Below are 72,089 nucleotides of genomic sequence, written 5' to 3'. Positions count from 1 at the left end.
CCTTACATATATTATCTTACTTGATCTTCATTACAATGCTGTGATACAATATTATTCCCACTTTACAGGTAAGGAAACAAGCTCAAAATGTTAGATGACTTACCTATGGTCATATAATTACTAAGTATCAGAAAGGGCACTTGAACCCAAATTTTCCTGATTCTAAGTCTAGTATTATATCTATCCTGCCTAAAATGTAAATTCTTTCAGGATAGGGTCTGTTTCCTTTTAGTTTTGCCATGGAATCCAGGATAAAATCTATTACATAGTGTGCACTTAATAAGTACTTGTTGAATAAAATTGAATTGAATCACTTAGGTTGGTCCTTGGACAACAATCCATTGCCAGGCTCACATTTAAACATTTCCTGATTGATTGGAACTGCAAAACTTATACTGGTATTGACTTCAAGAACCTAGATAACTACTAAGACACAATGTCACTTTAAGGTATTTAATTGAAGCCCATTGGTATATATTAGATTAAAAAGTTAATTTTACGAACAAATAGGGGATCCAAATGCTGTCAGTATCTAGACATACAATAAACATACCTACTTGCTTGCACGAATTATGTAAGTTTGATCACATGTAAATTCAGAATCCTTGGCATAGAAATCACCCAGCAGGGTTTGGAGGAGTAAGGACTGGACTTAAAGGAGAAATAGTTTCAGAATGGAAGCTCTGAAATTAAACATGGATTGATTTCAAAAGAAAGGAATCTAACATTAAGACAATAACACAATTAAACATCATGTGTGCTGGTTTAAGAACCTGGATATGGCAGGAGACACTTTCACCTACACCAAAAAAATAACTCTATCTACTTCCATTACAGTCTCACTACAGGCCCCTTCTTCTTAACATTGTAAGAGGTTAGTAATTTTTTATTCTAATCACATGACTGGTGAGTGAGAATTCTCTACAAAAAGTTTATTTGCAAACACACAAAACCAATTCACATTTTGGTAGCTAAAATAACTTATAAACTGTTGGTAATTCTCTAAGACTACTATTTTATATAGCTCTGTAGCTAACTTATGATAGATAAGATAACAAGGAGTTCAAGGAGTTTGGCTTGGGTTAGCCCAGGCCAAAAGATGAACCATTCATTTCTTACCTCTCTTACTATATTAATTTTAGTTCTTCTGAATATGTCTAATTATTTTCCATGCATTTTCTAGTCATGTCTAGTTATTGTTCCCTGGACCTAGGGATGATGAAGTTCCTGCCAGAATATGTTTTTCCTATAAATTTCATTTCATATTTTTCAGGAGTTTTGCTTTTAAATTATTCTCTTTTTTCCCTTCTTGGTGAATTACTTAATATTTTCTTTGAACAAATATCTATAATGGTAGGAATGAATAATCTGATGTTGATTTTCATAGATATATGTAAATATATACATACTTGAATACATATATAATGTAGCTTTCCTTCTTCTGTAGAAGAAACACACAATTCCAATTGGTAACTTTTATCAGAATGTTGTGTGTTTCCCTGTCATCTCTTTGATTGGCACCAGTTGCTTATGTTTGAATGATTATTGGTTCCTAAAACTTTGTTGACATGGCATTAGTAGTAGATTTGGGAATAAAATATTACCTCACGGGTAGCATTCATAGAAAAGGACAGCAAAGCAAGTGTTTAATTGACATTAGTTCTCAGGAATCACCTCCCTTGGGAGTACCTTGGAGGCTAAATGTGCAAGAGAATTCTGCTCAGTAGTGGTTCAGGAAAGCATATTCATGTCCTTAATACCTTCACATATTATAATAATTTTGAAAGCTTCAACACATGTCTTCTAATGGTGTCACTCTATATAATGAGATATGCAAATGAGAATGTTATAGGGAGTCTTAATTGCATTATATCATTCAGAGTAGTAAATGTTCCCTTAGCTACTGCCCAGGTAGAGTATCAGAAAAAAAGGAAAAGAAGGAAATATTCTTTTGGCTGTTTGACCTAAAAATGAAACAGATTTCTATTACTAATAGGCATATTAATATGCTTCCCAGACATATATAGCAACCAGCAGGTTAACAGAGATGGACCCAAGAGAAGCATCAGTTTTTCCTTATAAATGCTTTATGAATGCTGGTTTCAGTGTTTTGGGGTCCCTAGGCTCTATTTCATATATTGTTTTAAAGCTTATTATAGACCCCTAAGATAAAAAAAAAACTTAGATCAAATATAGTTTGGCAGGTAAAGGGCATAGTTGAAACTGCATAAGTATTCCTGCTAAAGGTAAAATGTGTTCCCTTTAAATGCAGCCAAATTCCTCTCCATTACTGTACTTCTCAGACCTTAAATTATTTCACATTTCTGAGAGATGCTGATATTAAGCATCAGAACCACTTGCCACCCCAAAGAGAGTCCATCTATGTCTCAACTTCTGAGCGAGTGAAAATCTGTGACTCTGTATCAGCTACAAAGGCCGTTACAAGATGCCAATCCATTCTCATCTCTCATGCTCTGCTATGCTCTATTGCTACTGCATGCAAGATCTGAGGCAAAAGCAGCAGACTGATGGAGAAAAAGGAATAATATACCACTCTAATACATTCTTCATTTTAAACTCTATCATCTTTGCCCCCTTATCCACCTTCTCCACAAACCATTATGCTGGGCCAGGGCATTCATTTTCAGTCAGCTTTGTCTTCTGTCACTCACCTCCCCTCCCCCCCCCAATCTGTCTGGGACTTCCTTTCTCTGAAGTCACACAGACTGAAAAGTATGTGAGAGTGAGCACAATATAGCAAGCAGATCTTTGGACTTGGCATCAGGAAGACCAAGGTTTCAGTTTCCCCATCCATAAAAATCAGATAAGCACCTATCTTGCAGAGCTGCTATGAGGAAGAGATGAAATGACAAAATATAAAGCACTTATGTCATATCATTCATAAAAAGTTTGTCAGTACTGCATTTTGACTAATACAAAGCCTTCTTATTTTTTTTTACTCTCTCACAGAATTCACCTATTCTCACAGAGTATACTATTATCACTGTCCTTAATGTCTCCCCAGAAGCTCTATTTGATGCCTTTACTTGGAACACTGTCCTATAAAACTCCAGCACCCCCACCACTTCTCTTTCCTGCTTCCCTTACCCCTGGGCAATTCAATTAATCTCCTTGTACTTTAATTTCTTTAACTGTTTAGGAAAGGGGTTGAGTTCATTGACTTCCAAAGCCCCTTCCAGCTCTAGACTCGATCCCACAATCCTAAGAAATGAAAAAATTCATCCATGGTTAGTTAAAATGTATCAGAAATAGGGACTTGAAGCCAGGTCTTTTGTTTGTTGCTGTTCAGTCATTTCTGTTATGTCCAATTTTCCATGATTTCACTTCTTCATCTCATTTTACAGATGAGTAAACTAACAGAAATGAAATTAATGACTTGCCAGAGATTACACAGTGTCTGAGGTCAGATTTGAACTCAGAAAAATGAATCTTCCCTACCCCTGGCTAAATACTCAACTCATTATGTTATCTAGCTTTTCCACAGCTTACTAACTTGAAAGTTAGCCTTTTACTAACTACACCGTTCTGCCTTTAAATAATTTGTTCCTAAAATAATCTTTGTCAGTCATCGTTGATTGCTGTTCAATTCCTCTACTTAACAACTAATTATAGTTCTTTACTGTTTATCACTGCCAACACAAAACTGGTTGCTAAAGTTAATACATTTATAAGTCACTGTGGATAGCTTTTTTTTTTTAAGATGCAAGAGGATTGTCAACAAAATCACATTAGTCTGGTGTTATTTAATGTAGAGGTAAGGAGCTCAATATATTTTAGTAACAATGACTTCTGAGGACAATACTAAATTATAACACAATACATTAATAAATACTTACAATGATCACCTGAGTTACATAAAGGCTAACTGTGTTCATCTCATATTTTTACTTTGAAGGAAATATATATTTTAGGAAAAATTTTCTCAATAATCAATAAATAAAGTGATCATTTAAAGAGTTAAGCTTCAGAAATTGGGAAAACTCAATGATCCAGGTTTTCTCAATCCTTGACCCTAACCAAAAAATGAATTGTCAATGATTTATTATTTCCTTAATTCGGGTGATCTCTCCAACTTGTAAAGATATAAATAAAATCACTTACACTTCTTTTTTAAAAATTTAACCTCATGCCATTTCACACCTATCAGATTGACTAGTAGGAGAAAAAAGGAAAATGATTAATGTTGGAGGGGATTTGGGAAAATTGGGGCAGCAATACGTTGTTGGAGGAGTTGTGAATTGACCCAACCATTCTGAAAGGCAATTTGGAACTATGCAAAACAGATTATAAAATTGTATGTAATTTTTAATTTAATAATAGCATTCCTAGGCCTGTATCCCAAAAAGAAAAAAATTTTAAAGGACCCATATACGTGAAAATATAACCACTCTTTTTAGGGTGGCAAAGAATTGGATATTAAGAGGCTACCCATCAATTAGGGAATGACTAAACAAATTGTGGCATATGAATGTGATGAAATTCTATTATGCTATGAGAAATGACAAGCAGGTTGCTTTCAGAAAAACCTGGGAAGACTAACATGAACTAATGCAAAGTGAAATGAGGAAAACATAACATGAACTAATGCAAAGTGAAATGAGGAAAACATTGTACACGGTAACAGCAATATTATATGATGATCAATTGTAAATGACTTAGCTAATCTCAAAAATTCAATGATCCAAAACAATTTCAAACAACATGATAAAAATGCTCTCTAGGAACTGATAATATAAATATATATATATATATATATATATATAGATTACTTTAGTATTCTTGGTTTTTTGGTCTATTTTCTTTTGCAACATGGTTAATATAAAAATGCTTTACATACTACACATGTATAATCTATAACAAATTGCTTGCCTTCTCAAGGAATGGAGAGAGCAAAGAGGGAGGGCATTCAGAACTCAATTTTTAAAAAAGAAAATGGTTAAAAATTTTTGTTTACATGTCACTAAGGAAAAATAAAATGAAAACTAAATAAAAAATGTTCACCATAGTACCCCAAACTCCAATTTCCCCCAAAGCCCTATATTCATAGGGGCTCAAATCCTTTAAGGTCTTTGTCCATATTTTCCCAAATGAATGCCATCCGATCTAATGAACATGCTAGAAGCTTTCTTTTGGTTTTATTTTTTTTTAATGTGGATATCAATGAAGTAGGTAGACTGCCTATCTTTTATTCTCTGCTTTTATTATAAAACTAGCTCATTTTTTTTCCAGTTGAGTATATCCCAATAACATCTTTGAAGTGAATTCTTGCACATAAATCATCATTTTTAAATGTGCTACAACCTTATTAACACCCTGCACACATTTTTTCATTGGCCTTGTGTGATCTCCCCCCCATCTCGGTTCCTCAAAGATTAAAGGATTTCACTATTCATAACCACTTAGCTTCTCTGAAAAAATATTGGTGGTAAATGTGGAATATTGTTTGAAGAAGTTCGGAATCACTAAAAATGATATGTAATTTTCTAAATGCAATCCAACTTGGGTTCTTCCTCCTGTTCAATTATGTTATGAGGTATTAGAGTGTGTTAAATTGTTCTCCAGACATGTCCATTAAAAGGGAAGGGTGGAAATAAGCATTTATATAGCACCTACTATATGCCAGGCTTGCAATAAATGTTTTACAAATGTTAGCTCATTTCATCCTTACAACCACCTTCTAGGGTAGGTACTATTATTATCTTCATTTTACAATTGAAGAAACTGAGTCAAACAGAGTATAAGTGATTTAGCATGGGTCACACAATTAGTAAATGTTTGAAGCCAGATTTGTATTCAGATCTTCCTGATTCTGGGGTCATTAAAAGAAAAAGTGTTCACTGCCCATAAGATCTCTATCTACTAGGCTTCCCAGTCCCCCAATAACAGTGCCCATATAAATTAGATTAGATTTTTTTTTCCCCAAAGGCAAGGGAACTGTCCTCAAAAATTGATTGATCTTCCAAAGAGATCATAAAAAGGGAAAAGGACCCACATGTGCAAAAATGTTTGTAGCAACCTTTTCCTCCTACAGGAAACTGAGTGGATGCCTATCAGTTGGGGAATGATTGAATAAGTTACAATATATGAAGTAATAGAATATTATTGCTCTATAAGAAACGATCAGTCAGTTGATTTCAGAAAAGCCTGGATAGACTTACATGAACTGATGTGGAATGAATTGAGTAGAACCAAGGGAACATTGTACACAGCAATGACAAGATCATGTGATGATCAACTGTGATGGACTTGGCGTGATTCTTCAAGGCAATTCCAATAGACTTGTAATGGAAAAGGCCATTTCCATCCATAGAAAGAACTATGGAGGGAGACTTAATGTTAATCAAAACATAGTATTTTCACCTTTTTTGTTGTCATGTAGTTGTTTGTTTCCTTGGTTTTTTTTTTTCCTTGTGTTTTTCCCCCTTTTAATCTGATATTTTTTACAGCATGATAAATATGAAAATACGTTTAACCTATATCAGATTGCTTGCTATTTTGGGAATGGGGGATATGGGAAGAGAGGAAGAAAAATTTGGAATACAAAGTTTTACACAGATGAATGTTGAAAAATAACTTTGCATGCATTTGAAAAAACATAATACTATTAAAATTAAAAATAGAAATATAGCGCATTGTAGAAAGGAAAAATGGGCTTTAGATCCTATAGAAAATTGACAATTCATAGGGGGATGACAAAATTTTATCATTTATTAGTGTATGGGATGTGTGTATGTGTAAATATACAAATATTTTTACAATATAAATACAAATGTATTTATTATGTATGTGTGTTTCCTTCCTTTGTGCTTAAGTGCCCATACTCCAAGGTTCATTTCATGAATATAAGAACTATGTTTTCATCTTATATTACTCAGAACACAATAACCTCAATAAATGTGTTTTGATAACTGACTAACCAGATGCTTTCAAAGTGAAAAGGACCTTGATTCTAAGTAGCAAGATTGTATAGTTCCCATGATGTTTATGACTATTCAAGAAAGTTTCTAGGTGACAAATTCTTTGTCCTTTGATAATAATGAGAGAATGCAGGTTACTCTAACAAGGTCTTCCATAACAGCTCCTTTCAGTCTGATTTTTGATTGTTAATTTCTAAACATGATATTATCTTGTACTTGAATTATAATTTATTTTGATTAGAGATTGATTCTTCTTGAGTAAATATTTATAACCTTGAAAGAATAACGTGAGCAGCTACCCAAATACATAAATTTTTACACAGGGCAAAAGATTTGTCTTCATCACAAAGCTTTATAAATATATGGTTTTTCCAGAAATATTCCCCTTTCTTTTTAGAGCTCTAAAGCTTTATAAATTCCCCCAAAATCATTGTTCATAGTTAGCAGATTTTTGAGATAAGATCCTCTGCTTTGTCTTTTTTTAAATGTTTTTAAACAAATATTTATTTTAAAGGAACTGTGTGTATATTCAGTTGCATATGTGTTTATATATTTCTCCCCCCAACATAAAGGGATCATACTGCATTTATATGACACACATATACAGACACACACACACACACACACAGACACACACACCACACTTTTTTCCCTCCAAAGCATCTTTTTTTTTCTTTAAAAGAGATTGGCAATTTCCATCATCCTCATTTAAAACTAAAAAAATTTTTAATTTATATAACAAGCTTTGGAAATGAAATTGATCTTTCCTTTTTTCTTTTCCTCCTCCCTCACTCCAGAGTTTTGCTTACTTTCACAGGAGTTGATACAATATATAAAAATAAAGAAAAACTAGATGCCACAAACATATTTGTTTCTACAGAGTATCAGAGCTCCACAGATGAGCCATCAGTAGCTTGATGCTTTCAAATGTGATCTGAACATATGAAAGTTATTTTATTAAAACATAGTTCATCATCACTCTCTTCTCTGGGTGCTATTTATTACTATAGTTTGGCCAATTATGAGATATATGACAAAAATGAGTATTAATTCACAGAAATTGAGGACTTATAAGTGACTCCAGGGAAAATGAATGAGGTTTTTCTTTAGAGAAGTGAAGACACAAGATGAAAAAATTTTCAAGAAGTGAAATGTGATTGACATTATTGCTGTACTAGGATGACTTCACATGCCTACTAAAGAAAAAATTTAAATTTCCATCTAAAACTCTCTATTGAATTGCCTTTTTTTGCTATTGTGTTGCATTTGTTTCATGCCTAGGTCTTAAAAATCTTCACTTGCTCTAGCCACTCACTTGAAATCTCTGTTCCTTCTTGCAATCACACTTCTAGAAAGATCCTTCATGATCACCTTCTCCATTTCCATAATACCCACTCATTTCTCCACCTTTTTAAATCTGACTTCCAACTCCAATACTCAATTTAAATTGCTCTCCAAAGTTACTAATAATTTTTGTTAGGTTGCTTGACAAATGGGTTTTTCAGTTATGTATTTTTTTTCTTCCTATGTATTTATTTGAGCTCCATAACAAGAAGATAGGATTGGAAGATAGGAAGTATGTTTTTGATATTAATTATAATGGTCTTTTTTTAATCCTCATCCTACTTGACCTCTATAAAGTTTATCATTGCTGACCCCCTTTTCTTCCTGCTTACTCTTTCCCTTTTGATTTATCTTTGTACATTACTTTGTCCTGTTTTTCCTTCTACCTTTCTGATCCCCTTATGAGACCCATTATCCATCTTCATCTCCCAAATCCTGGTTGTACCCCCATGTTCTCTTATAAACACATTTCTTTTCTCTATTTATGCTACTTCCCTTGATAAATTCAATAGTTCCCTCTTGAGGGGCAGCTAAGTGGAGCAGTGGATAGAGCACCAGCCCTGAAGTCAAGAGGACCTGAGTTCAAATATGACCTCAGACACTTAACACTTTCTAGCTCTGTGACCCTGGGCAAGTTACTTAACCCCAATTGCCTCAGCAAATAAATAAATAAAAATTTTAATTCCCTAGTGGTTCAATTATAATCTCTATAAAAATAATTTCCAAATCTTCATTTCACATCCAGTCTCAATGTCTTTCTAATTCTTCATTACCCTCTCTTAGATATGTGCACCTGGATATCCCATCAGAATCCCCAATGCCATACGTCCAAAATGGAATATATCATTTCCCCTCATAATTTATCTCTCCTCCAAACTTTACTGTTTCTGGTAAGAAAACCACAACTCTTCCAAGTAGCCAGATTCACTACCTTCAAATCATTTTAACTTTTCCTTCTCTTTCATCCTTTTTGTTGCTGTTGTTAACTCATTTTTCACTTGTGTCCAACTCTCTATGTTCCTATTTTTTTTTTTTTTGCAAAAATACTGAAATCATTTTCCATTTCCTTCTACAGCTCATCTTACAGGTGAGGATACTGAGGCAAACAGAGTTAAATAATTTGCCCAGGGTCACACAGCTAGCAATTATCTGAAACCAGATTTGAACTCAGGATCATGAGTTTTCCTCACTTCAGACGCAGCACTCTATCCACTGTACAACCTAGTCTACTTCCTTTGTACCTTATTTAACAAATTGCCGAGGTTTGTTCATTCTATCCCCAGGCCTATTGTATCTTCTCTCCTCTCATCCAGCCATCACACTAGTTCATATCTCATCACTTCTTGATTAATATATCAATTACTAACTTTTGCATAACACTTCAAGGTTTGCAAAATACTTTATATAAGTTGTCTTTTGATCCTTATACCCCTGTGAGGTATGTCCTATTATTGTCCCCATTTATGAATGAGGTAACTGAGGCTGATCAATTTCCCCATATCTCCAATCCATATTCAATACAGCTATAATCTATAATCTTCAAAAGTGTATACCTTTATCTCTTTCCTATTCAGAAGCCTTCAATGAATCCCTATTATGTTTTATGATAAATCATAAATTCCTTAAGCTATCATTTAAGACTTTCTATCAGAGGGATAGGGTAGTTGATGGCACAGTGGATAGTGTATCGAGCCTGGAGTCAGGGAGCCTCATTTTCTGAAGTCAAATCTGGCCTCAGTTACTTATTAGCTGTGTGACCTTGGGCTAATCATTTAACCCTATTTGCTTTATTTTCCTTATCTAAAAAATAAGCTAAAGAAGGAAATGGCAAAGAACTTCACTATCTTTGCCAAGAAAATCTCCAATAAGGTCAAAGAGCCAGACATGACTGAAAAATGACTAAAGAAAAAATTATATGGACTTAATCTATTTCCAGCCTTATTTTATATTATTTCCCTTTATAACATTACATACTGGACAAATTGGACTAATTATACTTCTAACTTCTTGACATTCCATCTTCCATCTCTACATCAGACCAGGGTATCTCCCTCCCAATCTAATATATTTTTTCATCCCTACTTTTCTTTCAAGGTTCAGTATTACCTTCATAAAGCTTTGGGGAGAAGGTGTTCACAAATGTTCACCTCCCATTACTGCTAATATTCTAACCAAATTGCCTTATATTTATGCATAATCAATCTAGATACAATATAGAGAAACTATAATATGGAAAGAATAGTTTTTGAGAAACCCTGAAGATCACAGAAAAAACTTTCAAAAAGAATCAGTAATAAAAACTTTGACTTCAAATATTTATGTGTAAATTCATAAAATCTGGGAAATAAAAAAGATAGACTGGAGACCACACCATAAGAAGATGAATTTAATATCTTGGAGATTTCTAAGATTATAAAATGAGATCAATGAGATCAATGACAGAAATTCAACTCTAATTAGGTATATTCATTAAAGTGCTGAGGAGAAGGAGAAAATAGGTATACTCCCTATACAGATACCAGTGTGGAAATATGGTAGAATACAGTTAAGTAAAGATCTATAAAGAGACAAGTTAGTGAATTTTGTCATTTCCATAGTATATTACAGAACCCTGAGACAGAAGTAACAAATAAATGAGCTCCAAAAGTGGCCTAAAACATAGTATAGAGGCATTATATGATGGTGATGGGAAACCTTAATGTGAAACTTCCAAGAATAAATTCTGAATACACAAAGGGAATCTATTCCAATGAAGACCAAAAATATGGAATTATTTGAAGAGTGTTGATGCACAGAAAACCCACCAACCAAATTAGATTTTTAAAAGATCTGTACAAGAAAAAATGGAGCAAAGTAAGGAAGGTGAATTCAAAAGCATGATACTGAAATAACATTCAGTATAAGCTAAAGCTGGCCAGAAAAGCTAAGGATAGCCATAAAAGGGGAATGCTACAATTTTACCCAGACCTTCAAAAATCATTGATAAGTCATCTTATACTATTCTTATGGAAAAGAAATGAGTTAAACAATGGTACAATTGGATGGATGTAGAACTGGTTGAATGGGAACATTCAGATTTCAATGTCACCTTGGAAGATGTCCAATGGAGTAAGCCAGGTATCTATCCTTGATCGTATTCTTTCAAACGTTTTATTAAGGACTTGTAGAAAGGCTTAAGTGGTTGGTTCATCAAATGTACAAATAACACAAACTTGGAAAGAAAAGCCTAGCACATTGGATTTGGAGCCAGAATCCAAAAATATCTCAAGAAGCTATCAAATTGTTAATTAATACAACAAAACTTATTCAGGATAAATTTAAAGTCTTATTTTAATCCAGGAAGTTGAACTTCATAACTACAAGATATGAATGAAGGTTTGGTTAAATAACAATCTGTCTATAAAACTGAGGATTTTGTGGATATATAGCTAAATATGAATCAACTATATAACATGGAAGCCCAGAAAATGAATTATATCTTGGGCTTTAATAAGAGGTACATAGCACTCAGGAATAGGGAGATAAGAGCCCTCCTATACTTTGCAATAGTCAATTGACATCTGTAGTTTTTTTATCCAATTCTAGGCACCACAATTTTGGAAGGACATTGATAGGTTAAAGAGCATACAGAGAGCAACCAGGATGTGGAGGGGTCCCAGGTGCATTCTATTTGAGAATCAGCTTTAAAAAGTAGGGATATTTAGCTTGGCAAAGAGGAGAGTCCAGGCAAACATGATATCTGTCTTCAAGTACTCAAAAGGCTTTTTCATGGATAAGGGATTGAATTTGTTCTGTTTGATCCCTCCTCCAGAAGGCTGAACAAGGAGCAATGGCAAAAAGTCATTACAAACAAATTGAGTTTTGCTAGAAGGACAAACTTCCTTCCAGTTAGTACAATCCTAAAGCAGAATGGGCTGTCCTAGAAAGTAACCAGTTCATCTTCATTGGATATCTTTAAGCAAAGGTTGGATAACCACTTGTCAGTTATGTTTTAAAAGATATTCTTTTTCTATCATGTATTGAACTGTAAAGCCCCTGATATCTCTGCAATCATAAAACCTTCTGACTCTGACGAAAGAATAGAGGAAGAAAGGTGAAGTATAGCCAATTTCTACTATAAATAAATTCTGTGAATGTGATCTAGCCATTTGATCACTTTGTGGTTTATTTTTTCTATATGTAATTAAGATAATTATATTTACATATAATTAAGATAATGACAATGTTCAACTCCTTTTCTCATAAATATGGTATGGAACATATTGTTTGTTTATAAAACTATATGAACTTGGGATAAAAGATAATACAATATATAAATACAGAATTTTGTTAGTGATCTGGGCAGTGACATGGTATAACAGAACAAAACAGGAAATGAATGAGATTTGGAGTCAAGCAGTCTTGAATTCTAATCTTGCCTTTGATACTTATTAATTGTGTGACTTTAGCCAAGGAATTTAACCTCTCTTTGCCTCATGGAACTCCCTAAGACTTATCTAGTCAATCATAAGCAAAGGGTTTTTTCATATTGAATGTCCTTATGTGCTACACACAGAGAATGCTAAGTTCATTCATTATGCTGAGTAACATAAACATATCATTCTAAGGCATCACATTTTTTTATCTGAGTAAGTCTGATACTCTCAGTTCTCCATATAACTTTGCCTAGGTAGACTCTGCCTTCTCTGAATACTTTGAAGCTTCTTAATAATGCCCCTAGATCCATATTTGTAGACAGTTATAAAAAGATACTTTTTGCATTTCAGAAACTCTTTGCTCCACCTCCTCTCTACTCCTTGGATGGCATCTGAGATAGACTCCAAGCAATACTGAATTCTCCTCTAACAGGACAATCTTATGGTGAGATTCTTTCTGTTACAACCCAATTCCTGTGTACAAAAAATTGGGGGAGGGGCAGCTAGTTGGTATAGTTGATAGAGCCCCAGCCCTGAAGTCAGGAGGAACTGAGTTCAAATTTGGCCTCAGATTCTTAATACTTCCTAGCTGTGTGACCCTGGGCAAGTCACTTAACCTCCATTGCCTAAAAAATTAAAAATTAAAAAATTATGTGTGATGAAAAGGAAGGGAAGGATTTTATGTCCACTATTTTTTTTTATTTTTAATACTTCCTGGCAAAGGGAAGAATAATAAACACACTCTCAGTCTTTGGCCTTGACAGAACTACCTATCCAAAGAATTAGATTAAATTATCTGGTCTAGGGATACAAACCTCCAGCATAGTTGACTTTATCAGTGAATGAATGAATGGTTGTGTGGGTGAACTGATGGACTCTTTTGGCATCACATGAATTTAGCCATAAAAAAAGGAAACGTCAGTTATTTGGTTGTTGTTTTTTTTTCCAAACATTGAAGCTTAAAAAGATCTTTTATACTTGTGAACTATGCAAAAGTATTTTAAAGTAGAGAAGAACTCCAAACTTAAGATCTAATTTGAAAGACTTTAATTCATTAGCCTTTGATGATTACTTCAAGTTTATAAGATGAAAAATTGATTCAATCATGCTAAGATCAGAACCTATAGTTGGAAGAAACTTTCAGAGTTCTATCAACCCATGACAATTCTCATTTTATAAGGATGTCACAATTCAAATTAAATATTTTGAATGAATCTCAGGAAAGATTTTGCACATCAAAGAGAAAATATTTTCTCAATATACTTTTTCCCATGTATAATGTAAACATCTTGTAGGCAAGGGTCATTTCTCATTTATTGTGAAGTCCTCAGAGCCTAATATAGTGCCTTGCATAACCTAAGTGCTTCCTAATGAAGCACCCATTTTGGAAGTTTTATCAGTTCTATAAAGCAAAATTACATGGCTTATTTAAAAAGAAAAAAGTCAGCAATGACAATGAGAGGAAATCAGATTTCCAGATTTACCATGTTATTTATGCAAACTGCAAGGGAAAAAAAGAAGAGGAAAAAATTCAAAAACTCCATATAAAAATACTATCTACCACAGACTAACTAAAGGAAGTCATTTGATTCATAGAAAACGTTGTTTGATTCATAGAAAAGAATAAGTCAATATGACCTATTTATAAAACGTAAAATTGTATGCTCATTTTTACACTTATTAAGAGCAAAAGTTTTAAGTTTTAGCAAAAACAAGTTAATTTTTTCAAATAGTGAAATGACAATTACTGCTAAAAAGAACTAGTTAATTTTTTAAATTAAAAATAATTATCAAAAACAATAAAATAAATGTTTAAAGAGTTTGCAAAAATCTTCCCTAAAACTCTTAGCCTTTAACAAGGCAGAACCAAATGGATTTACAAAAACAAAAAAGTAAAGAAAATATTTTGATTTGTTTTCATTTCCAGATCTACCAGAAGTTTCACCACCATTGGTTCTATTTTCCTTCTGTTTTTTTTTCTTTCCTCTTTAATTAATAAATTTTATACATCAGCAATTAAGAACCAACATAAAAGACTTCATCAAAAAATATATGAAATAAAAAGAAGGTGAACTAGAAAGAACCAGGGATTACTGATAGAGAGTCTATAGTGTTGCACTGATATACTTGTAAAAATGAAATAGGCTGCCAGCACATTTGGTGTACTCCTTATATTTTGGGAAGAAGTGGGAAAAAGACATTGACAGGCTGAAACCTACATCAATAGAGAAAATATCCACATTGACAATATCCATTTGATTTCTTCTATAATTCATAAGTAGTGTCTTGTAGTACCGGAATATTATATTGTATTGATATACCATATCAAGACTTATTTTTAATATGGTCATTAATGTACATAACTCAGGATTGTCAATGTTTTTAATTTGTTTCACCTTACAAAGTTTTAAATCACTTAATAATCACAGCAAATAATGTTAACAGCAAAACTGGTCCTTATCTCAAAACTATTTTCATAACATGCTATTAAAAAGACTTCTCTCTATAAAAATATAATTATTTTCAGGTCCATACTATGTAAGGTATAATTCTGGAAACTAGGGATGTACAATTCTGATGAATGTCACTATGAGCTTTTCAACGAGATGATTTAGGCCAGTTCCAATTATCTTGTAATGAAGAAAGCCAGCTACACCCAGAGGACTGTGGGAACTGAGTAGGGATTACAACATAGCATTTTCATTCTTTTTGTTGTTTTGACTTGCATTTTATTTTCTTTCTCATTTTTTCCTTTTTTATCTAATTTTTCTTGTGTAGCAAGATAATTGTATAAATATGTATGCATATTTTAGATTTAACATGTATTTTTACCATGTTTAACATATGTTGGATTGCTTACCATCTAGGAGAGGGGTTGGGGGGAAGGGTGGAAATTGGAACACAAGGTTTTGCAAGAGTTAATGTTGAAAATTTGTCCATGCATATGTTGTTGCTTTTGTTTGTTTGTTTTGGTTTTGGGTTTGGGTTTGAGGGTTTTGTTGTTGCTGTTGTTGTTGTTTGTTGTTGTTGTTGTTGTTTTGCTGAAATTGGGGTTGTCACTTGCCTGGAATCACACAGCTATGAAGTGTCACCTAACTGCCCCCATGAATATGTTTTAAAAATAAAAAGCTTTAAAAAAAAAAAAAGAAAAGAAAAGAAAAAAGAAAGAAACTAGGGACATAAAGACAAGGTAAAAAAAAATAGTTCTTGTCATCAAGTAACTTACATTCTGCTGAAGGGATAAAGCAATTCATTCATTCATTCATTTCAGAGTAAGCACCAAATTTATATAGAACCTAGATACAAAAAGCCACATCATTTTTAAAATTAGAGAATGAAAGGAATTACTTACACAACTGTTGGTAGGAGAGAAAGATTTCTTAAATAAATAAGGAATAAATGTCTTCAAAAAATAAAAAAGATAATTTTAAAATATATTTTTAAAACTTTTACACAAATTAAATCCTGAAACTATGATAAATAATTTTTTTGCTGAGTCAATTGGGGTTAAGTGACTTGCCCAAGGTCACCCAGCTAGGAAATGTTAAGTGTCTGAGTTCAGATTTGAACTCAGGGCTTCCTGATTTCAGTTCTGATCTAGCTGCCCTGTATGATAAATAAATTTGTCAGGTTTTTTTGGGGAGGAGGAGGAGAGAATCTTGGCGCAAATATCTCTGATAAAGGTAAATATATACAGGTGGTTTTTAAAAGGAGAAGTTCAAATTATCAATAACCATATGAAAGAATGCTCCAAATCCCTAATCATAAGAGAAATTCACAACAAAACAGTTCTGAGGTTTCATTTTATGTCTTTCAACTTGACAAAGATAACAAAAAATAAAATGGCATAATTGAAGATAGGCTGTTGGGAGAATTATGAATTAATGCCACCATTTTATAATACAATATAATATATTTTAGAAACATGTAAGAAAAGTCACTAGGTCCTTTGACCCAGTGATAGCATATACCACAAGGAAGTCAAAGAAAGAGGGAAAGGTCTCAAACTTTCAAGAATATTCATAATACTATGCTTTCGTGGTAACAAGAATTGGAAACAAAGTGGGCACCAATCAGTTGGGGAGTGGCTGAAGAAATTGTGGTACATGAACAAAATGAAATAGTATTTCACCATAAGAAACAAAAAAAACTTAAAAATTCAGGGAAATTTGGAAATACTTATGTGAAATGATACAGAGCAAAGTAAGCAGAACCAGAAAAACTATTTAGAACAATGACCACAAAGATGGAAAATAAAACAACACTGGAAAATTTTAGAGCTCTAATCAATGCATTCACCATTCATGACTTCAGAGGGTAGCCAATGAAGCATGCTTTTCTCATCTCAAGAGAAAGGTGGATTGCAAGGTATGGAATAAGGTGTACCTTGTCAAAGTCAATGTGTACCTTTGTATTAAATAACTGTTCCTTTGTTACAAGAATCAGATCAATGAGGAAGGGAAGTCAGTGGAAAATAAAATTACATTTGGAAAGAGCATAAATAACATTTATTTTTTAATCAAAAAAAGAGAGGAAAATAAAATGAAGAAGTTGGTTACACACACACACACACACACACATTCTCCAAAGAAATTATCCATTAAATTCTGTAATATTCTGCCATTACAATAACCTAAGGAAAGTTTGCCTTCCCTAGAATGGGACCAAGAACTCATTGCTGAAACTTCTTCATACAAATGTGTTAACACACTATGGAAATAAAATATTTGCTTAACTAAGGTGCCTCATTTTATCTCAATATTTCAGTGAATCACTCATGTCATCTACATGAGTATTCACTCCATTGGTATAGGTCACAATTTATCTATAGCTTCTAATCCTGTGTGATTCTTGTTTTTGTCCCACTATAAATTTTCTTATGGGGACAAGTTGATGTGCCAGAACCTTCCTTTATATCTCTAAACATCTCATGAGTACCAATAGAGTATGCCATATTTCTTTTTCTGGCTATGTGGCTATCCTACTTCCTTTCCCAACCACACTCTCTTAAATAATATATACTGACTTTATATGAGGAATTAGGTCTATGTTTTTAGACATAAATATTGTGTCAGTTTGCTTTGCTTAACACTACTTCTTTGTTCCAAGAGGGGGTTTCCAAGTGGAAGTATAATGGGAGCCATTAGGTGGAAGGAATAGTATTGGATTGTCCAGTTCTGTTCTTGCCAAGCTTCATACTGCTTGGATAGCCTCAAGTCTACATAAAGGAATCAATGATGATGATGTTTTTCTCAATCAAATCCTTCAAGACTGTCACGTGCCAGTTGTGTAGGCCAGTGGAAGAGCTTGTTAGAAATCCCATCCTTTAGGATAGTCTTTCTTACTATATGAGTGACTGCTTAAGTCCAATTATATATTCCTCTTTCATAGTGGATGGAGTCACTAGAAAAGGAGGCAAAATAAACATTCATCAGGAGCCAAATCTTTATAGTGTAGAAGTCCCTTGGCTATTGAAGGAGGCAGAATTTGCAGGGTCTGATCCAGCTTCTGGCATAGATAAAACTTGATTGTGAAGGGCATTAATGTCTACTGGACCTGGACAATTCTGGATCTGTCATCTCTATTTAACAGTAGAGATCGCATGGGTCCTACCTATCTTGTTAGAACAATCATCTAAATCACTCTTTTCATTATAGTTAATTCTAGATGAAGGGTTTACTATATGACTCCTTCCTTTTGCCATCCATTCAGTACCGACTAGGACTCAATAACAAGTAAGCAACAAGTTTTCAAATGTAGCATATGCAATGGTCACTTTGGGAAACTTCCAGGACCAAAAACTTAACCATTACTTTTCCTGGCCACAACCTGGGTGCCTGCCAAAGATTTCACTCAAACTAGCCTTTTTAAAGAGAGACCTATAAAACCATGAGCCTCTCAGAGTCAAGGGTCAAAAAAAGAGAGATTTATAGATTTGGAATTTTTAGTGCCGTAATCTATTCTAGGCTGAACTCACAAGAGATTATGGTTGAATTATGGTTGACTAAGAAAATGAAAGCCATCAGGATACCCAGATGGGGAATGTTGATTTTTCAAAATATAAACAGTCCAGTAAACTTCTGTACTTTCTTCTTAGATTGCAGAGAAATGAGTGGTTTTAACTTATTCTTAACTCTGCCCTAAATTCTCTGGGTTTTCTCTATCAGCTGTATTCCTCAAAACTTGATTGAGTGGTCAAGGCGACCTAGATTTTCTTAGGGTTTTCCCAACTCCTGTCTCCAACATGGACCACTAAGTCCCCATGTAAGGCCCCAATCATAGCCTTAATCAGCTCAGTCACCATTGTGATATAATGTCCCCAGAAAGGAAAGCTTCTTTTGCATCTTTTCATACCAGAATATAAAAAGAAAAGGAAGAGTTTTGTTTCAGATTAATTTAAACCACAAGAGTGGGGGTGGGAAGCATTGATGAAGTTAATAATCTCATATCATTCACCCTGGGCTTGTACTACTTGGTCTACAACATTAATGTGTAGGTTGGGAATAACCATAATGATAAGCATGATAACTTTTTTCCTACTCCCTATAGGAAGGAAGGAAACAAACTCCTACCATATATTACACTATGCTCAGCATTGTACAAATATTATCTCACAACAACCCTGGGAAGTAGATATTATTATTATCCCCATTTTATAGTTAAAGAAACTGAAGTAAAGAAAAGTTGTGACTTAGTATCTAAGGCCAGATAATCCCCATAAATCTCCAGGTGCCATCTTTCTTCCTCATAGGCCACATAGCATTTTGTGAAGGAAGTTAACAAAATATTCCTGCTTCCTTCACTTCTGAATTTCCATCACTTTCAAATCTTCTTCTCCCCCCCCCAGTCTACAGACCCCATATTTTTTGTTATTAACCACACAGGATGGTTTGGGAAACTCCAAGGGTTTTCATTTTACCATAATCACAATAGAGATTGTCAAAAAAAAGTGCCCACATGTAGTAACTCCCAAAAGCTCATGATACTCCTTCCATCCATGCTCTACTCCCTCTAATCTCCCACAGATAATCCACAGGGAATAAGGACTTTAGGAGATGCCTTAGATTTATTTGTCTGAAGCTAAAAGTCCCCTACTATTCTAGTGCTGAATTTCACAGCACAATTTTACTAACATCTCCAAAGGCTAGACTTCTTATCAGTCTCATGATAGGGATTTCAGGAGCCCTACCTAAAGTTCCCACAAGAAGAGAGTATCATTACCCCCTGCTTACCCAGAAGATAGTAGTGTCTCTATGTGTCCTCCCCCTATTTCTAGGGCATTCATTTATATTTTGACAGCAATGTTTTCTCAGGCCACAGTTGTCCCAATCTCCAGCTCAAATTTCACTAGATGACTAGCCATACCTGTATAATTGTTGATTGGGGAGAACCATAACTAAATTCTAGTGGGACTCTGCCCAAAAGATATTATCAAATCACCTCTATATAAATCCAATTTGTTTAACATTTCCTTTAGGAACTTCATCCCTTACCTTGAAAACTCTGTTATAGATAAGGCTGCAATGGGAATTTATCTTTTGGGGGCTTTGTATATATCACTCTTCCTCTTGGCTACTTAAAAAGGGACAAATAGCAGTCTCCCTGGCAACATGAAATTGGTTTAACTAGTCCTGAAATAGGACTCCCCAAGCCTGTGGAACAATGCTATGGAGAGTTTCTCTGTATTGGTTCCAGTGGACCATGCCCTCAGCAGTCATTGCTCCACTGATTCATCAGATTACTATTTGAAAGTCTCTTGCAACCTCCCCAATTATTTGATGGTGAAAGCCTTCCCACACCCTGCTCCCTCAATGGCAGAAATTGTCCTCTAGAGAGCAGTAATAAAATAAGCCCAAAGCTTTCTTACCACAAGCCTCCAATCCTCACTCCAGCTTTCAAGCTCCATCCTTAACTCTGGTCTCAGAGTCACACAATTAAAGGGGTTGGAACCTGTGCCCATTATTCCCATCTTCAACTTAGAGACCCCTACCGCCATCAGCAGAGCCCCTTTTACTTGTACCATCACAAACTTATTAACTGCCCCTCAGCTTTCATGATACCATTCTGAACTGCCAAGGGCTCTGTCTCTAATTGCTAAATGTGCTGGGCCAATTAACTTTAATCACTATGTTGACAGTCCAGCTTCTGCAGAGCAATCAACCTGCAACCAGAAAATATTGGATCTAATACTTTCTTTACTATCCCTGGAAGTCTCTCCCAACACCTACTGAACTAATTGTTCTGTGCCAGTGGGAGCTTGATTCATAAACCTAGTACTAGAAGAATCATTCCTATGGTGCTGTATCTGGTCATCCAATCATCTCACTCTCAGTATTTGCATCACCCTTCCCCTACTTTAACCATGAGTTCAGCCACCATGGCATCTAATTCCAATTATTAACTATGTCAAATATTAGGAGGCTGGCTTGAGTCAAATCAGTCCTCTGGTAGTTTACATTTGATGTTGAAATAAATTCAGACACTCAGAGGTGTTTCAATAGTTAACTAAATTAGATTTTCTTAACTATAGCAAAGAGATAATATTCAACAAGAATACTAAAGCACTTAGTTTAAATAGACATACCACCCTCACCCCCACACAGAAACTCATTTGGTCATCAGGGTAGAGTATCATGACTTTTGAGAACTTGATATTTCTCTCAGCTCCACACAGATGAGCCTTTTTTTGCCCTTGGATGAATAAGAAGTTGTATCAATATAGCCAAAGGCTACCAGTTTTAGCTTAATACTTAGCTAATCAAGTCCCAAGGACAGGTTTATCACCTCTTAAGGAAAAACTAGGCCAACCTATATTTGCAGTGGGATAGGAATAGGAGGAACCTTTGTATATAGTTGTCCTATTCTCCCCCCCCCCTCCCATTATGCCTGAGAAGTATTAAATAGTTCAGTCTTTACTTAAAGACCTCCAAGAAAGGGGACAGCATGTGCCACTTTTGTATAGTTCTAATTGTTAGGAAGTTTTTCCTGACTGTGCCTAAATTTGCCCTCTTTGTAACTTCCACTGATTCCTCCTGGTACCATAACAAACAAATTTATTCTCTCCTCCACACCTTAGCCCTTCAAATACTTGAAGACAATTAAAATGTTCCTTCTTAGTCTACTGACTAAGCTACATATCCCCAGTTCCTTTGATTGATTCTCATATGTCACCATCTTAATTTCCATTTTCTGGACACTCTGCTTATCGATGTCTTTTTGAAACCTTAGTACCCAGAATTGAACATAATAACTCTAGATGAGACCTTGCAAGGGCAGTGTCCAGTTATCACCTTGCTGCTTCTGAAAGCTGTGCCTCTTGTGATATAGGTCAAGCAAATTTTAGCCTTTTTGGCTGCCACATTGTATATTTGTTTCATATTGAATTTGAAGTTCATGGACCCCACCCCCCAAGTCCTTTGTCTTCCCTATATCATACTTAAGAATTTAACTTTTTGTGTCCAAGTTTGCAAGACTATATTTAGTCCTATTGAATTTTATCTAATTAGAGCCAACCCAAAGCTCTTTCCTAACAAGATCCCTTGAGATTCTAACTCTGTCATCCTCTGTCAGCCATCCTTTCCAGCTTTGTAGAGCATAACATTTGATAACCAAACCATCAAATATTAATCAGTTATCTATTTATATATATATATATATATATATATATATACTTAAATGTTTACACATATATGTGTAACATATATTATATGTGTAACATACACATATATGTACTCTTTAAACTTTTGTCATAAATAGCTAACATCTGTTCTGTGGCTTTATAAATACTATCTTATTTGATCCTCACAACAATCCTCCTTATTATTATTAACTGCATTTTACATTGAAAAAACTGAGTCTAAAAGAAGTTAAATGACTTGTCCAAGATGACACAGTTAGTGTCAAAGGCCATATTTGAACTCAGGTCTTCCTAATTCCAAGTCCAGCTCTCTATCTACTGCTCCACTTGATACTAAAGATAATAGATTCATTCTGTGCTCATTCAGTCTATAAAAGATAGAAAAAATTTAAAATATTTCAAATTCAATTAATTCACAAGATAATTATTATTCTAAACATTTTACAAATTATACCAAATTAAGTCATAAAAACATAGAAAAGTTATCCTTGCCAAAAAAATTCAGGGATTATTTTGCTTCATTGTTAATTTTAAGGAACTAGACTGAATTAACATGGTTATTTTGTACAACTTTCCACTTCTCTACTTTAATCACTCATTTCTAGTTAAATTTGTACAATGTTTTTTACTAAAGGACAGAAATAAACTTATAAAAAAAAGCCAAGAAAGAAAGACAAAAAGAGAGAGAGAGAGAGAGAGAGAGAGAGAGATTAAGGAAACTGAATTTTAACCCCAAAAGGTGCCTTAAAATAACTTTAATCTTTAAGGCGAATATGAATAAAAGACTTTATATTTCATTTTAAGAGAGCTAGAATACCATGTTGATCATGACAAAGCTAAAGAAGTTTGGTTTTTTAAACCATGTCAATGTAATCAATGTAATTTACAAAGAATGAGTTTCCTGTTTATTGACTAAAACTGAAATAATACAGTTATTAATATTAATTAATTACATATATAACATATATAATATAAGTATATATAATTAATAATAACTGAAATATACCTATTAAATATACTAGAATCTACTTATAAACAATTTATCATCACCCCAACTCTAAATTCAATGAGGCAGAAGAGTTGACTATATATTAAATAAATTAATCACAAGCCTAAAAATAAAATTCATCTTCTTTTGAAAGTGATATTTTTTTAATTTACCAATAGCTAAATGCAGAAACTAGTGTTCCCTGAAAGAAGAATGTTACTGTTAGAAAAGTTTGTTATTTATTATAAGAGTAAATATTAGGAATAGGAGCTTCATTTACCTTAATTAAGTTTCCCTTTTTAAGAAAAATAACATCATTTTATCATAAACAACAAAAACAGAAAACAAAATTAAAACAATGGAGTTAATGTAATTTATTAAATTGCAAAACTTTTCGAATGGTCTTTAAGTCATGTCTTCATTGGTAATTTTAAAATTAAATATTATATATAGTATATATATGCATGTGTTTATAAATACTTTTAAAACCCATTATCACTTAAAAACATGAAGACTATGTTATTTATATTATTCTTTCCATGTTGAATAAAACTGTATAAAAAGCAGCTTTCATGAACTTTGATCAAGGTAAAATGTTTTCATTATCAATGCATCTTTTAAAACTGATTATTGAGTTTATACCCTGAAACAAAGAAAAGCATTATTATTATGGCATTATTATATGGCAGATCAAGAAAAGGTAATGATAGACAATTGCTAAATATATCTTACAATGAAAAATTACTCATTTCCATTTAATTTATATCTATCAGAAACAAGACAGTTTTGTTTTATTTTAAATATAGAGCAAATTTACCCATCTTTAGAATCTGCATTGCTACAAACTATCTTTTTTTGTGTGTGTACTCACTGTAAACAACAATAACATCACCAAAAAGTTTAAAATGCAGGGTTTTTCTTTCTTCCCGTCAAGACAGTAAATCATTCGGAGTTAGGAGATCAACTTGCAGAATCATGAATTAAGAGAAAATATCTGTTTGTTCCCCCAATATGACACCTCGCTGTGGGAAGCTTAAATAATGTGTGCAGGAAATTTCAGCTCAAGTAAAGACAGAAATATAATTCAGTATTATCATTGAATCATAGGGGCCCAACCAGAAATAATTATACACAGCCTTCTGCAGCACAAGAGCCCTGAAAAACTGCATATGTTGGCTTCTCAGCAGTCTGACAGCAGGCAGTTTCAAAGTGCACAGGGAGTGGAGAGCTCATGCTAATGAGATTTTGCTCCAGAACCCCCACGAACTCCCATCCTGAAACTTCTAATGGAGAGCCCAGTCCTTGGCTTCCTGCTGAAACTTGATGCCCAGCCTATGAAAGTTACTGCAGTCCTAATATTGGTAATGTGGGAGACACCAGTGTGCCTCAAGTCTGTCTGTTTACATATTTTATTTTATCATTAATATTTTAAAATCCACTAATCTTCAGTGTGGTCATTGGAGGGGGCCCTTTTCCTTTGCCTGGCTTCTAGAATAAGGTGACTTGTGATCTCCTTTTCATCATTCTGGGGTTGTTAATTGCTATTTAAGATAGCCTTCAAGTCCCATTGGGTTCTTCTCCTCACAGCTGAGCCAAGTTTGAACATGGCATGGCAGAGAGATGTCAACATAAGGTCAAATTAGTTTTTTTTTCCTCCTAAAATTATTAGAGAAAAATATGATGATGATCATGATAACAATTAGTTACCTGAAGAAAATCTGCGTAACATTACATAAGAAGGAGTAATTTTAGGCCTGTTTCTTTCTGAAATCCATAAGAAGAATGCAAAGAGTGGGACAGAAAAAAAGTGTAATAACTGATATTTACATAGTACTCAAAAGTGTGGAAAGTACTTTTTAGACATTTTCCTATTTGACTCAGTGTTAACAATAATACTGTGAGTTAGATCCCAAAGTTATTATCATTCTTCTTTGGCAAATGAGTCAATGGAGGCAAAAAGAAGTAATATCATTTGTTCAGGATCACACAGAAAGCGTCATTGGTCTTCCTGACTCCAAATCTAGCACTGTCTCAGATTTAGTCATCATGCTTCAGTTCTCCTTTCTCTCTTCCCCATAGTCCCTTTCTCCCATTATTGAGCTCCACCTAGAGCCTCCATTTTGAAGAATAACTAAGAAGAACCATCCCCCCACTCTCCAGACTTTGCCACCATGTCATCACCATGGGTACCTTCCTCCCACTTTTCAACTTCTCTTCATGTGTTTAATTCATATGTTAAAATGTAAATGTTTTGAAGTAAGGATTGACTTAGTTTTTGCTTGTACTAATATCCCGAGCTTGTATTATTGTGCTTAGAGCATAATAAGGGTTTAATAAATGGTTATTGATTTGATTTGTTGATGCTATTCACTAGATCATACTTTCTAGTGCCTATAGTAATCATGTCTTCCCTGTATAATTGCCTTTCTATATAATTATGGCCTGGGCAATTCACTGTGCCTACTAACTAAAGAAAGAATGACTTCTCTTACACATTGACCAAATAAGTCTGCCCATCAAACAGATCATCTTTTGACGACAGGATCTTTTTGAAGTCTTGTGATTCACCATGGTCCCTCTTCTGTGGAAACAAGAATAGTACAAAGGTTTGTTTGAATTTTAATTAACAAAAAACAATAATTTTCTCTCCCTCTTACCATCTCTTAAATCAAAAAAGAAAAAGAAAACCTTTAAACAAAAATTTCATGGTCAACCAAAACAAATGCCTTTATTGGCCACATCCAAAATAATTGTCTTAGTCTGTATCTTGAATCCATAACCTTTCTGTTGGGAGGTGAGTAGCATGGTTCATCATCAGTCCACTGGAATCATGGTTGGTTGTTTTATTGATCAGTGTACTTAAGTCTTTCAAAGTTGGTTGTCTTTAATTTGTTGGTTATTGTATAAATTCACATCTCTGCAGGTTTTTCTGAAATTGTCCCTTTCATTGTTCTTATAGCATAATGATATTCCATTACATTCAAAAACCATATTTTGTTTAGTTTCCCAATTGATTCTTCTCCATTTTAGTTCCTTACTACTACTATTACCAAAAATATCTGCTATAATTTTTTTGCATATGATTCCTTTTCTTCTTTCATTGATCTTTTTAGGGAAGTAGTGCAAATTCTAAGCAAGACCTCCAATTTTTCTTCTTTGAAGATGTGCTACAATAAAGTTCTTCACATTCCATAGAAGAGAACTATCAACTTTTCTTTCTTCTCCTCCTCTGAATTTCATGACACTTCTGATTTCCATAGCATAGTCAGAAAATCTCAACTTTAGAACTAGAACTAGAAGAATCTGCTGAGATTCTTGGTTCCATAAATCTGCTTTTCAATGATTTTGAATAAATATATTTCAACATAATTGATTTTTATGTTCACATATATTTTATTTTATACTTTTACATCATTCTGAAAAAAGATTCAAATGCTTTGCCAGCCACTAAAAGGATTCCTGATAGATAAAAATTATGTGCCCCTACATTAGAGGCAAATTGAAGGCATCATCTAATGCACATCCCTTATTCTGAGGAAACTGAATCCCAGAGAAATGAAATGACTTGCCTAAGATCATACATGGTAAGAGCAAAAATAGTACTTGAACTCAAGCCCTCTGACTACAAACCCAGCCCTATTTCTACCCTACCTCCAATTTTAATCCCAATTTTAAATAATAAATAGCATTTCCAATAATTCCCTTAGAAAGTTATTCCACAATTTCACCAATTTGATCATTGGAAATTCTTTTTCTGATAGACAAATTTCTCCATGCTTATTTTCTTTGCCCCACTCCCAGTATATTGCCACCTTAGACAAATCTAAACAATTCATCTCCTTCCTTGGTATTTACACTCTTCAAATAATCATACATGATTTTCTTGTCCTTCCTCCCCCTCTGCTACTCATCTTGTTTGGGTAAGCAATACATAATTGGTTCTTTTAATCTTTCCTCATAAGTCAATTTCTCCAGCCCCTTAATCATTTTTGTAGCTGTTCTCTGAATTCTGTCCAATTTGTCAACATCTCTCCAGTACTGAGCAGCCCAGTATTGTATGCAATATCCCAGGTGCAGTCTCATCATTGCTTCATATGGAAAAGGATTAGCACCTCCCTTGTCCACAATGTGATGCCTCTGTGCGTGCAGCTTTAAAGTCACATAAGCTTTTCCTCCATAATTTTCTAGGACTAATTCAGATCCAATTTGTAATTCAGTATGCATTTCAGGCTTCTTCTAGGATAAGAATTTTCCCTATATCCCCTCTCAGATTCACTAAGTTTCCATTTCACTTTACTGGAATGAGCACTATCTGTATTTGCTCTTATTTTCCCAGCATTGTTTTATTTTCTTCATGTGTGCCTGACCTCCCCAGATCTCTTTGTACTCCTGCATTTCTCTAGTCTCACTAAATTATGCAGCAACCTTCCAATTCAGCATCATTTGTGAATGTAATTAATATGACCATTGCTCCTTATAGAGTTTACTAATAAAGAGGTTAAATGAAAAACACACCTAATTCTGATCCAGGCAGCAACCCCTTTAGATTCCTCCCTATAAGTCAGCATATTGTAGTATAATATTTCCTATTATTTATGATCTTTAAATTTTCAGCACATACCACAATGTCCAAGTCAATCAGAATAATATTTGAAATAAGATTTTGTGAGAGTGTATCATAGGCTTTACTTTGCTTTCAGTCATTCATTTTGTAATTTGATCAAAGGGTCATTAAGTTTGGCTGTTATGTTTATTCTTCAAATTTTGAAATTAAAGTTGTTGACTGCTGGGATGGGGGAGGCAGTAGAAATATTATGGTATTCATAGTATCAGAAGATTTATTTCTCTCCCAAAGTACCATAGACTTTTTCAAAAATAATAAACTTTCATTTTAAACTCATATAAGCTTGATATTACTCCTCGTCTCCATATTCAAAGTATATTTCACTACCTCCAAAATTAATGAACATGTCTGCATACTGAAAATATTTATATAATCCAAGTTACTAATTTTTAAAAATCCACAAGCATAAAGTTCTTTATCTTTCCATAACACAATTGTTATTTACAGGCATAATGAATAAAGAATATACTTGCCACCCCATATATTCTTATAATTATCAAGTTTTGTGAATTAGTTTTCCTATTCTACATTGAAAAACTAATTTTAAATCTTTCTTATAAATTCAACAAAAGAACAAGCATTGAGCCCATATTTCTTTTTATTATATGATGGAAAGCCCAAGAATAAAATGTATCAGTCAATAAATATTTATGCTAAAAAAGCACAAAGTATCCAAAATACTTTAAATTTAATGAAGTAGCTATATTTTATAAACTCATTACATTATTTTAAAAATTAACTACTGTTATTACCAAGATATTATGTATATTATTATAAAATATGTATTTTAAGAATACTTTTTACTACAGCCTTTTTGAAAGGCTGAAGGTATGCTTCATAAGCTACCTTTAAAGTTCTTTAAACAAAGAAGTTAGCTACGAAAAATTATGAAGATATCCTAAATGCAAGATATTTTTTAAAAACTGATTTTCCTATATCATTGATATTGCAAGCACACGCTCAGTTAAATACCTTTAGTTAATAAAAGTATATTTGGGATTCTCTACCAATCTCAGGCCAAGAAAGCTGTGTGTGTCATGATAGTGACAAGTTAAGACTCCAGGGAGAGGCCACATAAGTCCCCTACTGGGAAAAAAAAGTACCCCTGACATCATAGACAGAAAGTTGCTTATCAGTCCTCTACCTTGAGGTAAAGAACTGTCCTAAAATCTAACAGCAAATAAGCAGAGATTAAAAAAATAAATAAATAAATAAAGGAGGAGAAATATTTAGGGCAAAAAAAATCAAGTCTTACAGACAGAGAAAATTATAAAAAGAACAAAATTTAAAAGAATGCTGCAGTATTACCAACATTAGCATTAAGATGGATGGAGAGTAATTAGCAATGCATTAGTTGGGAATTATCTACAGAACTTCCTGCCATGTCTTTCAGACAAGTCTGAATACACAATAAAAGACATATTGATCATGTAAGTAAAAAAAAAAAAAAAAAAAAAAAAAGTAGCTCTAAACACATTGTAATCAATGTTTGTTGTGTGTTCTGAAATTCAAGTATCAAATCCCAGTTGGTCCAGTGGTGTTACATTCCTAAGTTTGAAAAATTCTCCTTTGAATTTCAAATAAAACATTTCTCTTATTATTTGGAATATATGTGTATATGCATATGTACATACGCATATGTGTGTATGTATGAAATTACCACCTGACTGTAGAAATAACAATATCCATTTGTTACATAAGCTGTCAGAAGAGAGCAATGAAGGCATCATAATGACCTATCACTCTGAGTATACTGTGTAACTACAGAATTCTCTACTACTTTGGATATATATTGTCTTTAAATGTACTTACCATAAGTCCACCCAGATTTTTCAATGCAAGTGCAACCCAGTCCCTTTTCTCTTATCCCTTCCAAAAGTAGAGGATTAAATCAGACTCTGAATGCTGCTCAATTTCAAAATCACCATTCACTTCCTCAGATTCTCGTGCTGGCAAACTTTGGTTTTATGAGCATAATCAACACAGAGACAGCAACAATTTATTTGATATTCCAGTGATATGGCAAGTATGAGTTATGTGGTTTGCATTTGATTTCTTTGCCTTCTGTGGCTTTCTTGAGAAACCTAGGTACAAATCATATCTCCCTCTCCCCCCCCCCCAACCAAAAAAAAGCTGTTTTTATCATAACAAGTAAAGAGACAATCACCCCATTATTTAATTAAAATAGCATTCTGATACATAACTACAAAGCATCAGTCCAATAAGCAGGCTTACAGACCCCTACAAGAACACTGAAAGCTACATTTTACTAAGAAAATATGCAATATTGGGGGGGAAGAATCAAGACAGACAGAGCAGCACACCATACATAAAATGTCAAACATGTCAAAACATTCATGAATACCAACATCTCCCACCACACCACGACCAATTTTAAAGGTTATTTAGGGCTAACACATCTGCAAGTGCAGATTTTACAGCAGCAGTCTTTATTTTTCTCGTATATATTAAAAATAAGTCACTGGAGTGTCAAATGTTTTCTGATATCATTTCCACATTATATGGTCAGGATTTCCTACTCGAGCATTGCTGAGAGGATGAAAATTGCACAGAATACAGACTTCCCTGTCTTCCATATGTTAATTATGGATGTCTAGTAGCTTATTTTTAAAGGTATCAATTCGGCATTCTATGAAGATAATTAAGCAAAAGACCAAGAAAGTGAATGCAGCCATCCACATTCTTCAACTAATAAAAACTCTCGTAAGTGCCTTATGCCTACAATAACTCAACTTTTCAGCATTCTGTTTCAGAAAGGCATTTGCAGAGCATAAGACAAAGACTTCCAGTCCCTAAGTCACTGATCATGAATTATCTCCAAATAACTGCAGACAAGTACAGTTTTACAGCACAGAAAGCAAAACATGCAGAGGATTCTTATACTATTCGGGCCCTCAGAAAAATGAAGCTTAAATTAAATGTCAAAGATGAACACAGTCTATTGTATAAGCAAACACCTGACCTAAATCCACTATATTTTGTTTGTTGAGTGTATAAATCCTAATAAATTTTGTAAAATAATAAGAGAATGTTGCCAACCTTATGACCCTCCCAAGTTAGACACAGATGAATGTTCAATAGTCTTCTGAAGAAAAATAGCAATTTATTTAACATCTTCTCCTCCCTAAGGCTCAAAACTCTGTTTTTGTTAAAATATAGTAGTTGTTAAGGAAATGTTAATTTTTTAAAATGAGTGCTGTGAATAATATATAGTAGGAAAATAAAGGAAATCCTTTCAGCCAGGTTTTACAAAGTGTGATCAGGTTTGCTATGTGAAAGGAATGTAACTAACATTATCACAGTCAAAGGCAAATAGGTGTATGGAATATGAACCACAGAAACTGGATGAAAAGGAAATGGCCAATTTAAAGAAACTAGAATACTTTTTATGAAGGAAAAAAATACCCATCCCTTGGTTCATACTTTAAATTAGGTTTTTTCAATGATATAATATACCTAAGCAATTATTCCCCTTTTCCCCATTAAGCCAGCAAAATAGGACAAACTAGATAGCTTCTTCATTTCTGCGTTATCCTCAGTGCCTGGCACATAGTAGGCCTCATAGTGATTGATGGATTTGTTAGTGAGTCATGGATCTCCTCTTCTCAAAGAACTGCCTTGACATTAGGGGTTGGTCATCTTTTTTAAGAGAGATTTTTGTCTTTCTGTCATTTTCATCTACTCTTTCTTTTTTATAGCTTTTTATTTACAAAACATATGTGTGGTAGTTTTTCATTACTGACCCTTGAAAAACCTTCTGTTCCATCTTTTCCCCTCCTTCCCCCCACCTCCTCCCCTAGATGGCAGGTAGTCCAATACATGTTAAAAATGTTAAGGTAAGGTATATGTTAAATACAATATATGCATATATATATATATATATATATTTACAGTTATAAGATTTCTTTTTAAGAGACTTCTCTAAGGCCTGGAAGACAGAAAAGCCTAATGAAAAAGCTACCCTTAGCTACCCCTGAAGTCTTGAAAACCCAAGATTCTGGTCTGCTGTGTCACCTGGGAGAAATCATTTAATTTTTTAGGGATCTAGGAAACTTTTAATTGAAGAAAAGACCTACATTTCTAGAGGGAGTTTCCAATATCAATGAAATCACTTGCTCATTCTCTCTAGAATAAGAGGTCTTAATTCTTTTTGTATTCTTGCATCCTTTCATAGTCTAATAAAGTCCATGGCCTCCTTCTCAGAAGAATGTTTTAAAATACAAAATAAAATGTTACAAAGAAAATTAATGATATTCAAATACAGTCATCAAAATATTTTTTAAAGTTCATTGATTCCAAATTAAGAAAAATAGACTCTATCTTCTTTTTTATGTATCTAAAATTATGATATCTTCCAGAACTCTTAACACTCTCAGAAATTTATACAAGAAAAAGACTGCCACAATTTATTATTCCAGAAACTACTTTTGTAGCTTTGTGTTCTATGTACTATATTTTTAGAATTATTTATAAACCATTGACATTGGGGAATAGCAGACAAAGAACTATTCTCAGAGCAAGGAAGACATGTGTTCAAGTCCTGCCTTTGATATATACTAGCTGTGACCCTGGACAAAATCATAATTTCTGGGGACACTGTCCCCAGACAACTACCAAATGCTAAAAATTGTAGAGAAGGTGACAATTGACATTTGTAGAGGAAATTTCTCTGGAACCTGGAATTCCTTACAGCAATGATATCACACAGGTTCAGTTCCAAAAGGGGCAGAGAATGGCAACCCTCTATGAAAAGGAGACTCAAAAGTAATTCAAATAAGATTTTCTTGAAGGAAATTGGTGAGGGTAGCCAATAGAGAATTCTTAGAAGAGAGGGAGAGCTGAGAAATATGATCATTTTCTTCAAGTATTACAGGGACTCAACCCCAGGGGTACAGAAATTTTAAAAAGAGGTTATTATAGGGAAGTGGATGTTGGCTTAAAATAAGGGAACACTTCTTAATAATTAGCCTTGCCTAAAATAAAATGGACCTAAAGGAAAATAGATTTTGAATCCCTCATAACCGGAAGCATCTAAGTAAAGGAGGATGTTCATATGTTGTAGAAAGGGATTCCTCCCCAAATAGAAGTTAAATGAGATGATTGCAAAGATCCATTCCAACTCTGAGATTCTGATGAGAGGAAACACAACAATTACTTTTGACAGAGGAATTATTCCCTTGGTTTGGTATTGCTGCCCATTTTCTTCCATATTCCTAAATAGAAATGGACCATCAGGTCTGCCCATCTAGAATAGCACCAGGTGATAAGTAAATCATCTCTTCACCACTTTCTCAAGAACTTCCCAACTTTTTCCTTCCTCTATTTCCTAAGGGTGTCCTTTATTCTCTTTCCTTTTCCTTGGCTTCAAGGCTCTTCAGTTGCTCCCTTTATCTCTCATATATTCCTATCTAAAACATGCCTGTGATTTCTTCATCGAACGTTTCTTTCCTTCTTTTAAATCTTTCCACATTATTTTCTGGCATTTAAGTTCCCTCCCCCTTTTCCAAGGTCTGTTTTTCCTTTACTTCCAACATTCTGACTAATCACATTAAATTTACTAGTTGATGTCCATGCTATCCTATAGATGTGAAAGAAACATCTTTCCTTTCTTTATCTCCCTTCATCCTTTTCTTTTTATTTTCCCCTTTGATTTCTGTTTATGATCCTTTACATTTTCCTTCCCTCTCTCTTCTTTTACCCGGTTTCCAGGATTTTACTCTTTGCTCTCCTCTCCTTTCCACAGTCTCAGAAAAAAAGCAAGATTGAGGTTACAGAAAGACACTAGAAAGACTGGTGTGCGGGTCCCCTGGGCGTTGCCCTCTCGCAGCCCAGCTGCTAGCCAGCTGGGCTCAGAGGAAATGGCAGTCTATACTCAAACTGATGAGATTTGGTTCAATAAGAAGGACCAAGTGAGGAAATAGAGGAGGGAAAGAAGCAGTCAAATATGTTTGCATCATAAAACTGGAACGAAGATCCAGTCTCTAAGTCCTCTGACCAGTACTGTCAAAGCCTGTAGTATCTGCCACTCTCAAATTACTAACCCAAGATTCTCTCCAGGGCTGAAATAGCAGCCCCATTTTTTTCAGACGGATTTGTGATCTCAAGATTCGGGAGAAATTTTTTTTTTTTTTTTTTTTTTTTTTTTTTTTTTTTTGGTCTCCCAAAAGTGTCACTTGATTTTAATACTCGTGGGATACCACACCCAGCCAACCCTACAGAGTACTCCACATGCCCGTTCTTCGCAGACTCCTGTAGGGGGTTAGGAGGAGTCGCAAACAAATGGTTCCAAAAGCCCAGCACTGCTCTTTACTCAGGGAAACTTCTTCATTTTCCTCTACCTGTGTGTCCAATGCTGAACTGAGCGGTGTAGCTCAAAGGAAGAGTGGGACCCGGTGTGTGACCTCTAGTTTCCCTAAGCATTTGCAGAAGCAAAGGCTTAAGGAGGGAAAGACTGAAATTGCCCCCGGCACGCGCGTGCCTGCTAAACGCGGTACAAAGAATACCCGCACCCAGCGCCCCAGGCTGAGTTAGGGCTAAGTGGCAAGGAGGGTAGGGGGCGGGCTAGGGAGGAGCAGGAGAGGGAGGGGAAGCAGGAGAAGATGATTTTTAATGACTCGAGGGCCCCCTCCTCCAGCCACTCTTTATGCGACACTTCATTGGAGACTTGACGAGACTTCCGCGCGGGCAGAGAGGGTTCATTAAATGTGTTGGGGAAATAATTGATAGTAAGACGGAGACTGACCGTAATCTTTCACGCCGTGTGTGTGTGTGTGTGTGTGTGTGTGTGTGTGTGTGTGTTGTGAACTCGCTTTCTAAAACGCTTAGATCCTTCTCCTAAGTACAAAAACATCGCCATCCATCGGGGACCCTCAGTCAGCCTCCAAGCCCAATCCACTTGTGGGAACTCCCCAGTCTTGCTGTTCTCGATTTTCCGCTTTTCCGGGTACTCCTTTTCCCCTTTGGAGGATAAGGTTCCAGTGGCGGGAATATTTCAAAGACTCGTGGGTACTCCTTACACTCCCTTCCCTAGGACCGGAGATGGACCTCAGAAACAACAAGGCTCTGGTTCCAAGGGAAAGCTCTTTTCCCATCTCTAAGTCTGCTACTGATAGACTCACTGATAACTGCAGGTGATCAGGACGACTTGATCAACAGCGGAGCACAAGTAGATTGTTAAATGCCTGGAGAACCTTGAGCCTGTAAATAGTTGGTGATGAAAGACGAGACCGAAATTGAGAAAAAGAGAGACTGAGAAGATAAGTGAAGTAAATGAAGTCTTTTCGAGTTACGTCCAAATTAATTGATCTTTGGTTCAAGAAGGTCAAACGGGGAAAGAGAGAAACTAATCGTCCCATTCCAAGGACTGACTAAAAGAGCATTTGTCCCCAATCGAGTGGATCAATTCAGGGCTTATCAATCCTGAGGGAGGTAAAAAACAAAAACAAAACAAAACAAAAAAGTAATGATAGTTTAGGTCCTAAACTCCTAACGTTACTTATACAAGAAATGTAAAGTTAAAGTCCAAGTAAAGGTTCTGCTCACCTCTGAAACTGAGGAGATGGGAAGCTATTGGGACCCTGGGGGTGGGCAGTGAGAGCGGCCTCTGGCGTCAGCAAGGTGGAGAGGAGGCCAAAAAATCCTCATTATTGATTGCTTAGAGAAATACCAGTGTCAACATAAGGACACGATAGACCAAAAAAGTGATTTTCAAGAAAGAATGACAAAATCAAGGAGACAGTTGCCCAGTGATTTGGCCGAGACAAACAGACGTGCCGTAAGAAATTGAAAGAAAAGAGAAAGGACTAAGTCACCATCTTAAAAATGGTTATAAATGTAATTAATTCCCTAATTTGGGGCTTTTTGCCCTAGCCTCAACAAATAAAGAGCCTGGAGGGCTCACACACATACACATATACATACATACATAATTTTAACTTTGGGACTTAAAATGAATCCCATAATTGGAATTCAAACTTGGCTGATAATTATGCCATATTGTATCAAGCTTAATCAATAAGTTTAAGTTCTCTTTGTTCAAAAAAATATAGAGACTTCGTAATACACAGTCATTTTATGAGGAAAGTGGGATATTCCATTTCTTGGCCATCTGGGTGAGCTTCCTTTAGCCCCATAAGGGCACTTCGGGTGAAGTGTACATCTCTGCCTCACTAATTAAATCCCTTCAGTCACAGACTTATAAAATCAGTCTTGGTCATACTGAAAGGCTTGAACTGGGGAGAAGTTTCCATGTTTTACTTTAAAACCCAACAAAATCGTTCATTTTCACCATATTTTAGAGAGGCATAACTAGTGCACATAGCATTACCCCCACCTCCTACCTAGTCCCATTACACCCTATTCCTGCCCCCCAAATAAAAAAGCGTTGGAATAGTTGTAGAGAAGAATAAAACTTTTCTTTCCTTCTAGTTTTGATGGTCTCACGGGCTGAGAAATTTTAATCTCTCTGGAAAATCCTTGGTACCCAAAGCCCTGCAGACCAGTCTCTTCTAGGCAGAAGAGAGTGTGTAAGCAACCTCTACCCACGGGGATCTTTCTATTCAGCATATTTCACATAGCGGAAAAGAAATGAGCTCTGGATTAAGAAATGAAAACGGAGAAAGTGATCATAATAAAGAGGGAGTTTACAGAAAGGGAAAGGGAACGTTTAAAAAGACAAGTGCCTCAGAGAATAGCTCTGTGGCACCATCACTGAGGAGAGTTAGGTATGGTGAAAGTGGCATCTATATTTGTAAAATATGTCTATGATCAATAAAAGGTTCAAATGTATCTTCCTCTTAATAAACACACTTTCCCCATCGAAGTGTAACTCTAGTAAGAAACTTTTTTTTAGAAAATATATGCATACATAATTATAAACTCACATAGAAAATGTATGCCTGCGGAGATCCATAGGATCAAGTGCCACACTTAAGTTTTACATGCAAGTGGTATACTTAAATTTTATATGCATTTCCATCGGATAATACTGAGCGTCAAGTCGTGTTTCCTCCACATCTGGCTTTGTATGACACTGGAGTTGCCTAGTCAGAAAAAGCTTGAAAGCCTCTGAAAATCTGTTTAAAAATTAAGAGGAAGAACAATTTTGGACTCTTCCGGTAAAGAGCCAGTCACCAAAAACTAGACAGTATAAGATCTCAAGGTGCAGTTGTCACCAGAACAATGCTATCAGTTACCCGGGCTGAATTTCTCTAGTTAGAAGATGGACTTTCTAAGCATATTCTCAATAAAAGCGAAGGTCATACTAGACTGACTTATAAGGTTAGAGGGAATGGATATATGCCCATTCCCCTCTTCCCCCCGCCCCCAACCAGAGTAAGTCAGAAACGCAGAAAAAAGCAAGGACCCGGGCACAGGATAGTTTCACCAGTGATTTTTTTTTTTTCTTTATCCGGGTACTCCATCAATCTAGTGCTTTCAGAAAAGTTATCCTGAAACATAGACACTGGTTACATTTATGCAAAAATAGAACCGTTTCAGGAAACGTGTCTCCTATAAATCAATTTACTAAAAGATATCCTGAACAATTGCAATTTAGAATTGAGGAAGCACTGGGTAGCAAGGTGTACGAGGGAAGGAGAGTGAAAGAAAGGAAGGGAATAAAATCTCTGGTGCAAAGTTTTTAACTGCCTCTAAGGGAGTTTGAATTGATGCTATTGGACTTTCTCAGAGTTCAGACCATTATTTTTTTTGTTTATTTGTTTTTTGTGGGAGTTAGTTTCCTATGCTTTTGTTAAAAAAAAATTTTTTTTTTAAATAAAAGTGAGGAGATAGGAAAAGATTCTTGATGCGCCAACTTTAGGAAATAGCCATGGGGAAAGGGCGTGAGCTTTCTTTGCACAGCCTGATATTGCACTGAGCATCCAGAGCAGAGCTCAGAGTTTGGGAGAGACAGAAGCTAGAGTTGAAAAAGGACAATAGAAGCTTTAAGTACTTTCTTCCTAAAGGTTCAGTTAAATCCGTAAACCGAGTCTGTTCAATGTGCCTTCAGCTGTTGGAAAAGCCCACGCCTCCTATCTTTCACCCCCAAATTCCCCAGAGATTCAAAGACCCGAGATCCCGTTAGCCTTCGTTGGTTCCCTGTCCTCCTTAGGGAGGAGAGCAATTGAGTTCGTTTTTAATCTGGGTCTCAGGGAAATCAAGACAAGAATTTGAGCTTAAATTCAACTGGCAAGGGGCGGCTTGCACCTGGGAGACAAGATTGTGCTCGGGAAAGAAAACCTGCACATTCGCAAAATACTTTCCTTTTATCCACCCTTCTTTGCTTAGCAGTGGTGGGTCCATTGGTAAAATGTTACAATTCAACACAGATGCTCGGACCATTTCAGTTCAAAGAACGTTGACTAAGTTAGTTTCTGGTTCTTATCGCCCTACTGCTTTGGAAATGGAAGGAAATAGCTAGACTTACCTTTTCAAGAAATCCGGAAAATGGGAAATTTCAGTTTTCTACTTTTTAAAATTATCCATCCATATTCTCATGCTTATTAATATGTGTGCAAAAAACATCAAAAAAGAAATCTTAAACTATCACTCAGATGCGCATTCTTTATTCATTTTTACTTTCATATCCTAACATAGTTTTCCTTTTTTTTTTTTTTAAGGGAAAACAAAGAACAAAAGTAAGAAATGATACCCTGAAAGCTAACTTGGCAACCTACTTTTTCCAACTTAGAATTTCTGAAATAAGAATGCTGCATCCTTTATATTCCAGTAAACAGGTGGTCATTTGGAATTTGCCAGCGATATAATTTATAATCACTAACTTAGATTCTTTGGCTTCACAACTGTGACAAAGCATTGTATCCCCACCATTTAATTAAAAAAACAAGAAATGTAGATGATGATCTGAATAGTTACACAGATTTCTGTATCTGTTGTTTTATTTGGAGAAAGTTACTGCTGGGTAGACTCTACTAGACTATCATAACTTATTTATGCCTCAGTTAGATCATGGCAAATAGGTCTTGTATTATTTATCTCAGAAACTTCTAGGATAAGAACATTATTCTAAGGCTGTCTCTCTTTATCCTTCCATACCCTATCTTTTTTGGGGGAGGAGGGGGCGGCAAAGTGGAATGATGAACAAGGGAAAGAGGAAGACTTTTAAAAATAATCTAAATATTGTATGTATATTAGAAATGACCAAAAAACAAAATTATTTGTAATGCTTTTCATCTCCTCAAAAGCATTTTCTCCTTAACAAATCAGTATGGATTTGTGAAAAGGCTAAGTTGTTAGCTTTTGAAAGGTAATATAGCATGCCATAAATCCATAATGATGTTTAATACTATAAAAGTTGCTTAAACTCTCTGCAAGACAGAAGCTTGACTGAGATTATCAGTTGTAAAGGTCCAACTGCTTTTGTTCTCTGAAATCCTCATCTGTCTCTATTCAGGAAAAACTGAGAAACTCTTCAGCGATTTTGATATTTGTAGACCTCTAATTGGGATGATTCTGAGTTTTTAGAGTTTTTTTTAATCTTTTCTTAGTTCTCCATGTAATCAGTTTAAAGGCCTGCTTACTTAGCATGAGAATTCGTAAAGAGGGTCTAAGGTTTTAAACTTAACTTTAAACTTAAAATATCTCATGATATTCCAATTAACTAGAAAGTTGTGAATTCCAAACCAGTCACCCTTCTATTGTTCCCCACTCGGCCAATTATTTATTGTACGTCAGTATTTTAGTATTTCTCCTGACACAAAAAAGACAAAATTATAGTCGTTTACATGGTTTATTGTTGTAAACATTAAAATTGTCTTTCTCAAAGAAAGAATTTATCAAGAAAAAAAATTCAGCGTCTCTAACTGTCATACACCATAGAAAAAAAGGCAGTGACTTGTATCATGTGCCATACTGGAAATATACAAAGAAAAATACTACAGGATATGGCAATATTAAAAATCTTACTTAAACATAAAATAATATATTAACTGACAATTTTAGACATAAAAAAAACAAAAAAATTCAAAGTGCTCAGTAATTTCCAGGGAGTTATGTATATTATAAGCACTCTGGAAACAGTCAAAAGCTGCTGCATGCAAGTTTTGTTTAGCTTTAGACAACAAAATAATCAAGATATAAACTTTCTTTTATCAACATCAACAGTACATACAACACTTACAAACGAGGAATGTTGGACGGTGTTACAAACACTATGTGTCCCTTTGTCAGGATTTTCAGTTTTGTAATACTTGTGCCCACCTATTTTACAATTGAGAAAATGTTTAAGCTCAGATAACTACCAATCTTTATAAAATCTAACAGACTACATAGTGTCTGAAATACTATTTATATAATATAGACATTACTGAAATAGCAAGTGCCTATAACATTTTCGACCTAGAATCAACATGCTGTCCCTTTTTGTGTAATTTATTCCTTTTTTGCAAACACATTTATCTTTTAGAATTTTTTTAATATTTATTCATAAATAGGCACAAAATAATTTAAAAAGCCAAACTGCATTGGATAAATTTACAAGCCTTTGCCTTCTTTAATTCATGCCACCCACGCAACATTAAGTTTTACTATATATTACAGCTTTCTTTTACAGCAGAAAACTTTGTCTTTAAAAGGGCGATACTTTGTGGGTCACCTTAATACTTTTGTATGTGTATTCAATCTGTCTTAGCTGCAGCACCCGACGTGACTAGACATTTTTCATCTTACAATAGGAGTCCTTCTTCTGAGCAATAAATTCTTTTTTAAAGCCGATAATAAAAAGTTTATACCACTGTATTGTGTGTAGTCCATATTCTAAATCCAGGATGCCCCAGAGCCAAAATGCCCTTTCACGTTCTGCCTGCAGGTTAGGAAATAGCAACAGTTTTGTTTTGGGTGGGGGAGATGTGGGAGCAGGAGGTTTGGGGATGGGTTAGGAAGTTGGGAAGAGGAGGGAAATGGAGCAGAGGCACCCAGAGGTGCTTTTGTGCACGTGGGAATTCCCACCCTCAGACAGTTCACGTTCCTTTCAAGTTCATTTGAAATAAGCTGGATAAAGTCTTAAAAAGGTAATGTGTCCAGGAAAAGTTTGTCGATTATTGCTGGAGGTGGTACCAAGTCTTCCAGTTTCAGGTAGAAAATGCGCTGTAGCCCCTGTGTGCACAGAGTGCGAAGTTCTGGGAGCTTCCCTAATAGTTTGGACAAATAGTTGGGGCGGTTCAAGCCCCCATTATTGAAAGTCACGTGGTCTTTGAGACAATTTACAATCTTGCTCTGTAGTTCTTCCACTCTCTTGGGTTCCTTGAGTCCGTGTCTCTCTGGGGGGGAGGGGAGGAGATGGGGAGAGGAAATGGAGAAAGAAAGAAAAAGAAAGAAAGAAAGAAAGAAAGAAAGAAAGAAAGAAAGAAAGAAAGAAAGAAAGAAAGAAAGAAAGAAAGAAAGAAAGAAAGAGGAAGGAAGGAAGAAAAGAAAAGAAAAGAAAAAAAAGAAAAAGAAAAAGAAAAGAAAAAAATGAATTTAGCAATTTGACAAGATTAGGAAAACCCCCGTAAAAGGGAAAAACCAGTAAGGGCACCCAGAGCAGTTTTGATGATGGGAAAGTGCTAAGAGGACTGACCTGTAACCATCGCCAGGGCAGCAATGCACGAGAAGGCAGAAATGTCAATGTTCATATTCTGCAAGTTGGAGGAGAATTCAACAATGGAATCAATCCATTCCCCAAAGCCACGAACGCATTGCAACCTGTGCAAGACCACCCCATTGCAAAAGATGAGTTTACCCTCCACTGGGTTGGACCTGCAATTAATACCAAAGAGAGAGAAAAGGAAAAAAAAAAAAAAAAAGAAAGAAAGAAAGAAAGAAAAGAAAAGCTAAACAACTAATTACTTGAAGAGCAATAAATGGGGGATTTAAAAGGCACCTAATTATAGAGGAGTTAATAAAATGTAGATCAGTGGACCTTGAAAGGGTTTGATTTCATAACAATCAAGAACGCCCCCTACCCCATCTCCATCCCTTTCTTCTTTTTCTTTTTTTATCTTAAATTCTTTCTTCCTTTTGCTTCTCCCTCGTTCTTTTCTACAATAAATTCCCATTCCTGTCCTTTTACTTTCTTCTTTCATCCTTCCCTACTTTTTCTTTCCCTATTTTTTTTCTTTCTACCTTCTTTTCTTCATCCCTTTTCTGTCTTGCCTTTCTTCCTTTTCTTCCTCATTACCTGTATGCTAACCGCAGGACAAACAGTTCCAAGAAAGCAGATTCAAAAAGTAGATCTTGGTCTGGTTTGGGAAGATCAGTGAAGCCTGGGATCTTTTCTGCCCATCCTCTGATGATCTCCATGGAGCCGGTCAAGAGATCATAGAACTGCTGAATATGCTGAGTGTCATCTCCACTCATCTGATAGTCAGGGTTAGCCTGGAACTGGAATTTCATTTTAAAAAGCACTTAATGAGGTTTTCTAAAATATATAACCCGTGAAATTGCTAACCCCGTTTCTAGTAGGGGAGCCAGGTTTTTATAACAATTAAACCTCTCTCTGACCAGTAAGGAAATTAGATGTTCCAGGGCAATTAATTCAATTAGGGATGGTGCTATGAGGTCGCTGCTTTAAATATGTAAATTGCCATTTCTATACAGACTAAATACAGTGCCATCCAGCATGGGGAAATGTTGACTCTTATCTCCACAAAACAATTGACACGTTAGTATTCATGCCAATCTGGGAGTTAGCCTTAAGAACAGTTACCATTTGCAGATCTTTTAATAATTAAAAAAAAAAAATTCAGAAGCCTATATGCTTCACCATATACTTCTTCCAATTACAGTAAGTATATGTCTCACAGCTGGAATAAAATAGATGATTCTGGCTACTTATCCCTCCCACCTCCCTCACTCTTCTTTTCCCTTCCCTCCTCCCTCCAATCCCGTGCTCTTCACGATCCCTTTAGTATTTCACAACCGATGTAAGGATTATTTTTTATGGTCATCCACAACGCATTTGGGATGGTAATGGAAGCAGACGCAAATTTAATATAACTTAGCTAGAAAAATATTGGCCAAAGTGTGTTAGGAATGGGAGGGAAGAGAATATTTTACACAACTGAGACTTTTTGCAAACTTTTTGAAAAGAATGTTTCAGTACAGCGCGGCAAATTAGAGCAAGATTGTGTGTGTGTGTGTGTGTGTGTATTGGAAAGCATCCTTGTTTACTAGGAGAATAAGGATGTGAAAAGATTCGGTCAGAATTATTTCTTCTTTGTGAATCCTTATCTCTATCTTGCTGTCTTTCCTTGATTTCTGATGTTTCTATGTAGTCTTTGACTTGGCCTGTACATACATTTCTGCTTTTCCAACTTCTTTCCTATATATATTTGCAGCTGTTTTTCTTCTCTGTGGGGATGGAGTGTGTGTGAACAGTCCTATCAGTCTTTATATTAATATTATCTCCAGCTTACCCTGGAATAGTCCAGGCTGGTCATAGCCGGGTTGGAGTCGACATGGGCTCTCACCAGGGCACTGATCAGACTCACCGGGGGAGAGGGGGGAGAGGGCTCCTGGGGACTCTTCGGTTTCGACGGTAAACGACCTCTCCGACCTTTTAAACTGTCTGTACGAACCACTGAAAAGGAAAAGGACCTTCAAATTCTCTAACCTTCCCTCCCGCCACTGTTCAGTCCCCAACTACCCAGCATGGCCCCATCACCTCCACTTCTACCCACCCCCAAGAGAGGCAAATTCAAGAGGGGAATCGGGCATCAAGTTTAGACACCCGGAACTTGTAAAGCATTTATAAGGGAAAAGCAAAAAAGTATGGGTTCATATTATTTTTTCCTTCAAAGAAGTCATAACAATTATATCAAGGAAATTCTGACGGTTCCCTGAGAGAGATCAGCAGTCGAGTTAGGATACAAAGCCCTTTGGGGGTTATAAGGCTTGTGGGGAGGTGGAAGTTAAGTGGGAGGAAAGGGACTTGGGAAAGAGAATGAGAAAAATAAAGAGAGGTAGAAGGAGACAGGCCTTCAGGGAGGAGAGGCAGGAGAACACATCCTGAGTCCTACCTTCTTTAACCATCCCAACAGCAAGGCACTTTTGAAATCGGCAATACTGACAGCGATTTCGGCGCCGCTTATCAACCGGGCAGTTTTTGTTAGCTAAACAAACGTATTTCGCATTTTTCTGGACCGTACGCTGCAGAGAGAGAGAGAGAGAGAGAGAGAGAGAGAGAGAGAGAGAGAGAATTATAGACCGAGAACTAATTTCCTTTTTTTTTTAAATCCAGCAGCTCAAAGAATCAGAAAAGCATCTCTGAACTCTGAACTGTTGGGACATTCTCCCTCCCCCTTTCCCCCTCTTTCTTTTCTTTTCTTTCTTTCCCTTTTTTTTTCCCAAGGCATTTAACACAGAAGAAAATTGATAGCGTTAACATTTGAGCTAACCTTGCAGCTCCTTGCTGTGTTTTATATGCCAAGAGAAAGAGAAGGAGACGCTCAGTAAATACAAATCCGTGGGCATTCATATTATTTACATTCCTTAGAGACCTTCTCTATTTAAAATGATAAGATTATTCAATCAGGATGGTGAAATAAAGAGATCACTTAATTTTACCACAGGGAATTCTGTTCCACTTGGTTAGCTTAGACACGGTTCTCTGTCCTAACCAATTTCAATCTGAAGGGGGAAGGCAGCCCCTAGCACATGCAAATGTCCCTCTTGCAACTTCTTTCTGCCCAAGGAACTGTAAGTCATTTCAGGATCAGGCCTGGTTTTGCAAGCAACCCTAGCTCTCTTTCCTTGAGTAATGCCCCTGCTAGTATCAGCTTCTGAAAAGCAACTCTCCATCGCCCCCATCCCGAACCCCAGCACCCCAAGGAAATTCTTGTGGAGATCCTGGGGGCAGTTTCCTGCCTAGTTTAGCCGTTGGAGGCCAGGAGGCTGGTTTTCCGATCTTCCTTCACACAGAGCAAAGCTAAAAGACTGAAGTTTTAACCAAACTCTTTGGGAAGCCTATCCATCCCAACTCACCTTAAAGAAACCTTTGCAGCCCTCACAGGTGCGCACGCCGTAGTGCTGGCAGGCTGCGTTGTCACCACACACAGCGCACAGTCCTTCGTTGGACGGTGATCCCCGGGAAGGAGGAGAGGGCACCTGTGTGTCCAGCAGCTGCGAGGCATGGCCGATCTGCAACCCCGGGAAACCCATGGCCGCCTGCTTGCGTATGGGATTGGGCACAGCGAAGGTCTGCCCGTCCACCACGTGGTGGGTCCCAGCCGGCTCGGGGTTCATGGGCACATGGAGAGGCCCGTCAAAGCGCATCTGGCAGCTGGACACTGGGGTGCCAGGGGGAGATTGCTTAAAGGAAAAGAGAGAAAGGCGAGACACTGGCGTTTTCCTCTGCTCGATCATGTGGGTGGTGGCAACGTAGTTCTGGTGAAAGTTATGAAGGGAGCCTGGGTCATCCCACATTGGGCTGTGCTGCACCTGGAAGCCGGGAGTAGAGGGCGTCGGGGGCGACGAGGGCTTGTAATAAACGGAGCCTGAGTGCGGCATCATCTCCTCGGACTGTGGGGGCAGGTGGTTGTGTTGCTGGTAGCTGTGCATCTGAATGTCTTCCACTTTAATGGAGGACTGCTGTCCGGAGAGGGGCATTTGATACAAGCAAGGTGGCTTGACGTCGTAGCCTGTGCTGTAGTTGTCCATAAAGGTACTGAAGCTGGGGAGAGAAGTGGTGGCAGTGATTTCAGTGTTGGTGAGGTCCATGCTAAACTTGACAAACTCTGGAGTTAAGAAATCGGAGCTGTATTCTCCCGAAGAGTGGTAACTGTAGCTCTGGGAAGCTGGGCTGGCTCCTTGAGGCGATGACCCATACTGAGCCTGAACACAGGGCATGGCTGGAAATGAAACAGGGTGATAGACACTCAGCCTGGTCAAGTGAACACTTTCTCTCCTGCTTTTGTACACCTTTTGCACACCTGGATCAACCACAGGGAGGTTCCGTATTAAATAAGCTGTACTCAGCACTGAAATTTAGGAAAAGAAAACGAGAGTAAAAGGGGAAAAGACAATCGATGTTGCAGGCGCTGACCTTCAAAAAAGGGAGGGGAAGAAGGATATCTAAAAGAAGAAATACAGATAGGTAGGATGGAAAGGATCAAGAAATGCCCTTATTTCCATTGTGTCTCCTTTTCAATCCCATCCACCCACCCAATAACCACTTATTTAATATGTGTTCAGGTTGTTTGTTCTGGAGCAACCTGAGGAAATTGGGATCTGCCAGGTGACAAGTTATTCTGAAAGCAACATTCGGGTAATAGCACTGGCTTGGTGACTGCAATGACTGCTTTTGGGGATTGAGGGATCTTGAAGTGTTAGAAAGAAAAGAATGTGAAAATTGAAAATCAATCAAATTCACTAACCTTCAGCCGAGTTACAGGCGTTTTGGAGGAAATTAAAGGTGGACAGTGTCGTAATTCAATGGAGGACAAAGTTTTCAAGATATTAAAAAATAAGTGAGTAGTCCAGTATGTCCAGCCTGCTCCCTGAAATACAGATGTGATATGTTCAGATTACTGTGGAGGGATTTATTGGACACAAGCAACTACACCAATCTGTATACATAGTATGGCCTTTGGATAAATAAAACATACCACATATAAATATGAAAGAGATATAATTAAAATTAAAGAAAAATTTTCCTCTATAACAATCTGGCATATTGTTAGGTACACCAAGGTTGGTTTTTTTTTTCTTTTATGAAGAAGAAAAAAAACTTATAGAAAGTTGTCACTTAACACTTATAATGTCATGAATTGACACCACCACCATCACCCCTTGTTCTAGCTAAAGAGAATGGGCTGTCTCTATCACAATTTTATTTAAACATTGTGTAAAAGATCAGTTTTGTAAAAAGTGACCTTGCAACCCTCAAGTAAGATGTTTTCAATAGACAAGTTTAAATGTAATAATAAGTTAAGCAAAGAAAAAAGAATATAAAAATATAAAAAAATATAAAAATATAAAAAAACTCAGGCCTACATTGTGGGAATGCAATTGGAAAGGGGCTAACCCCCTTACATACAGAAAAATGACTAATATTCTACTTTGAAGATACAGGGTACTTCCTTTTCACATTTCTAAGAAACTTCTTGTGCATATTTTGACATGTACATTTAAGTGAGAAAAACCTATTTTTACAGAAAGAATGCAGGCAAAGAGCAAAACAATAAAGACAGTACATTCATTTGGAATTAGTTAAACATATGGCAAGATGACCCTTTACTACTACCAGCCTGAGTTACTTCCCTCTTTAATAAAACAAGACATAACAGTCCTGGTAACTTTCAGATGTTCCCATTTTTAGGGCATCTGAGAATACAAGTATATCAATGAAAAAAATAAAAAAACTAGATATCCATTCCTATTCACTTATAGCTATCTTGCTTCTGACTTCATATTTTGCAACCAGAAGGCCAAAAGAATAGATTGGGGGGGGGGGGTGTGGAATTACCTCCACCACCCCCACCAACACCAGATTTGCAAATTCACTCAGAATTTATCTTAATCTATCTCTTCTTCCATTCTTCTCTTCCACTCCCTTTTATCCTTCTATTTTTCCTCCCCTATCTCTCACTCATGAATCACATATGTCAGAACACAGAAATTTAGGGAAATTAAATAAGAGGATACTGTAACAACAGCACCCATACTGAAACAGCAGTCTTCTAAGCACCAGCACGTTTGCTAACCATGGTGATACAGTTCCCAAGCAACACATAAACTGAAGTTTTCCTCCTGTCACTTTTCCTTGAGCGTTCAAACCTCAAATACATACACACGACCTTTGTGTCCAAACGACCAATTCACATCTGCTCTAAGGAAAAACGATTTGGAGGAAGACTGAGCAGAAATTTCAAAGTCGAAGTTGGGAAGACAGCAGCTCCTAGAACTGTAAAAAGTATTCCTTCCGCATTTCCCAATTAGCAGACTAAGAAGCCGCTACCGAGAATGTACTGTCCCTAGCACCAGTCATGTAGTTAGGAGAAACGCCTTCTGGAGCAATTCACAAACTTCCCCTTTCATCACCCTTCCGGACCCCCTTTCCCTTCTTCACTCCTTTTTCCAGAACACGCAATTTACAGATCTCATACTGTAGGGGGAGGGGGAAGAGAGGGAGAGGGAAAAAGAGAGAGAGAGAGGGAAGAAAGGAAGGAGAGACAGAGAGAGAGAGAGAGAGAGAGAGAGAGAGAGAGAGAGAGAGAGAGAGAGACTTACTTAATGGTTCTCCACGTCTCTTTTCATTCATTCAACTGTCTTGAAGTGCAGTTTCCTTTGGGAGGTGGGGTGACGGGGGAATAGGGGAGGGGGTGGGTTAGATCGGTGAAGAAAAAAAAAAAAAAAAAAAAAAAAAAAAAGATCGGTCCAGAGAAGTTGCTAGTTACAAGCGCTGCTGGGGAAGTGCAGTACTCTTGTAGCAGAGTGAGAGCAGCCGGACAGACTGGCCCTTCCCTCCAATGTGCCTTTGTTTATGTGGGCTCCGTATTCCACAGCCAACATGCACCTAGTCTCCAAGCGTCAGCACACGTCAGTGCAGGCTGCCCAATCCCAGCTCCTTTGGGCTGTTTCTCCCCATACAGTTGGCCAGCTCTCGCTTTGGTAAATTTCCGACCTGACGTCACAAGCAGGGCAGATTTTAAGGTGGGAACCGTTCTGGGTTCACCTTGTTAGTCTAGTTGTTTTTTTTTTTTTTTTCCTTTCCATTTCTTCCTTTTCTTTTTCTTTTTTTCCGAAATAGGTGAAACCTATCTACCCTTTGTCCTAAAATCAGTAAAGCTCACTTCGCCCCGCCTTTTCCAAAACTCTCCAGTTTGGGCAGTCCAGATGTGTAAGAGTACCAACAAAAGCGAAGATGGGATGGGATGAGGGTGGAGTTAAGAAAGGGAGTGAAAGGATGGCTGAGAGGGGTTGTATATGCCAGGTAACCCGTACCTGTAGGAGCACAGTATTTATTGGGTGATATCTACTTTCATTGTTCTAACATCCCGCCGCCGTGTCCCCTTCCGCACGCTCCATACTTCTACATGCATCCCCTGTGCACAGAAGTCTATTCCACTAGGCTGCTAAGTCGGGGTTTCCCTTTCTCGGTGCTTTCCTTTCCCCTCCCATATTTTTCACTTGGGAGAATAAAAAAGTCGTTTTATTTTGTGTGATGCCCTCTTTCCTCATGCTCACGTGTTGGGGGGAAGAACGTAGTGACTCTGGTATGGAAAGGGGGTTGGGACGAGGGAGACAGGATGGGTACTGGACCAAATCTGCTCTTATAAAACCATAATCTATTTGAGAAATATAGCTCCCCTCTCCTGACAATGCAAGAGTTTCATGCAACAGGTGTGCTTTCCCCAAAGAAAGGTGGGATTTCCACCTCAGGTAAATTCTTTTAAACTTCAGAACTGTATTCTCCCCTAGTATTTTTAAAAACTATATTTCTCTAGAACATAGAACCCCAAGTAAACACTGTATTATTCCTTAACTTGGTAGTTTGGAAAATGACACCCCCTTCTCAAAAAAGAAAAACGAAAAGAAATGGAGTAAGAAAAGAAAAAGAAAAAGGAGTAACACACGCTATTTTCCTTAGAAAATCTTGGTGTAATGAACCTGAATTCGGAAAATATTGAAGTCTGTGGATATTGGGTTCGGTGAGTTACCAGAAAGCTGTCACCGGCTGAGCTCTGCTTTGCATGCTAATTGGTTGGACTGGGGCTAAGGACAGAGACAGCACCTTGCATCAGAGAGGGAGCGAATCACGCAGAATGCTTTCTAGTAAAGGAAATGCTGGAGTTTCCAAGAGAAGAGATGCACAGCGGTTCGAGTCCCAAAGACCAGAAAGGCTTACTTGTTGAAGAAGTCCACTTGTCCCAAAATGGAAAGGGACACCCTAGCCTAAGCCATTTTGCATAGGATCTGAATCATTTGCTAGTAAGATTTTGGAGTATCTATAATTTCTATTCACTCTTCCTCCTGAACTACGGCTTTTAGCTCCCATTCTTTTCTCAAACAGCAAGATTTCGGGCTTCCTAGTGACTCATATGTACCCTCCACCTTTCTATGTGTTACTGGTATTTTCGATATTAGAAAAATTAACCCAGCATCGCGGTTCCTCAGCCCTAAACTGCACCTCAGCCTTCATTCACCTTTTCACCTCTCCCTCCCCGCCTTCTCCAGGGCTGTGAGCTTCCAGTCCCAAGCCCCTCGTGCTGCCTGGGAAAGCCGCTGACGCTGCTACCCTGACGCCCAGGGGAAACCTATGTGACCACCTTAAGCTTTTCCAGATGCGGTGGCGGCTGCTGCTGCCGTTGCCGCTGCCGCTACCGCCGCCGCCACCACTGCACCTCGGTGCCCTAGCTGGCGCGAGAAAAAATAAGGCGGGGAGGAATGAGGCAGAGCAAGGGGAAGCAGAAGCCGCTGTAGTGAGGGGGAGGGGGAAAGGGGTAGAACAGGGAAGAATAGCTCATTAGCATGAGCTCAGCAGCGTCAGCCACCCCGTGGGCTGGAGAGATTCAAAGCTAACGAAAGGGAAAAAGTGAGAGTTTGGAAGGGAGGGAGATGGGAGGGGGAAGGGGTGGCCATGACGCAGGGGCGCAGTCATTGACGCACCGAGCCGGGTGCGGCCAAAAATAGCAGCCGCTGCACAGCCTGCGGCGTGCTCCCCAGCTCCCTTTCCCCTGGTGTAAGGGGGCAGGGCGGGGTGAGGAGGGGAACTCTCATTGATCCCGGCTGTGGGCAGGGCTAGCACCAGCTATTTTAAGGCCGTCGGAAACTCTAGCGCAGCAACGTCTGAGACTTGGTGGCAAGTTATTTTTTTTTTTTTCATCTAGCCCTAGGAAAGCGAGAACTGGGAGTATTTTAAGGTTGCAGACACACACCACTCAGACACGCATATCCAATCGGACAGCTTAGTTCCCTTCCATTTACCATTGCAAAACACACTCCGGGATGACTTAAGAACCTGAGAGATAGCCTCCTCTATTCCAAGCCAGTTAAAGTCTTCGGTTAGGGAAGTGAATTTCATAGTCTGAAAGTTTCACGGAGTCTCTTATGTCACTGTCCAATAATCCTGTTTTTGGCTTCTTGATGACTGAGCCTTTGGTCCAATTAAGCAAATTTTCACAGTATCCTTTATGATAATAACGATTTTTAAAAGGAGATAGGAAGCAATTTTCTTCTATTCCTAATTGAATTGTAGTTACTATCTTCAAATCTCTGGATTTTCCTGTAGGTCGAGATACTTATTAAGAACACAATCTAAGAAAGCTGGAGTAAAGTTAACAAAAGTTTATTAAATAAACTCATTACTGGTCAGGTTGGTTAGCCTGACAGTACTTGTCGGGACTCTATATTGCTCATACAGGCCAGTAAATGCTGAAGCTGGAGATGAAACAACAAACTTAAATCTTTTCCCCAGTACAAATGAGTATTGAACTGATAGAAGTCCAATTAGAACAATCTCTGTAATAGACTGATCCTGTCAGTAGGGGGCCTGATGCCACAAACTTTTTTTTTTTTTAAAGCTTTAAAAGCTCCATAAAATTTAAGATTTATAGCAGGCCAAATATATATTTCTGTGCTGCTCAAAAACTGAAATTCATAAACACGTAGACTATGAGTCCTCCTCTATTTTTATAGAGAAACCAGAATCTGATACACCTGGAATTGGATTTACAATTCATTTCCTCATTCTGCTCATGTTTAGTTCACTGAGTATTTGGTAAATGCTAGCTGGTAATAAACTCATTTTATCACCAAGCAGTTCAGATTGGCATATAGTTTGGAAAAATGAAAGCATGTTTTAAAATCCTATGATTACATGTTTAAATAAATTACAGTTTAGAAGAGGATTCCTGTGGGTGTATTTGCTGGTACATAGAATGCTTTTGTGTGTAGAGGTTTAATTACACATATATAATGGAGTCAAAATGCAGGATTGAACAACCTTTTAGAAAATGTTAAAATGATGCTTTAGGCTAAATGGAACTGAACTTCTGAATTTAAATGATTGCAGCCTTACATGACTGTTGAATACAAACATCACAAAGTATTGTGACTCAATTAAAAAATTACAATTTTGAGATTTTGAGTCCAGCATCAGACTTAGCTTTAAAATGACACGTGAAAATGAGAAATTGATCAAAACATTTTCAACATCTATCTACTAAGTCAAAGAATTTTGGAATAAAATAAATAAATGAAAATGTATTGTCCATATACTTGAGCCAACTAGAGACTTCTTTTGAAATTGAGTGGGAAAACATTACAAAATTACCATAACCTTTTCAAGAATATTTTTCAGAAAAATATAGGAGGATGTCTTTCCTGTATTATCTTATATTCTTCACCACATGTTAAAACAGGACATATGCCATGTAAATAAAAATTATAAAATTTTATTTTTAAAAAGGAGTTGCTTTAGATCATATATACACTTATAGATAATATATATATATACACACACATTTAGACATTGAATTTAATACAGATCTTTCTTTATTCTAGAAAGCAAACCTGAATTAAATCCTAAAAGATTTTCTTTTTCAGTTATGCTAAAGGAGTCTTTGGGGATTTCTATGAGATCCCCAAATATAAGGAGGAACTACTACACTAAACACCTTAAGAAAACAGACTTAGGGTGGGGGGATTGAAAAACGCAACTTCTGTCCCATGAATAAATGAAATGAATGTAAAACATGTTTCCCAGTTGTCAATTTCAAACATATATATTCTAGAGTGGATATTGACAACTAGGTACAAATAGCTACTCCAGAGTAAACTTTATTTTGGAAGCAAGGCAAAAAGAACTTTCAAACTTTGAACAGACTTGTGGGGATGGGGAGAGAGGTATTGTATTTACTCTTTTAAGATTTTCTATTATTTCAATTGAAGACAAGATAAAATAAAGTTGTATGTTTTGTTCCTTTCCTATACAAATCAGCTGCTTAGATGATTTTTATTTATATTTTTAAAGTTTAACACACTTTCTAAGCCCATTTCTACATTAAATTTATCCTTTAAAAGAAAGCTTTCTTATTTTGATTTACAACATATATATATGTAAATATATAGAGAATCTGTGCTGAGGAAAGTAATATCCATTTTGAAAACTATAAATGTAAAATTGAAATGTAATGAAAAAAAATCTTTTAATCCCATTTAAAAATGCTGTCTGCTAAAATAAATTATGCCTGTTGAGTCATACATACGTATATACATATAGCAAGTATGGACAAAATAAAATTTAATTGAACAGTTTAACATTTTTAAATTTAGGAAATCACTTAACACTAAGAATAGTGACCTTGGTTTCTGATTTCTTTGTTAATATACAGTAAATAACTGCCTCATTAAAACAGGGCAAGATTTTTGTGGAGATGTTTTGTTTTGTTTTGTTTTTCCTAAGCTATATAATACTCTTGCAAATGAGCTCCTATATGCCAAAAATATTTCAGGATGACCTGGAATTCTGGAAGTAACTAATGATGTTTACAATTCTGTCTGTACTACACAGCATTCCTACAGAAAGGTGAAATAAATACATTTTGCAACAGTGTTTGTATGTCTAAATTTATGTTTCATTTCTGATCTAATCTAACATGATAAAATAATCACTTTTTGAGTCTCCTAATACCTATTGAGGAGGAAAAATCTTCAATTTAATATAAAAACGTGACAAAGTACTGTTATTAAGAAAAGGGCACATAAATATATAGATATGTATATCTATGACAAGGATATATATATATATATATATATATATATATATATATATATACATACACATATATATGTATCTATGTAGATAGATATATACTTCTCTTCATCATGATTCTATGATTAAGCCTAAAATTTCCACGCTACAAAAGTAACTTATAGCAAAGACCCTTATAGTGATAAGTAATAAATCTAATTACCATATCCTTTGAATAGATGTAATATAAATTTCATTGCTCACTTAAAAGTTCTAAAGTTAACAGCATAAACTTGAAGTTGAGTAATTAAGTAATCCTTATATAGACACTTATTAAAGTATTTATACATATTATCTTAAATCTACATCTATCATTTTGCCAATTAAAATTAGGACTTTAATTGCAATTAAGTAATTTAATTGCCAATTGAACAGCAAAATTGCTAAGTGACTAATTTTAATGCCTATTTTAATTACCAATCATGACTGGGGAGGGAGCTAATCAAGTTACATCAAGCAGTACCAGAGTAATGATGTGGGGAAAAAAAAATGTAGAACAAACATTCAAGGCTACATGCTTTTAAAAAGAACTCTAAATTAAATAAATGCAAACACACATCTTATAAAGATAGTGAAATACTATATTTCAATTTCTAAATACAGGAACATCAAAAGAAAATACATATTTAATTGAACAAGTCACTGTCAATCTTAAGTTAAAATATTTTAAAGCAAGGTAGAATTTTTATGTGATTTTTATATGGTAATCACACCAATAAGATAAACAGAAAATTGCAAATAGCAGAGCAGCTTGCTGCTTGACAGATGAAATATCTATAGATTAACAGTGGTTCTTATTCTTTAAAAAAATAAAGTCAGATGCTGTAAAAACAATGAGGAACAAGCTTTTTAGTTATTCACACAATGATAGGATTTCAGGTTCAGAAAAAAAAAAAAAAAAGGAAAGATTAGTATAACTATCATTCTACTGCCAATCCCAGGGACATCTTTTCCAACCTCATGAAAATTAAAATACTTTCAAAAGAGGCTTGATACTTATGTGAACAGTATGCTACCCATTAGAGATCATAAGAGAAGCATGAATCAAATTTATGCTCTAGACAATGTGTGTATGTATATAGATAAAACATTATATATAAGACATATAGAAAGACAGACATCTACTAAGGTGGAACAAAAGAGGTAAGCAGCTGTGCCTGCAGTGCAATTAAAATAATGAATTACAGGGTGGGAAATCCAAGTTGTGCTAAAATTCTTTCAGATCTTCCTGGATTCCAGATAAAGTAAATCTCCCAGATCTTTATAAAAAATTGTAAAAGTTTATATATTTTTTTAAAGCCTGCAAGTCAGGAAAAAAAGGGGGGGGAGGGCAACATACAAATATCAAATATAGCTAATAAATTTATTGGCTGTCATAACTCAATGTTCAAAAAGCCCCAATTTCCAAACTGATTTTCAGAAACCAATATGAGAGGAATTGTACTATAGGGAGCAGGGTAGCTATTAGAGATAGAATGTAATTCCCTCCCAGCTTAAATGACAGAGAATAACTCCCTTCTTTTCTTCTGTTGGGATCAAATAGACAAATATTTTATTTAAAATAGGAATTATGATCATCGTTTTTTTTTTTTTAAATAAAAACAAGAAACTTGTCACCTAAATGTGATTAGCACTGAGTGAGTAGTGGATGTAGTATGTACAGGGTATATTCTATGTGTCTATATATATATATATATATATATATATAGTCAGCTCATCTTGGTAGAAAGCTTTACAACTTCTACCAAAGACCTGAAATTATTCATGAAATTTATGCAATGTTGTATGTAACTAGAGAAAAAGCAAACAGGTTTGCAGCTGGGTTTGGGTTGTTATTTACTGATAGACCTGAATTTTGAAGTGAAGCACACAGCAGGAAGGAATCCTCTGCCTGCATTTTGAATGGAATAGTACATTAATAAACACTAGGCTTAACAAAGGATTTCAATATATTTTTATGACAATAACAGCTTTAGAAGAAGTTATATGTAACTGATTAAAGCAAAATAATTTTAATATTTGCCACCTGCCTAGAAATCAGAGAAATGGAATCATTATTGACATTATCATTGAAAAAAAGATTATTTTGTTATGCTCATTACTCAAATAAGTTAAAACAAAAATTAATGCCATCATCTTGGGACAATTGAAAGAGAATTTTAGCCCTTTAATTTCTCTTTTTCAAAAGTTGCACTGATTGCGATTTATTTCACTTTTTATTCATTTTAATTTTGCTTTCACAAGCTTCCAAAGTTTTTATATTCCAAATTTGAAAATTAATTGGAGTTATGGTATATTAAATTATTGGGCTATATGAAAACAGATAAAAACAACTTAAAAACTTTCCATGTTAAATAGCAACATTTTCTGAAACAATCCATATGCATTTATTTTTAGAATGGTCACTTTTGGTACCATGTTTTAGAATCAAAATTTTAATTACAACTCATTAAGTTTAAATGTTTATATAAGACAAAATTTAAGAAAAAAATTAAATTGTGGATTTCTAACCAATGAACTCTTTTCTAGCACAAACAAAAAATACTGCTACATGAAAAAGTATAAATTATGTGTAGCTTTTTTTAAACTATTAAACCCCTATTTTCTTCAGGTAAGGTCTGCCCTCACTGTTAAAGGAAAAATGAGGGACAATCCTTTTTATTATATCTTTTGAACTTAGAAGTGGTAAATTCAACTATTGTACTAGGTCTTCTGAATATTTACAAAAAATTCCAATAAATAATTACAGAATCATTCCATTAGGGTCTGGAAAAGTGATCTCAATAAGCTGTCATTGATCCTGGAAAAATGGTTTGAAGTTACAGATATTTCATGAGGGCATATGTTTTTTAAATAAGTGTACAACCGGAATATACATATTTCAGTAGTGAATACTTTTAAGAATTTTAATTTCTGCAAACATTGAAATGTTATCATGCATAATGAAGTCCTTTAAAAAAAAAAAAAAAGCCAAACGACAGTAAAAACTACATAATTGGAGAATGACTTTACCCAGAACATTTTTATTAGTGTAGCTTTAACTTTGAGTTCAAATTATGTTGTTTCTAAGGACTCATGGTCATTTCTTTCCCTCTGGTTATATTACAAATCTTTCTCTGTACAACTATATTAAAGTTACTGGTAATCTAAGTTCCTATTTATCAGTATACCTTTATCCAGTATTTGGTGATTTCACTGTAAGTTTCTGAGTTAACAGTTTTAGTGAAGTTTGCATCATCCCTGAGGTATTGTGAGTGTGGTGCTGGAAGAGGGGTCCCCAGGACATATTTCACAGTCAGAATGATCTGACAGCTGTCAAGATCTTCAGATTTAAATAGGTGTTTCAATATTTTCAGTCAATTTACAGACAAAAACTAAAATCCTATAGTCCTGTTGTACTAGGTCAAGGGATATAAATCGTACCAAGCGATTCATCTTGCCACTAAGAGAGTCATTACATTTTTCCTAGAATATATTTGATTGATACTCTTGGAGGTGAAAGGCTAAAGGGACCATATGGCAACATGTTGCATTCCGTATGTTATCTGCCCATCCGTGCTTAAGCTGCCATTAGCAACATCTGCACCCAACGGAAATCCAGCTGTGCATAAGACTACTGATGGAATTGTACTGGGGGTGGGAGGGAGAGAAGAGAGAGTACCTTGCATAACGCCATTAACTCTAGACATGTAGTCTGCCTACCAGGACGGATGGAAGCTTTCACAATTAGAGAAGACGAGACAAACGCTTTATTAAAGTTTAATTTTGAACTCCCAATTAGCGAAACTGCTTTACAAATCGATTGCAATTTCCTAGAAGGCACAGCAAGTCCCCTGCCTGCCTGCCATGTGTGCAGGCACCAAAAAAGCTCCCCCTCCTGCCGGCTCAACAGGATTGTTCAGAGCCGGTCTCCGCATCCGGAGAGTCCCTAAAGTCCTTGCAAGCCCCTCCTCCTGCAGGGGGGCTCAGACAACCTTAACAAGGGATGGAAATCGGTTGCATCCTCCACTTGCCGGTGGGGGGAGAGGGGGACGCTAAATTAGAAGAAGGGAAGGAGTGGTCGGGGAAGGGAGGGAGAAGAGGGAGGGCAGCAGCAGCAGCAGGAGAATCTGCATTAATCTTTTACTCTCTGGAGGAGATTCGATTCAGTCTCGGAAGACAAGTTTCGTTCTCTCGGCACACTAGTGGCGGATGGCGGATTCAAATGGGAGGGGGGGAGGGGAGAGGAGAAACCAGGATAGGAGGGTGGGAAATAGGGGCAGCCCTCACCATCTACCCAGTTACTCTTCCCCACTCCTCCCTCTACTCCCCTCCTCCCCCCCAAAATACATTACCTGCCAGGGCCTCCCACCCGCCCCGAAGCTCCGCCGTCTCCACCTCCTCCTCCGCCACCGCCGCCGCCGCGCTCCCTTTCGCAGCCGCATCCCCAGATGTGCGCCAGATGTGCGGGTCACGCTCCCTGGTTCGCACAAAGAGGTCGCCCCCATCCGGAAAAGGAAGTAGGCCGGGATTCCCCTTCTCTCTTCGCTGTAAGGGGAGTGAGCGGAGGAAGGAATGGGGAAAGTGAGGGGAAAGTGGAGGTTATTACGGGAGGGATGAGATAGGATGGGGCTCTAGAAGAGAAGCGGGACTTATTTTGAAAACAAATCAAAAGAAAACAAAGGCAAGAAAAGGCCAAGACAGCGGCCGCTCACTTCTCGCCCGTTACTTTTGGAAGAGGGGTGGAGGATCTTGCGGGGGGGGAGTAAAGAGGGGGTGCCTGCTCCTCCTACTTTCCCTCCCCGGGTCCCCGCGGGAGGCGGCGGCGGCAGCTGCACACGCACACACACACACACGCACACACACACACACACAAACAAGTCCCATTGTAGTTGTCGCTGTCGCCGCCGCCGCCGCCGCCGCCCAGCGCGCAGCCCTGCAGCAGCTCCGGCCTCGCCAGCCAAGAGCGTCAGCGCCCCGTCAGCGGCGCGAGGCTCCGTGACGTGCGCGCGGCGGCGGCGGCGGCGGCGGCGACTATAAATAGCCAGGTCCCAGAGCGCGCCGACAGTTTTTTTTTTTTCCATTGACGCCGAGAGAGTAGAAGAAGAGGTAGAGGGGGGCGGGGAAGGTGAAAGGAAACAATAAAATTGCTACCTCGCTCCACTCCCTCCTTCCCTCCCATTCTGCCCCAGGGCTTCCCCTCCTCTACTCCCACTCCTTAAGAAAGGAGCTAACCACCCCGACTTCATTCCATTCCGGGGCCAAGCAAACACTAGGAACTCCGCCCTCCGGGATGCTAGAGGGAGTCTGACCGGAAGGGGCCTAAAGAAGGGAGCGAGGCTCCAGAACCTTTCCTGTGTTCCCATCCCAAATAGTTTATTTATTTATTTTAGTTTTCCAAAATTTATTTACCTTTAAGTATTGATTTCAGTTAAAGTGTGAGAATAATTTAGTTGTCAATTTAAATTTGCCTGATAAGAGTTTTTCTTTTAAATTTGTATGTATATTTACGTGTTTATACATATATATGTGTGTATAACATATACATATATGTACACACATACATGTATGTGTGTATATTTTTATTTTATTTTTATTTTTTAAATAACTTTTTATTGACAGAGCCCATGCCAGGGTAATTTTTTACATTATCCCTTGCACTCACTTCTGTTCCGATTTTTCTCCTTCCTCCCTCCACCCCCTCTCCCAGATGGCAAGCAGTCCTATACATGTTAAATAGATTACAATAGATCTTGGATACAATATATGTGTGCAGAACCAAACGGTTCTCTTGTTGCTTAGGGAGAATTGGATTCAGAAGGTATAAATAACCCGAGAAGAAGAACAAAAATGTAAGCAGTTTACATTCATTTCCTAGTGTTCTTTCTTTGGGTGTAGCTGCTTCTGTCCATCCTTGATCAATTGAAACTGAGTTAGATCTTCTCTTTGTTGAAGAAATCCACTTCCATCAGAATACATCCTCATACAGTATCGTTGTTAAGGTATATAATGATCTCTTGGTTCTGCTCATTTCACTCAGCATCAGTTCATGCAAGTCTCACCAATCCTCTCTATATTCATCCTGCTGGTTGTTTCTTACAGAACAATAATATTCCATAACATTCATATGCCACAATTTACTCAACTATTCTCCAATTGATGGGTATCCATTCATTTTCCAGCTTCTAACCACTACAAACAGGGCTGCCACAAACACCAAACAGTTTACTTTTGCAAGGTTTCGGATGTTTCTGCCAAACATCAGATTTTTTAGAGAATTTGTTATTAAATTCCATTCTAAAATATGTACACACTAAAATTCTGGATTTTTTTTTCCATTTAGCATATTTTAAAGTTTTTGAAGTATCTCTCAATTAGAAGTTGGAGAGGGTACAAAAGGACATTACAAAAAGGACATTGCATCCAAAGAAGTGGATGGGGAAGAGTGGAAGAAGTCAGGGATTATTTAATCCTAGAATTCTTAATCAGGGGTGTGTGGTAGATTTGGGGAGCTATATCATGATTTTTACTGTTTTCTGACTGAAATTTGACATTTTCTTCAATTAATTTAAAAAAGTTAATTCTGAGACCCAGTCCATAGGCTTTTGCCAGCCTGGTAAAGGGAGCTTTAGTGCAGGTGGAAGGCTCTAGTAGGTACAAAAGGTTATTTAAAAAGGTAAAAACCACCAAAGTCCCAGTTTCAGATCAGTATGTTTATTTAATTTTCAGCTGTGTGACTTGATTTAGATTAGTCTTAAAACAGAACAGCAAAAGATCCTTCTGAGAAGAGTGAAAAAACCACTGTTGCTTGGAGTCAGTGATTGTGAGTTCACAATTCCAAATATACCATGTAGTATCCATATGACATTGGACAAATTACAACTTTAATGGGCTTCATTTTCTTCATCTGTAAAAAGAATGCCTTAGACAAGTTGTCCCCGAGATCCCCAGCAGCTTTAAATCTGTAATTTTACAGCTCATAACTTATTTCCCAAACCTTAAGCCTTATCTCTTATTCATTTCAGGACAGTCCTGACCTCATCTCTATTGTCCACAACAATTTGGTTAAAATTTACTGACACTTCCTTCAGAAATTCTGTTCCATCTTTCCCACACTAGTCCTTCTTGTCATGACACCTAATTTCACAATTATTCTAGAAATTATCTATGTAAGCTAAAGAGCATCCCTGCCTTCCTGACCTTCTTTGGTCCCCCTTCAAAAATAAACATTCATAGAACCATACATCAGAGTTGAGAAGGGATATTAGAAGATATCTGGTACAATAAATACTTGAACAAGAGTTTACTTTTAAACATCTCTGACAAATGGTCAGAGACATTTTGAAATGCCTAATTGGTAAGATTTCAAAGATTATAAAGAAATATCTGAGAAGCCTATAGAAGAATAAGGTGGGCTAAATGGGTTAAAAATAGTCATTCCTTATATTTCAATCTTTTTGGGGAAAAAACTGTACCTTTCATCTATAAAGGCTAGTCAAATTAATGTTTGATCAAACATCAAACAGGTGAAAGGGTAAAATTCTCTGATAATTCATTTTTGTTTCACAGATTCTGCAGAATGATTAATTCAACCAAATAATTTACAAATTTCCAATGAGAGAACTGTGATCTTAAAGCCCATCTATAGGACCATAGATAAACACTTTCACAAGTTACATATATATATATATATATATATATATATATATTTGTTGTTGTTGTTGTTGTTGTTAATGAGGCAATTGGGCTTAAGTGACTTGCCCAGAGTCACACAGCCAGACAGTGTTAAGTGTCCCAGGCCAAATTTGAACTCACATCCTCCTGACTTCAGGGGTGGTGCTCTATCCACTACATCAACTAGCTGTCCTAATAAAATATTTTTAAAAGATGCAAATGATTATAGTTAATAATGTTTTAAAGCTGACTATTTTCCCTTTTGTTTTCATTTCTTCCTATCTTAAGCTTTGGAAATAATAGAGTCTTAATTGTCTAAGTTATTCCAAGTCATTTTTATTAGTCTTCTGATTATCAATATCTCGAAGTGATGAGTCAATGCTAACCTTTGCCTAATTCTGACACTATCTCCAGAAATGTGTAAATGTGATACAGAAAGAAATTTGGGGCCCAAAAGGTTTTGCCTTAGACAGTCACAAAAGCTAATGAATATACTTTCTTTTTCAAGTTCATCACAGACTTTTTTTTTCCTGGTAGCATAGTTATAAGTCTTAGACTTGTTGAGTATCAAGGGACTGAATTTCCAGGAAAAATAATGTCTTACTGATGCATAGTGGTGGAGTTGTGAACAGATCCAGCCATTCTGGAGAGCAATTTGGAACTATACTCAAAAAGTTATCAAACTGTGCATACCCTTTGATCCAGAAATATTACTACTGGCCTTATATCCCAAAGAGATATTAAAAAAGGGAAAAGGACTTGTATGTGCAAAAATGTTTGTGGCAGTCCTTTTCATAATGGCTAGAAACTGGAGATTGAATGGATGCCCAGCAATTGGAGAATGGCTGAGTAAATTATGGTATATGAATGTTATGGAATATTATTGTTCTGTAAGAAATGACCAGCATGATGAATACAGAGAAGCTTGGAGAGACTTACATGAACTGATGCTAAATGAAATGAGCAGAACCAGGAGATCATTATACGCTTCAACAACAATTCTATATGAGGATCAGTTCTGATGGAAGTGGCCATCTTAGGCAATGAGAGAATCCAAAGCAGTTCCAAACGATCAGTGATGAACAGAACCAGCTACACCCAGTGTAAGAACACTGGGAAATGAGTGTGGACCACAGCATAGCATTTGCACTCTTTCTGTTGTTTGCTTGCATTTTTGTTTTTCTTCCCAGGTTATTTTTACCTTCTTTCTAAATCCGATTTTTTTTGTGCAACAAGATAACTGTACAAATATGTATACATATATTGTATTTTGTGATAATCCTGCTAGCACCCCAGATACCCCAGAATCAGCCGGAGTCAAGATAAGCAAAAGTTCTTAGTCTTTATTCTTGGTCTTTAGGGGTAGAAGTGAAGGGGTGGAAGCAGGATTTCCACAACGGCCTTCTTCCTTGGCCACTGCCAAAGTGAGACTGGCTTGTCTTACTCTACCCCTAGTCCCTCCTACAATTCTCTGTATACACCAATTATCGAGCCATCACAGGACAGTGGGAAGGGCCATTCCCAAAGCACATGCCCATAGAGTATTGTTCAACCAGTAGTTAGCCTCAAGTGCTTGAAGGGACCTCAGAGTTTCAAGAGTTTCAGCCCTCTACAGTATTTAACATATACTTTAACATGTTTAACATGTATGGGACTGCCTGCCATCTACGGAAGAGGGTGGAGGGAAGGAGGGGAAAAGTTGGAACAGAAGTGTTTGCAAGGGTCAGTGTTGGAAAATTACCCATGCATATGTTTTGCCAATAAAAAGCTATAATAATAATAAAAAAAAAATTTTAAGTAAAAAAAAATGTCTTTTTCATTGCATAACTGCCAAATCTAGATGGCATTTACTTAGTCCTCATTCTTTTTGATTTCTCTTCAGCCTCAATGGTTGACACTCAGTAGGCCCTTAAATGCTCATTGAGTGTTTTGGGACTCATCATATACCATCTTTCTTCTCTCTAGCTTATCTACACTGCTAGTTCTGATGAGAAAGAGAGAGGGAAGGAGGAAGGAAAAAAAGGAGAGGAAAGAACAGAGAAAGAAATAGAGTTGTTTGCATATTATCTCCCTCATTAAGTCAGCAACTTCTTGAGATAAGGGAATGTTTTTTACCTTTCTTTGTATTCCTAGTGCTTAGTAGTACCTGGCATAGTAGATACATAATAAATGTTTAATGATTTACTGACCACTATGCACGAGGTACTAAATTAGCCATTAGGAATACTAGGGCAAAACAAAATATGTATCAAGATATAAAAATACAAAGTAACTTGAAGATAAAGTTTAGGATACAAAGTAACTTAACAGAAGAAGAATAGCACAGGAGATGAATCTAGAAGATAAAGATTCTGAGAGGGAAAGGTGAGAAGGAAATATATTCCATCCTTGGGGATGGCCTGTGCAAAGTCTTTGAAAGGGGAAATGGAATGACAAGTTTAGGAAAGGACAAATAACCTAGTTTGTATGGAATGATGATTTTGTGAATAGAAGGCTGCAGAGAAGGCAAGAAGGATGGACTAAGTAAAATACATTATAATGATTTGGCAGTTATGCAATGAAGAAGTATCTATATGAAAGACAATTATTGCCATGTTAAGAGGATCTTAAATGCCACACTAAGATATCCACACTTAATCCTAAAAACTAATTTAGAAAATTGTGAATAATTATGGTAATTCAAAATTATCCTGAAATTAGGAAAAATATTCAGATTTTAAGTTTCCTCTAACAGTTCCTTAGGTTGTAGGTGGCACAATGGATAGAGTCTGATTTGAGTTCAAATCCCAACTCAGATAATTTATTCACTACATAATCTTAGGCAAGTCGCTTAACCTGTTTGCTTCCATTTCTTCAAGTATAAAATGGGAATAACAATAGCATCTACCTCTCAGAGTTGTTTTGTTACTCACAAGAGATAATAATTGTAAAGCACTTTGCATAAGCACATAGGAAGCACTCTATAAATGCTTATTCTTATTATATTTCATAATATATCTTGACTAGATTCACATACATGCCTGATAAGTAAAAAAACTGAGCAAACCTTTTCAAAAAAAAATTACAAGTTTTGCCTTTGCAAATTACAGAGTGGAGAAATATAGTTTCTTCTTCACTGATAGTGGAGGGAATAAGCCGATTTCCAAATACTTGGGATTTGAAGCCATTGAAAGATTTGGGACAATGAAGTATTATGATTAGAAAGTTGTGTAAAGAATATGTTGGAGAGTGAAATGGAGACAGCAAAAGCAATTGAGAAGTTATAACTTAGTGAAGAGTTTACTGGTTAGTCCAGTTACAAATATTTTAACCATAGAAAAGACCCAGTGAGTGGAGAGAAGTGGGCGGATGCAAGAACAGAAACATAATCATGAGTTAGCAGTTGACCAAATATGGAAGATGATACAGTGAGAACAGTCAAATATGACTGAGATTGGGAACCTGGATAGTAAGAGGATGTTGGTAGCCTTGAAAGAAAGTCTAAATGAGAGACAAGTTCTTAGAGGTAGATAAAGTTTCATTTTGAACATGGAACAGGATCATAGGATCATAGATCAAAGATATCATCCAACCACCCATGCCTCTTCACTTTACAAGCTCAAAAAGCTGAAGTGATTTAACCAAGTGCACACCGCTACTAAATGGCAGAATCACATTGTGAGAATATTGGTAATCCTAAATGATCATTCTTTTTACTACATCATGCTAAATAGCAAACAGGATATACAGACAGAGATGTACTTTAAACAATTAGAGATGTGGAAATAGCATTCAGGAGAAACTGGGGAGTAGATGATCAGTAGATGGAAACAGAAATTCCTAGGAATCCAAAGGGAAGAGTATATAGAAAGAATCTGGTCAAACTCCAAAAGTTGCATGATGGTCAAGTTAGATGAAAACCAAAATAAACAGATTAATTTACTATGAAAATATATAGTAGTTGGAAACTAGGTCCCTAAGGGCTGAAAATTAGTGGAGGAAAGGAAGTAGAGAGAGTGAGTGCAAGCAACTTTTTCCAGGAATTGGGCTATAAAAGAAAAAAGATATAGAAGGAATCAGATACTCATTAAGAGCTTACAAAAATCTCATTTCATTCATACAACAATCTAGTGAGGTAAGATATTACTAGAGTTAAGGAAATTGAGGCAAATGGAGGTTAAATGACTTGCATAGGATCACATAGCTATTAAGTGTCTGAGATAGTCCAAGAACTCAGGTTTTCCTGACTATAGGGCCACTATTCCAACTAGCTTTCATAGAAAGAGAAGGTAGGTGCATAATTTCATTTCATGTTAAGTTTATTTCTTCTTCTGAATTTACATCGAAGTATTTTCTCCTATCCATCCATTTTCCTGAAATATTGTTCTTTCATATCTGGTATATCTGAAAAAGACCTATGTCCCCTCTCCAAAAAAAACAAAACAAAACAACTTTCATGTATCTCTGTCACATTTCTCCTTTTTCAAACTGCCAGTTTCATTCTAATTTATTTTTCATTGTTTCCAAATTAAAACATTTTATCTCTGCATCCACTGATTAGTTTAGATAACCAATACAAGCTCTACTTCAGGAGTAAATTTTTCTTATTGCAATGAAGAATCTAGTTTCAGATTAGCTTTAAAATATACCCTGAAGTAACAGGGTCCTTGAAGTAAATGCAAAGACACTTATGCTGAAATTGAGACTACAAATATATGAAATCTATGATTTTAAATTCCCTCTGTTATTTTAGGGCATCTTACAGTTTCTAAATACAGTAAATATTTTAGGATGTGGACATTTTCCAATACCTCCAGAAGTTTCTGTCTACCTAAGGTTAAATCCTTTGAAAAGACCACACTACAGTTACTGTATTGAAGGAATTATTAGAGAAACTGCTGTGTACTCTTGACTTATTACTCAGTTAATCCTGATCTATATTTAGATAGTGATGCCAGCCCAGTTGAGGCTTCAAAGGAATGAGCACAAATATTTGCCATCTCCTGTACAGTACTTTTTTGGTGATTGAAAATTCATATTGGAAAATATCATTGAAGTTATAGTATAAACAAAGCTCAGTAACCTTCCAATGTATAAACTTGCCAGGAAAAAGGTCCTAGGATTCTCAGAATTCTAAAAGGAAGGTTATTTAGGAAAGATACAACCCAGGTGAGGATCTATAACTTTCTGCATGAAAAAGCTAAGAGAGTGAGATGGAAGAGAATAATTACAGCTCATATTTATATAGCATTTGTTTTCTTCCCAACAAGCCATGAGCTCAATGAAGCTAGTATTATTATATTTATTTTGCAAACAAGAAAAAAGAAGCTTTCAGAAATTAAATGGCATAACCATGGTTATACCTCAATGAAAAAAGCCAGAATACTTGAACTTGAAACCATGTCTGTCAGACTCCAAGTTCAGTATTCTTTCCACTATACCATTTTTGTTGTTTTTCTGTCATTTTCGGTCAAATCCTCATCACTTCATTTGGAGTTTTCCAAGCAAAGATACTGGAATGGTTTGCCATTTCCTTTTCCAACTCATTTTATAGGTGAGAAAACTGAGGTAAACAAGGTTAAGTGATTTGCCCAGGATTACACAGTTAGTAAATAGCTGAGGCAATATTTGAATTCAGGAATCCTCTGGACCTGCCCCTGTTACACCATGCTGTCTAAATGTTTACATCAAGGATTGCCTCAATGCTAATTTAATCCATACTTCAAGGACTTAATACAGCAAGGATCAATGATTTCAATAGTGCTTGTTCTTCTTTTACCAAAATATATCGCAGGACCTCTTTCTTATAGAATCATAAAATCTCAACATTAGCAAGGACTGAGGAGGTCATCTAATCCAACACCTTCAGCAAGAATTCTATTTACAAGAAGACTCTTTAATTTATGAATAGTTATGATCCAAAACCAAAAGTACTCATCACCCAGTAACTAGCAATAAGCAGCTCTGAATTTAGCTAGGCTGGTTTTGAGATAACTGATCCACTCTAATCATGGACCTATTACTGAAAACTTTTCAATTTTAGTAAAATCTGAATGAACTTGCACTCCATGAGAAGAATCTTCAAAAACTCAGAGCTACCTCAAAGAACCTCTGATTTGAAGTTTAAAGGATTTAGGAAATAATTTTATAAAAGTTAAGTGATTTGCCATAGTCCACACAAATAGTTAGTGAAATAGCTGAGAGTTGAAGCCAGGTCCTCTGAGAAGAAATACAATGTTCTTTCCAATGTACTACAAAAGGATCAAATGGGTATAGGGTCATAAACCCTACCAGTGAGCAAAATGTTGAAGAATCCTATTTAAAAGAAGGGATCAATTGCTCAGAGTTTTAGTCTTCAGCTTTTCCTTATTTCTTATTTTCTGGTTTACAAGATAGAATTGTCCAAGTTTTCTTTAGTTAGTGGTGAATTTCTTGAACAGCAAGCAGTTGATCAACATTTCTGTGAGTGATTAACAAGTTGAGAGCAATGTAAATGAAAGATACATTATATATGATAGAGGATTTTCTGTTGATTTTGCAGTTTCCTTATGGCAAGTGATGTCTCATGTGACTACTCCAGTAGATAGCTAAGAAGAAATAATGGTACCTGCATTAATTTGTGAAGCTTATTTTTCTTCTTCTGATCAACATAAAAATTCTATTTATTAAGTGCTTCTAAAGTCTAGCTACTGAGGATACAAAGATTCAAAGAGAGAAGCATCATTCTCAATGGAAAATTAAGGGGAAAAAAGACTTTATAAAGAAGATAGCACCTGAGCTGGATCCTGCAGAAAGAGAAGTATTTTCACAGGCTGAGTTGTAAAGGATGTCCATGCGTGGAGAATGGCAAGTGCTGTGATATGGTCAAGTGAAATGAGAATGATACAGAAGAATAGCAAGTAATCCAGTTTGACTGAAGCATAAATGGGAGCCTTATAACAAGGTTAAGAAGATTGGAGAATACTGCTGCTATTTAGTTGAATTTTTAATTCTACCCTCAAATATCTTCTAATTCCATATCATTCTTATCGTGCATATAACCCACAGATCTTTACCCTATGTTCTGAACTCTAACCGTGTATCACCAGTTTTCTATTTTAATTCTGGGGGCCATCTCAAACTCAACATGTAAATCTTTTCCTCCTATCCTCAGACTATGAGGACTGAATGTGGATCACAACATAATGTTTTCACCTTTTTTGTTGTTTGCTTACTTTTTTTCCTTTCTCATTTTTTTCCTTTTTGATCTGATTTTTCTTGTGCAGCATGATAAATGTGGAAATATGTTTAAAAGAAATGTACATGTTTAATCTGTATTGGATTGCTTGCTGTCTAAGGGAAGGGGCGGGGGGAAAGAAAGGGAGAAAAATTTGGAACATAAGGTTTGACAAGGGTGAATGTTGAACACTATCTTTGCATACATTTTGAAAATAAAAGGTTCTTATTTTTAAAAAGAAATATATAATACATTCCACACCAATAGTTTCAAAACTGAAAAAAACCTCCTCTTCTAAATTCTTCATTTTGTGTTGAAAGCACATCACTGTTCTAGATGCCAAAATTCATAATCTCAGTGTTATCCTCTATTTACTTAGATCCTACACAGAAAAATAAGACTGGAGAGTATGAGTCAAATTGGCAAATAGGGAGTAAAGATAACAGTATTAGCAAACTCTAGGTAATATCTGAGGCAGATAAAAGTAATAACCAGAATACACAAAATTGTTCTCAGGAGCCCTAGAAGGAATAATTGGAGGGGCCTGGGCCGAGGAGGACAGGCTTCATACTTAGGTAACAGGACAGCCAATCAAGGTTTCTTAGGGGAGGCACTAAAAAGATGAAGTGGCATCAGATCTAATTTTAACAGGGAAGGGGAAGAGAAGAAAGAGAAAATTATTTGTTTTAAAAAAAAAAAGAAGCACCAAGGATAAAACCTATTTCATAATTTTGCTTGGGGTTAATCCTTTGTTTACCTACAAAAGCACATCATGTGTCCTGCTCTGAGTATCTACATGCAATACATAACCAGTTCAGGTGAGCTTCCTAATGACTGGAAATACTTTGTCTTATGAGAACTCTCATAGAATAGCATTTTAAATATTTTCAATTTTCTGAATATAGTCATATATATTCATTATTAAAAATTTTCTGTCTTTCTTTTCTTTAAAAAAAAAAAAAACCTCCAGAAGGAATTTGTGACCAGAAAAGAACTAGAGATCATTATTGATCACAAAGTAGAAAATTTTGATTATATCGTTAAAAAGTTTTTGTACAAACAAAACTAATGCAGACAAGAATAGAAGGGAAGCAATAAAATGGGAAAACATTTTTACAATCAAAGGTCCTGGTAAAGGCATCATTTCCAAAATAAATAGAGAATTGACTCTAATTTATAAGAAATCAAGCCATTCTCCAGTTGTTAAATGGTCAAAGGATATGAACAGTTTGCAGATGAAGAAATTAAAACTATTTCTAGCCATATGAAGAGATGCTCCAAATCATTATTGATCAGAGAAATGCAAATTAAGACAACTCCAAGATACCGCTACATACCTCTCAGATTGGCTAGGATGACAAGAAAAAGATAATGATGAATGTTGGAGGGGATGTGGAAAAACTGGGACACTGATACATTGTTGGTGGAGTTGTGAAAACATCCAGCCATTCTGGAGACTGATTTGGAACTATGCTCAAAGGGTTATCAAACTGTGCATACCCTTTGATCCAGCAGTGTTACTACTGGGGTTATATCCCAAAGAGATCTTAAAGAAGGGAAAGGGACCTATATGTGCAAAAATGTTTGTGGCAACCTTTTGTGTGGTGACTAAAAACTGGATATTGAATGGATGCCCATCAATTGGAGAATGGGTGAATAAATTGTAGTATATGAATGTTATGGAATGTTATTGTTCTATAAGAAATGATCAGCAAGAAGATTTCAAAAAGGCCTGGAGAGACTTACATGAACTGATGCTGAGTGAAATGAGCAGAACCAGGAGATCATTATATACTTCAACAACAATACTATATGATGAACAATTCTGATAGACATGGCTCTCTTAAACAATGAGATGAACCAAATCAGTTCCAATTGTTTGGTAATGAAGAGAACCAGCTACACCCAGTGAAAGAACTATGGGAAATGAGGGTGGACCATAACATAGCATTTCCACTGCTTCTATTATTGTCAGCTTCCATTTTTGTTTTCCTTCTCAGGTTATTTTTACCTTTTTTCTAAACCCAATTTTTCTTATGCAGCAAGATAACTGTATAAATATGTATACATATATTGCATTTAACATATACTTTAACATATTTAACAGTATTAGTCTACCTGCCATTTAGGGGAGGAGGTGGAGGGAAGGAGGGGAAAAGTTGGAAGAGAAGGTTTTGCAAGGGTCAATGCTGAAAAATTACCCATGCATATGTCTTGTAAATAAAAAGCTATAATAAAATTTTAAAAACCTCCAACTTTTTAATATTCCTTTTAAATAGCTTGTTTCTAAAGAATTTCTTTTTGATTTTATTCCAGGATTAAACATTTTATTCTTCCTCCCAACAGAACTACTTCATATTTATTTTGGGTATAGTTATATATGTACATATTGTCTCTTCCAGTAGATTGTAAGTTCCTTAAGGACAGAAACAGTTTCATTTCTGTCGTCATATCCCTAGCATCTAACACAATGCTTTGGCACATTTTAAGTGTTTTAATAAATGATAATTGAATGATTGATAAATTATGATTCAAGGCTTGAATAAAATAACATAAGGCTTTATTTCAAATATTTATTAAATTTATAAACTCTCAGAAAAAAAAGACACCTAGATATATTAGGAAATAGTTATTCCAGTAAAGCTCCAAATATGACTAGGCCCAGCTTTCTAAGACAACAAAAGTGGGACTCCATAACTATTTGGAGATGCAGTCCTAAGCTCAGATGACTTTTCTTCTTTCATATTACTGATCTGTCATGATCAATGACTAAGTTATTCCATAGGCTATATTTTCAGATCTAAAAGTCCTAAACATATTACAGAGCAGTTCCTCACTGAAGTCACCACAAGTGACATTGGTGTTATAATGATCATTCTTAAACCCTTATTGACACTCCAATATGCTCAGGTTCAGTATTTAGCTTCCATTACTTTCATTTGAAAAATTCTCACCCAAAGCTGCCCACACTTACCAACAACTGTGTTTTGATCCCAGCAGGAGTAACAGATTTCATTTCTCGTGAATTGCAGAACTACAACCAGAGCTCTATTATTAGATGAAGGATAATCATGCTGAGTTTGGGAGAGAAGAAGAATTCAGTATTATAATAATAAAAGCTAATAAAAGGATTTCAGGTGGTAATACAACTGTGTTTTACCCTAAATCTTTAATTCTTATATAAGAGTTCTCAAATTATGAAGATGTTCTACTTCCACCAAAATTTCAGTGGATTTAGAATTTGGAATCATGTCACTTGAATATGACACTTCTTCACATTAATTTTTCCAATGGAAATATGATTAAGTCCAAAAAATCAATCAATCAACAGGTATACATAAAGCACTTGTTACTGGGGATACAAATACAAAGAAGTAAAACAATTTCTGCTCTCAATTAGCTTATATTCCAATGGGAGAGATCACAAATATACAAATAAGTATATAGAATAGATATTAAGATAGTAAGTACAAAAAATAAGAGAAGTTAAATATATCTTGGAAGGAAAGACTAGAGGTTTAAAG

At 36.1% G+C, this 72,089-nt stretch overlaps 1 protein-coding gene and 1 pseudogene across 5 annotated transcripts; both read right to left on the bottom strand.

Annotated features, from left to right (window-relative positions):
- Nucleotides 1-39,702: 39,702 nt before the first annotated feature.
- On the bottom strand, nucleotides 39,703-50,475 carry NR4A2 (nuclear receptor subfamily 4 group A member 2). Of its 5 annotated transcripts, none has more exons than XM_012544739.3 (8): nucleotides 48,194-50,468; nucleotides 46,339-46,461; nucleotides 44,948-45,942; nucleotides 43,984-44,113; nucleotides 43,381-43,544; nucleotides 42,144-42,346; nucleotides 41,544-41,722; nucleotides 39,703-41,244 (listed from the first exon to the last, which is right to left on the bottom strand). In XM_012544739.3, exons 3-8 carry the CDS (start codon nucleotides 45,809-45,811, stop codon nucleotides 40,988-40,990), a joined length of 1,797 nt encoding a protein of 598 aa, XP_012400193.1. In that variant the 5' UTR covers nucleotides 45,812-45,942; nucleotides 46,339-46,461; nucleotides 48,194-50,468; the 3' UTR covers nucleotides 39,703-40,987. The 5 variants fall into 5 exon arrangements, 4 of the variants coding, with proteins under 4 accessions (XP_012400193.1, XP_003763922.1, XP_031816513.1 ...); XM_003763874.4 differs by having other exon boundaries at nucleotides 44,948-45,813; nucleotides 48,194-50,467; XM_031960653.1 differs by lacking the exon at nucleotides 46,339-46,461 and having other exon boundaries at nucleotides 43,456-43,544; nucleotides 44,948-45,813; nucleotides 48,194-50,469.
- Nucleotides 50,476-53,776: 3,301 nt separating this feature from the next.
- Nucleotides 53,777-71,581, bottom strand: LOC116422578 (annotated as a pseudogene).
- Between the last annotated feature and the right edge of the window lie 508 nt (nucleotides 71,582-72,089).

Source organism: Sarcophilus harrisii, chromosome 3, assembly GCF_902635505.1.
Source record: "Sarcophilus harrisii chromosome 3, mSarHar1.11, whole genome shotgun sequence".
NCBI classification, from domain to species: Eukaryota; Metazoa; Chordata; class Mammalia; order Dasyuromorphia; family Dasyuridae; genus Sarcophilus; species Sarcophilus harrisii.
Note: the sequence above shows the minus strand (reverse complement) of the source record. Positions and strands in the feature narration are given on the sequence as shown.

Excerpts from the sequence above, each read along its gene's own strand:
- NR4A2 (XM_031960651.1), bottom strand. The coding sequence starts at position 48,224 with ATGAATGAAAAGAGACGTGGAGAACCATTAA. Across the intron at positions 44,114-44,947 it reads GCTGCAAAGGTTTCTTTAAG|CGTACGGTCCAGAAAAATGC; the intron begins GTGAGTTGGGAT and ends CTCTCTCTGCAG. Across the intron at positions 41,723-42,143 it reads GTCCTGCGGTTAGCATACAG|GTCCAACCCAGTGGAGGGTA; the intron begins GTAATGAGGAAG and ends TATTAATTGCAG.